Genomic DNA, 72,089 nt, shown 5'->3' with positions numbered 1-72,089 from the left:
TTTTTAATTCTTCATAGAGGCTTTGTGTTGATAGTTTCTATACATGAAAATGTTCTAAGTTGTTTTGAAGTTCAGTTACATTTTAAAATACACTGTGCTGTCAAATCCAACTGATTGCAGAACCCAGTCTTCATATATATATATCACAGACACACACACACACACACATACACACACACACACACACACGTTCCATCAGTCTCTAGGGATTAAATATAAATAATATTATCATCTACCTTTCAAGTTATACCTTTGATACCTAATCATGGTTGAGCCATGAATAGACCTCTAAGTGATTATATGCCATTATATAAGAGAATTATAATATAAAAACAAAATCATAACAAAACACAGTAATACTTTCTGATAGGAAATAGCCCATATTTTTCATTATAAGAACTTATGGATTTATTAATATGTTCATATGTTTTCAATATTTGGTTCTTAATTTTTACTAAAGATAAGATTATAACATCCTAAATATGCAACTGGATAATTAAACATTATAAATTATACCAGTATGGGGTTATATTTGTTCACTTTACTAAGCCATTGCTTATTAATAAAAGGTCATGATTCAAATTTGTCGTGCTATCTTATTGAATATGTGGGCCAACAATCAAAGAAACTCCTTAGCTGGGAAGTATGTGAGGAAAATAGGTCTTTATGACAACATCTTTTTTTAAAAAGAAAAAAGCAAATTCCCCAAACTGACATAATTAATAATTAATTTATTTATTACCTATGTGCACAGTAATTTTTTTCAAAATTTAGTAAATGCATTTCTTATTGACGATATCATAAAGTATCCCTCTGTTTTATCAGATTCAGAACAAACACTGCTTTATGTCAAGATGTTGACCTCAGAAATAAAGTAATACCTAGTGATTTGAAGGAAAACGTTCATCAGTCTGTAAGAATAATGATTCCATTAACTAAAATGATTCCTTTTTTCATGTAAAAAAACTTAATATGCAAATTAAGTGTAAATATAAATGCTGAGCATCCATATACTAAGTGTTTACAAGAAGGATATGAATTCTATATTATGATTAATATTTCATTCTGATGTATTTCACATATACAGACAACTTAGAAGCCACTAAATACATTTTTCTTTAATTTTACTTTGAACTGAAGCACATATTGAAACAGATACACATTTAAGTTTTAAAAGGTATTATTTTACATGTAAATAGTGCCATCTTCTGGCAGTTGAAACAGTTTGTGTAATAACATAAAATGCATTATGGATTGTAACTGTTGTTTTCTTGATAAGTTATGTGTACAGGTTATTGAATAAAAATCCTTAATCTCGGGGCACCCAGGTAGGTTAGTCAGTTAAGGGTCCAGCAGTTGGTTTTTTTTTTTTTTTTTAAGATTTTATTTATTTATTTATTGAACAGAGAGACAGAAATCACAAGTAGGCAGAGAGAAGGGGGAAGAAGTCTCCCCACTGAGCAGAGAGCCCGATGCAGGGCTCGATCCCAGGACCCTGGGATCATGACCTGAGCCAAAGGCAGAGGCTTAACCCACTGAGCCACCCAGGCGCCCCCAGCACTTGGTTTTGGCTCAGATCATGATCTCAGGATCCTGGGATCGATCCCCATGGGGTGCTCCTTGCTCAGGGCAGTCTGCTTGAGATTCTCTCTCCCTCTCTGCCTTTCCCACTCATGCTCGCTCTCTAAAAGAAATAAATAAATATTTAAAAATTTTAATTTAAAATCAGCTTATTTTTTTAAAATAGCCTTTAAAAACAAGAGCATTAATTAGCATGTCCTCAAATTGATAAAATTTAACAAGAGTCTAAGTCAGGAACTCTAGATTCTACTACTGAATCTTCTAACTAGATATTGAATCTTAGACTAACCATGTATCACTCAGGATCTCAGTTTCCTCAGTTATAAGATTATTCTACTAAGTCATTAATTAAGTTACTTTCAGTCTAAAATTCTATTTGATTCTAGCTTCAGCAATTTCATTTCTGGTTTTAGCATCCTAATACTGAATATAGGCCTGCTCATGATACACTTTTTCATAGTTATCTCTTTTATTGATATGAGTTTGTTTGGTTATGCTCTCTGCTTGAATTTTCTTCAGAAATAAGTCTTAATTTATATTGATACTTCTCACTATCCAAATATTCCTCCTTCCTCCCCAAACTTAGAAAGACTTCATTGAATTATAAATAAAATTAAACTCAAGTAGCTGAAAACAAGTTTTTAAAAAAAAATTCTGTAAAGATAAGATGATTTAGATAAGTCAATGTCAAACCAAGGAATTAAAATTAATAGGATAGACATCTCTCTAAAGCTTCTGGAATCTTAAGTGTTAAAGTGCTAAATAAGAAATAAAATAGGCTGAGTTTGGGCAGTTCTTCCTAACATCCCCACAGATTTTACCAACACTAGCCTGTATTGCAAGCTTGCCACCTTGGATTTATCTGTACTACCAGTACATTCTTCTCCCTCAAGTCATCAACTCAATTCTTGCCTCAAAATAATATATATATATATACCCCTTCTTATTCAAACTCTTTGGCATCCATCTAGTCCAGGCTCTCAACCTCCTAGGCCAGCATTACTAAAATATCCATTATGGTCTAATGCTTTTCTAAAAGTAGTGTAAGGATCATTTGGGATGCTGGTTAAAATATGTAATCTCTTAGACCCCATTAAGTAGAGCATCACTTTCCAACAGAAATCTCACACAAGTCACACATGTAATTTTAGTGTTCTTGTAGTCAGATTAAAAAAAACTAAAACAAAACAAGTGAAATTAATCTAATACATGTGAAAATATTTCAATATGTAATCAATTGAAAAACATATCATTGTGATACTTTACATTTTTTTTATACTAAGTTTTTGAAATCTGGTATTTTTTTGTTTGTTTGTTTTTAAAGATTTTATTTATTTATTTGACAGACAGAGATCACAAGGAGGCAGAGAGGCAGGCAGAGAGAGAGGGAGAAGCAGGCTCCCGCTGAGCAGAGAGCCCGATGCGGGGCTCGATCCCAGGACCCTGGGATCATGACCTGAGCCGAAGGCAGAGGCTTTAACTCACTGAGCCACCCAGGTGCCCCGAAATCTGGTATTTTTATACTTGTAGCATAACTCAATTCAGACAAGTACATTTCAAGTGCCTAAGAGTCACCTGTGGCTAGCAGCTATGGTACTAGACTGAATTAGATTTGGAGAAGGGAGAATAAAAGTCAGGAATCTACATTTAGCAAAACACCCAAGTGATTCTTTCACATTCTCAAGTTTGAGGACCACCACTCTCCACTGACCTATACACAATCCATTCTACAACCACTACTGAATTTATACTTGAAAAAAATACCCCTTTAATTATATTAATTCTAAGAGTCTAGAAATCCCTGGAATGTCCAACCTAATTCCGATGGATAATCAAAGCTTCCAAAATGTGACCTCACCCATCCATCCAACCTGCTCTCCAATTTAAAAATGTCTTGGGTTCTTCCATGAAATTTTCCCAGGCAAATATTCAAATGATCATTTATTCAACAAATATTGTTGGACTAGCCACTGTCATCATGGATCCTCTACAGTAACAGGAATGCTATAACACAAATCATTGCATAATTACTATAATGTCATTGTTTTCATTATAAGAATGAAAACAATGCTCTGAAATAGTGCTCTGAGATGCTATGAGAATACATAAGGGCAGGATTTTATAGTGTAAGAGGTCAATACAGTTACATTTAAAAAAAAGTATAAACATAATTAGAAATTTGAACATAGAAATAGAAATTTCTAGGCATTAAAAAGCACATTATGAAAAGCCCTGAGGTGGAAAAGTGACTAAAGGAATTGATAGATTAGGAAAGTAACCTGAGAGGGGGCTGAAGAGTTAGGCAGACTTTAATTTTTCTTTCTTTTTTTTTTTCCAGTATACATATTAAAACAAAACTAGTAAACAAAACTCAAAAAGTACAGACCTGGTCTTCTAAACTTAATTGTTTCTTACTTTTCCTCACAAAGCACAAAAAAAGTAATAAATACTTCTTCTATACATGGAAAACATATATTCTGCAAGCCTTTTAAGCTCTAGAATCTCCAAAATTATACTAATAATTATTTGTATCTTCAGGTAATTTAAAAACTATATTACCATGAAACTGAAGGAAGTCTTTACTGAAGTGCTGAGTATTATAAAGATTCTCAGAAAGAGAACAATTTTTATCTGTAGTAAGGTGGGCATCATGCTCTAACAGTGTGATGCCAGAAGTCTGGCTTTAAGTTCCTGGTGGAAGGAGTGAAAAGATGGTGATTCAAACACACATACACACAGGTACAAGAGACTAAAGGAGGTAAGGAGAATATTTTAGGGTTACTTGGCCTATTACCTATGGTTTACTCTTCAAACTGATCAAAGTCGGATACGTAACACTGTCATAAGCAGCATTCTAAGATGGCCACAAAATCCATGGCCTCTAAGGAGCACATTTTATACAATCTCCTCTGCTTGAGTGTGGTCAGAACCTGTGAATATGATGCGGTATCACTTCCCAGATTAAATTCATCACAGGGGAAATTCTCTGACAAGGTCTAACCTAATTGGACGAAGCCTTAAAAGGGATCTCCACGGAGTCGTGGGACCGGAAGTATGAGAAGGCCTGTGGAAGAACTACCTGGCAAAGGCACAAGATTTGCTTCCGGCCAACAACTAGCAAACTGAGAACCTCAGTCCAAGAAACAAGGACATTAATCCTGCCAGCAACCAACGGGCTTGGAACACAACCCCAGATTTTAGATGAGATTGCACTTGCAGACACCTTTACTTCACCCTTGTGAGACTCAACGCAGAGCACTCAGCGGGATCATAACAGCTCCTGATCTACACGGCTGAGATAATAAAAGGGTGCTGAACCATTAATTTGTGGGAATGTTATGCAGTAATAGAAAAATAAGACACGAAGGCGTTTCTCATATAACTAAATGTGTGTGGTACACAGTGTTTGAGACGTCATTTTACAAATAATTTTTCTAACTGCTTTAAGAATAAAATGGTTTCTCAACTGACGTGAACATTAATGGTGCGCTTTAGTACTTCCCATCCTAACATGAAGTCATTGAGTTTGAGAGTCAAAATTCCCTGATAAGCCCTTCAGTATACGTGGGTCTTTTGTATGAGGTGAACTTATTCCTGATCGGCCTCTGTGGGTGCAGCGTGCGCGGGGTACACCCCGCACAAGTCTGACTGCCCTTTGCAGTCCCCTGCCGCTCCAGACTGCCTCACTGCGGGACTGAGGGGGAAAAGGCTGAGACCAGGACCGACACAGGACAAAAAAGCGCCGCGGCTCGTCCCTTTAAGCATAACTCAATTTCTCAAGAAAAGCCGCGCTCCCATACAGTAATCAGGCCCTCTAAAGCGGTGGCCTGGCTACCGCGCACGCGGCTTCTTGACTGACTCCCAAAGCATCTAGCAAGTTTCAATCGCCGGCTAGGGATCACTGAGGCCACTTAAGATGCAGCTGACGGACAGTTCGTATCACTTTGAAAACAGCTTTGAAACAAACAAATCGGGCTCCCTGGTCGCTCACTCCGCACGCTTACGGAGCGGCCACTAAAGTCAGGTTTCCGCGTCTCCTTCCCACAGCGTCGTCTACCAGACCACAACTCTTAAGTGCTCAAGCAGGACTCTCCGGAGCCGGACGACCAGGAACGCCGTGAACACGCCCACCCACTGCGCCTGCGTGAGGGGCCTGCTCTGTCAGGCGCACAGAGGACCTGCAGGACCCGCCGCGTGGGGCGGCGCCTAGAGGCTCGTCGCGCCTGCGCGGAGGGCCCGACGGCGCGCTGCGTCGTTACTTTTGAAACGAGTGGCGGGGAATTGGTGTGTACATCTCTGCTGCCGCTCTCTGACGGGTGGAAGCTCACTCCTTCGCCTGTAGGACCGGCCATGGCGCTGCAGCTTTCCCGGGAGCAAGGCATCACCCTGCGCGGGAGCGCCGAAATCGTAGCTGAGTTCTTCTGTAAGTTCTCCTCGCGCAGGCCGGAGGGCGGGGAGAACTGAGACCAGGCCGCCGGGTAGGCCCGTGGCTCAGCCACGGAGTGGGGGAGGCGGTGGGGGGCCACCGAGATGCCTCCCGTTAAGCTCTGTCGGCCTCCGCCTCCTGCCTGGCGGGAGAATCTAGGAAGAAGCCAATGCAGGCGCCGCCCCCGGACGCGTTGCTAATGGTGGAGCAGGAGGCCTAGGTGCTGCTGAGGCCTGCCTCGCGGCATAGCCCCTCCACCTGCAGCGTTGCTTTAAACTGCAGAGCCTCCGCACTTCCCACCACAGCCCCCAACCCCGGCCTCCGCGACTTAAGGCGGAGTACAGCCGGGTGGGGCCCATTTATATTTTTGACAACCCCTCAGCCGCGTTTTGATTCCGGTATTGGAGGTGATGGATTAGATTTAGGAAACGCTGTTTTGGACTAGGCCACTTGTACCTTCAGATAGACTCTGGCAGGACTTGTGAGGAGAAAGGCGGGGTAAAGTGGAAAGCTTGCTGAGAGCATTGGAGGGAGCAGTTAATTAGTTGCTAACTCAGATGCAGAAGCCTATTGTGACCCCCTCGAATCCCATAATCTGAATTGGGACTTGGATTAGAGTGAGCTGTAGTACTACTTCGACAGTAGATAAATGCATTTTGAGGTTACTTTCTTTTATTGCCACAGAAATGTAGGTATCATATTCTCTTACTTAGAAGCAAGATTTTAAGGATGTTTAATGCCACCTTTTACCTACTGTGCTTTCAACAAGATGCCCCCAAACACATGTTTAGGCATTTACAGTTTTATACCATTAATGAAACGGCAGCCACATCTGAAAGTATTTTATTTTCCAGAGTTACAATGTGATAATGACTTTTCTTTAACATTCCTGTTGTTTTCAGCATTTGGCATCAACAGCATTTTGTATCAGCGTGGCATATATCCATCTGAAACCTTTACTAGAGTGCAGAAATATGGACTCACCTTGCTTGTAACAACTGATCCTGAGCTCATAAAATACCTAAATAATGTGGTGGAACAACTGAAAGGTATTTAATTGTTGAAAACCATTTTGAGTTTTGCAGGCCTTTTAGGACTGTGTTTTTTCTAGCATCTTGGTGGTCATTTTTCAGCTCTGTACAAAGGTGTAAAACGCTACAATCCCAAATATAGTGATTCTTAATGGGAAGGAAACAGATAATACATAAATTGAAAGAAAGTCCACCCTTCCCATACTGCATTGTGAGTGGGTTGAATATTTTGATGTTAGGAATCTGATATGGCTTCACAGAACTGTCTCCATCCACTCCCTTAGAAATGATTTTTGCAGTTCATGTAGCCAGATAGAACCAAGTTCGAATTTTACGTACTATGGTGGTGGTCATTATTGGAGAAAAATCCACCATATATTTTTAACATGATATATTTTCTGTAGCTGCCTAGAGTTTAAAGCCATCGTTACTTTAAGATAAAGAAAAATAAAAGTAGATCCAACCTAGGAGCCAAACTTAAAAAAAAAAAAAAAAGAACTACTAAGTAATAGAGCACCTAATAGAGTTTTCTTATTTTTTGCATATTTCCATTTGTCTTTTTAAAAATCCTTCCTAGAAGTCAGTCAGCCTTTTCTATGTGAACACTCATTGTTTTTCTTAGCTCAAGAAGTTACTGAATTGAATCAGTACTTGTTCTCGATCTATTCCTACCCCCCCCCCAATATTTTTCTCTACTTAGTATTCTCACTTATAATTTTTCTGTGTTGTACAATATTTCTCTCTAGGTCCCCTTTTGCTCTTCCAAAACTAGTTCTAAAAAACACTTAGAGTAGTCATCTCTCTTTTTTTTTAAATTTGTGAGTCATACAGTTCTGTTATCAAGAACTTTATTTTTAAAATTAGATTAATTGTATTTTTATTATTTTCAGGGCTAAATCACCCATACTCATTCATAGGGCTGTACTCAGATTATTTAGCCTGAAACCTGTAAGCAACTAAGAATCTTATGTCATCGTAATTTAATGGAGAGGCAAGCCCCACCTAAGCTACTGGTTTTTGGGTTGTCTCCTTTAAGACTGCACTGAGGGGCACCTGGGTGGCTCAGTGGGTTAAGCCTCTGCCTTTGGCTCAAGTCATGATCTCAGGGTCCTGGGATTGAGCAGGGAGTCTGCTTCCTCCTCTCTCTCTGCCTGCCTCTCTGCCTACTTTTGATATTTCTCTCTCTATCTCTCTCTCTCTGTGTCAAATAAATAAAATCTTAAAAAAAAAAAAAAAAAAAAAGACTGCACTGAGGATATTTCACCTCAGGTGTATGCAGACCTTCCTTTACAATTTCGCCCTTTTATTTTAGTTAAAATGAAGGAATTACTCTTCTTAGGCAAATTGTTCAGTATATTTGAATCTCCATCCCTCTTGCCTTTTTAAGGACTTCAGTTCTCTGGTATTTTTGACTTCTTTGTTTTGAGTTATTTTCATTGGTTTCATCTGTCTTCAGTTTTGGGGTTTTTTTGTTTTTTTTTTAAAGATTTTATTTATTTATTTGACAGACAGAGATCACAAGTAGGCAGAGAGGCAGGCAGAGAGAGAGAGAAGGAAGCAGGCTCCCCGCTGAGCAGAGAGCCCGATGCGGGACTCGATCCCAGGACCCTGAGATCATGACCTGAGCCGAAGGCAGCGGCCTAACCCACTGAGCCACCCAGGCGCCCCTGTCTTCAGTTTTAAAAGAAAAAAATGTCCACGCATCCCAATCCTTAAGTTGCTACCCAATCTCCTTTTCAGAGCTAAATTGAGAAAAAGTTGATATGTCAAAGGGTAAGCAAAGCTGACAGCCCATATCCAGCAAGTGGCCTATTTTTGTACTGCCTGCAAACTAAAAATGTTCTCAGATTATTAAAGGGCTCTTTTTTTCTTAAGACTCTGCAACAGAGACCTAGGTGGCCCACAAGCCCTAAATATTATAAAATTGTTTTTATGTCTTAAAAAAAAAAAAACCTGCAGACTCCTGAGCATACTATCCCAATTTCCAAGATTAATTCAGGCCTCGTCCTGAGGCCCTTTTCTTACTATAATCTCTCTCTAGATGATCTATGTCATGTATATAGCTTCAGTAACAGCCTTTGTGTAGTTGACTCACAAGCATACATCCAGCCCAGTTCTATTGTGCTCATAGATTTAGTGGCTCCCTTGATAGCTTCACGTGGCTATCCCAGTGATACTTGAAAACTAACCTTAAGGGGCTTCTGGCTGGCTCAGTCAGTGGAGCATGCAACTCTTGATATCGGGGTTATAAGTTCCAGACCCATGTCGGGTGTGGAGATTACTTAAAATCTTAAAATCTTAAAAACTTAAGCATCCTCTCCAGTTTGCAGTCTATTTCTCAGTGAATGGATCAACCATCCAACTAATGTTATAAACCAGAAAGCTGGGAGCTATCCCTGAGTCTTTCCCCTTCCTTTCTCATAAGTAATCAGTAAATCTTAACAGTTTTAACCATGAAATCTCTTGAATCTATCTACTGATCCATCTCTACTAGTTTATCCTGTAAGCCTTGTTTCCTCTTGCTTGAATTGCTAATTAATAAATGTCTCTGGATCCTCTCTTTACCTCCACTCTACTTTCCACATCACAGCAAGAAGGATAGTTCTGAAATACAAGTTTAATTTCATCACAGCATACTTCAAATACAGTAATGACTTCCCTGGTTCAAGTATTACTTCTTTAATTTCGCCCACATGGGCTTACATGGCCTGACCCATATGTATCCTGCACAAACTGAACTTGTTCATTCTCCCCTTTCTTTCCTGTAGTTGGATTACCGTTCTTTCAATCATCGGGGCAGATGCTCTTCCCTTTTCAGTATTTAAGACCTGTGCCCTTTTCTGTATCCTTGTGCATATTTTAATGGTATTTATTTGTAGAGCTGAAGTCAAGTGAAAACTCCGAGTCAGATTTTCCTGTATTCTCTCATTGCATCACATTTATCACAATTAATAATTTTTACATTTATTAGTGCAATGGTTAGATTAATAGCCGTACCCTGCATCTTCCCTTGGATTAGGGTGTACTGCATGTTCACTACTCTGTCTTCAGCACTCAGTACTATACATCTGGTATAAGTATTGAGAATTCGAAAACCAGAGCTAGGTTATTGTGGGACAGGTTTTCGGTACAGGTTGGCAGAGTTCCAAAATACCTAGTGGTAGGAATTTGCTGAGGATAGAAAGTGAGACCTGGGAAGAGAGTTGTTTTGTAATGCAGTGAACCAAAAAAGATGCCTTGTTATGTATTGCAGATTGGTTATACAAGTGTTCAGTTCAGAAACTGGTGGTAGTCATCTCAAATATTGAAAGTGGTGAGGTCCTTGAAAGGTGGCAATTTGATATTGAGTGTGACAAGACTGCGAAAGATGACAGGTAAGTATGAAGTAAATTGCTTCCACTTTAATAGATTCTTTCCAAAACTGTTTTCTTTTATAAATGAGTTCTAATTATATTGAACTAGTTTCATGTAAGGTCGTTTGTTTCTAAGTATATTAGATTTGATCTTTAATCTCCTGTGGAGAAGGATTGAGCTCACAAAAGAATTATGGCTATCATGGAGTTTTAACATAATTGCCCATAGGCTAAATCCATAAATTTCAAACTTCAGTTATTTATGGTGCTATACATACAGCTACACATGGTATCTATCCTAGGTGGGCCACTTCATGAATTTTGAAAGGTACTTTTAACCATGAATTATTATCCTAAACTTTTCCCCAGCTTACTGTATTTCATTTAATGCTACAAACTTCCTTAGACATTTCTTAAACTGAAATTTTTAGATCCTCTGGATGGGACATGCCCATCATTATATGCTAATTTCTAGCCTTGTCCTAGGCATGCTTACCTGTAAACTGTCTCTCATAATGTAATGAATTTTGCTCCTGAAGTCATCTTTAGTCTATTTTAGAAAATGTTTAATTATAAAAATAACTCCATACATAATTAACATATTTGAGGCAATAGCATATTAGACATTTAGGCATTACTAAAAATGCCAAATGATTATACTGATTAAGTATTTTAAATACTACTTGTTATCTTTAAGACATGCTGAAGTTTGCTTGACTTGAAGCACTTGGCAGCTTTTCTAGTCCTCTGTTATTTAATGACCTGATACTAAGATCAACCCTAAAAAATCATTGGAAGGGTAAATGAAACAATAGAGATACATATTGTGCCTACTATGTTTCTTAAGGACATATATTTATATTCATGTTAAAACACTCATTTGAATGCATTACTTATTTGATTTTGAAAGCACTTAATCAGATAAATAATTTTACCAGTGTTTTAAATTACTTATTAAAAGTTAAAATGAATTAATTAATTTGGTTTCTTTGATAGTGCACCCAGAGAAAAGTCTCAGAAAGCTATACAAGATGAAATCCGTTCAGTGATCAGACAGATCACAGCTACGGTGACATTTCTGCCACTGCTGGAAGTTTCTTGTAAGTATTCTACAACTTCACATTGGCTTAAATTTGTTGTTGGAAAGACTAAGCTACTACTTTAAGAATTAACGCTTTTATTAAATTTTTTCTTAATTATCAATGTCATGTTACGTGAATTAGAAAAATGTTGTAAAGCTAAAGTAATGCTATTTGCATTTTATTTAGAAGTGCTAAAAAGGAAAGGAATGAAAGTATTCTACTGTAGTCACTCTTGAATATTTTGATGTAATTTCTTTTATTTTTATTTTCTACATATTTCTGTGTTTATAATTAAGACTTATAGCTGTAATTGTGTCTTTTCTGAGTTACTCCTTCATTTATCAGATATATCCTGAATACCTTCAATATGCCATATGCCATTCTGGGTACTGGGATATGGCAATCACAGTACCAAGTTGTTATCTTTTCTGTGCCTTAGATTCATGCTGTCTCATGATTAATGATACACTTCCTGCAAATATTTTTAGTGGTTTTTCTCTTTAAAGAAAAGAAAATCGAGTTTTTCATAAAATAAACTAAAAGGAGTACAGTATGTTTTGTACTAAAATTTCCACTGAGGAAAAGCAGTTAGGTAAAGAGATCGAACTAACCTAGCTTTTCTGACACTATAGGTGGTTCAAATGTGAAAGAGACAGGAAGGGCAGTTGTGGTTTTGAAAAAATAATTGTACTTTAATGATCTTATCCCCAATTTAGGTTCATTTGATCTACTGATTTATACAGACAAAGATTTGGTTGTTCCTGAAAAATGGGAAGAGTCGGGACCACAGTTTATTACCAATTCTGAGGAAGTCCGTCTTCGTTCATTCACTACTACAATCCACAAAGTAAATAGTATGGTGGCCTACAAAATTCCTGTCAATGACTGAGGATGAGATAAAGACAGTGATGGTACTTGTAATTCTCAGATGTGGTTTTCCTGAAACCAAGTCAACTATAGTTGATACATTTTGTTTCGTTGGTTAATTTTTAGGTGGGGAAAACTTCTATTGAACTGTGCATAATTGTTCCATTTTTTGGTACCTGTATGACTTTATACAGGGTTGACATAAATTATTGCACATTGTTCAAAAGGGAACTTGCAGATTATATCAGCACTGTTATGTCAATTCCTTTGAAGATGGTAACTGTAGATGGAAAACTATTGCTATAAAGCTAAATGCCTTTGGTCAAGTACCTTGACTCAGAATATAGGTTACAGAGATACTGCAATATAAAATACAACAAAAGAAGTCTCAATATTCACAGTCTTTATTTAGATCCTGAAATTATCTAATGATAATCTGTAAGTAATGAAATATTGTTCCTATTGGATACTTTTGCCATTTATTTCATTTGTATATTTTCCATATTGAAAACATTTCCAATTATTTGATTTTAATTTATATAACTTGAACCTACAAAGCTGTGTATATTGCCACTGTTTAAATTCCCGTGATACAGAACTCTTAAGAATTTTTTTATGTTTTACAAAATCAAGCTTTAAATAATGATGTAATAAAGTTAAAATATGTATGTTTTAAATTTGTCTTAACATATTTTTCTATTGGTGTAGTATTATCACAGTTAAATAGGATGGATTCAGTATAGCAAATAATATATTGGGCCTACCAGGGCCTACTAAAGTCTGAAGGTACTTTCAATTTATTGAACAAGCTTTGATTATACCCCTTTAATCTTATAACTGTGGACTTAAAATAAGCATCATTCTTTGTATAAAATAATACATGTCATTTGGAATTAATTTGTTTTAGCATACCTTGGCCTGTAGAACTTTTCTATACTCCTAGCCTCATTGCCAGCCTACTTTTCCTTATTTTTCCAAGGTCAGTTGAAGGCAAACTTCTAAAAAGACTCTTCTAGTCTCTGTTCTAAATCTTACCTCATTTTAAAATAATTATGTGCTTAGTATCAGACACTATACTAAGCTCTTTATATGTATTAACTCATTAATCTTCACTGTCAAGTAAAAACACTAGCCTGTATCCATTCAATCAAGAATTGCAAAGTGAGCAACTGTTAATGTGCTAAGTAATGGGATGAACGAAACAGAGTCCGGGCTTTTCTGAAGTTTGAGATAAGAAGGAGAGGAAAATACATGGCAAGCTACCAGAAAGTAACTGCACAGGTTTATCTCATATGTATTTGTCTTTGTTATTTCACCTGAATAATCTGATCTCTTTGATCCTGTTGCCTGCTTGTTAAGAATAAAGGGCAATTCTTCTCTCAGTGCAAGACAAGTAGGTACCAATATTTGGTGATAGGTGTAATGAATGCTGTTGTTGTTGTCTCAAGCTCCTTGAGAATTGAAGCTATAATTGAGGTCCACTCACAAGTCTTTCTCAGAAATGGAAGTGATGTTGAATTAGGTAGTCAAGAGTCTGGTTTTCCAGCATAAGATGTAGTACAAAGTGGACACTAATACTGAATACTGGGCTTTTCATAACCTCTCAACATGAAACATTAGGTTGAGAAGGAAAGCAGAAATAGAAAGTTAGTAAAAATATGAAGAGAGTTGAAAATCCTGAAACTACTTTTAGGATAAAAGTTTGAAATTCTTTTTAGAAAGAAATTCCAAGGTGCTTTTGGAAACACTGCCTCTGCTAAATGACCAGAAATAACGTGGTTCTTCCCCCAAAAAGTGTACTGGTAGAAACTTTCTTTTTTTTTTTTTTTTTTTGGTAGAAACTTTCTTAATATATCATTGATAATACTCAAATTTCTGTCATTTATGTTTTTATTCACCAAATTAAATGATTCTAATATTAATCACTTTTAATTTGTGATTTCTAACATTACTGACTTCTACTGACTTTTCCCCTGTATACATTTTATATCAATCAGGAAATATATTGAAGTTTAATAAGAGCCAAGCTATGAGCTTTATTGGTAAAACTCAGTTGGAAAAGCTTTGGCCTATGGCTCCAACTAGTCTCACCCTCTTTCCTATATATTGAAGCTCACCTTAGGGAGATATTTAAACCAACGGGTTCAAGAATTGTGAATGACTGATGAGCACTGGGTGTTATGTGTAAGTGATGAATCACTAAATTCTCCTGACACCAATATTACAGTATATGTTAATTAACTAGAATTTAAATAAAAATTTGGGAGGGAAAAAAAGCATGCATGACTTACTTCCACAACATGTTAAACCAGAGAAGCCAAGATTCCAAGAGCGTCTGATAGGCCTGGCCTGGACTCTGACTCAGTTTTGCTTACCATAGGTAGAGGAATGAAAACATGTTCCGATTGGGCCTGTCAAGGTCTGAAATAGAAATAGAAGGGACTGAACCACACTTGGTCTTCAGGATTCTTCTTGCAGTGTCATCAATTGGACAGAGAAGTCAAGCCTTCATGGGAATTTTACACAGAGGTATAAATGATCTCATGTATTAGTTGGGTTTTGCTTCATAGGAAACAACCATAGAATAACCATAAGTATTTTTTTTTTTCCTGTTAAGTGTGGGTTATGTGGGGTTCTTGTCTTACCCTTAGCAAATCTGCAGGTCACATGTCTCATTCTACCATTGTAGGGGAAAAGGCTAGCCAGGACTCTTAAAACTTAGCTTCCATACTTTCACACTGACATTTTTGCCCACATTCCACTGATGGGGGCAAGTCTTGTGGCTAAACCAAACTTCAGTGTGGAAGGGAAGTGTACTCCTCCCACAGTTTGGAGGAAGATTATGTGAAAATGTGATGAAAATGATATTATAAGGAAGGAACAGAATAGCTATAATAATGCTACATTGTAACTCGTATTTTCCACCAGATGTCACTAATGCTGCATTATTCAAATTAAGTTGAACTTTTGAGTTGATAATATTCAGCTTTTCTTATTGGAAATTAACATTGGGGTTTCTGGCTACAAAAATATAAAGAGATCAGAGGAGGAAAACAGGTTCTGCTATTGGCTAGGCACTTAACATGAATTATTTCATTTAAAGCTCATGCTTTAGTGCACAAGTAGAATTGCGGGATCAACAGGCATGCAAATTGCACCACAGTTTTTAGAGTTTAGATGGTCTCTTGTCCATGACCAAGGAAGATCCACGGGCTTCTCAGCAGGCTCATCAAAAGGAGTGTTTCTTCACGTGTTTCTTAATGGCTCTTACTTTTACATCCTTTTAGCAATTGAGTGTCCAGAACCAATGGTTTTCATTTATCGTGCTTTACAAAACTCCCATGTTTCTTTGGGTGCATTTGTATTTACACTTAACACTCAGATGACTTTCACCAATGAAGGATAGGAATCAAAAGACAGGACTTAATCTTATAACTTACCTGTGTTCAAAGAATAAAGTGCATTTGTGAGCAGTTGTGAAACACTTTTCCCACCAGTCAAACGAATTGTTCATTAAGTAACTTCAGTCACTCTTTAGGGAATTAATTTTTGGCTAAGATAAATAATTTATTTTTTTATTAAATATATGAAATTAGATTTTAAGTTACTTTGTTCAGTGTAACCATGATAAAAATTTGTATTGGAATAACTGTCGAATAGAAATGCTGCTAAATTTCAAATTTTATTAGCTACATTTTCTAAGAACAGATCTTTAAAGATCTTTCCATTCTTCATGAACATGGCTTTGAAAGCCAGCAGTATTAACTGATGCTTATTAAAAAAAAATCTAGTTGAGAAAGCTACTTAATCTTCATTAGAGTTGACAGTCCTGTTCCAATCTGGCAAAAACACTGTAGCCTTAGCAACAAAACTATTAGAAAAGGCCTAGAGAGAAAAATGTCAAGAGTTGACCCTCTGATTACACAAGTCAGTTTATGTTACCATTTCACCTATTTTTGTGCTCTTACCATTTGATCTATTTTTATACTAGAGAAACATAATTTCATTTATTTGTATAAATTCCATTTTCATCTGCGTTTATCTGCACCATTTTGCTATGCAGCTTGTTTGCACAAAGGAACACATCAGATCAAAATCTTTATTGTTTTGGCATTTTATCTGTGCTAAAAAAGGCCTCTGAATATAAGCATGACCGCTCATGCTCCACTTCCATGCAAGGGAAAGATCCCAAACTCTTAAAAGCTATCTAGATATGGACATGCCCAGTGGATACCTAGACTTGGATCTGAATTTCTTTCTGAATGGCAGTCTTACTGACACACATTTTCTTTGATCCTCATAACAACCCTAAAATGAGAGTTTTACCCATGTAAGACCTGAGGTTCAGGGAGGCTAGGTAATTTGCCCAACTTTAAACATCCAGAATCTGTCCCCAGGCCTGACCACAAGGCCAATATTCTTCCTATTATATCTCATCGCTTCTCAGAGATTAGGGAACAAAGGAGGGTGCCCCTGCTCCAGTGCACAGACTCAGCCAAAAAGACTGGACTGCTCCTTGATTGTAACCCCAAGCTGGGGAAGGAGAACTCAACAATATTAAGTACCAAGTTGTGTTAATCCTTTAAAAAATACTTTTTCCATAACAAGCGATCATTAATTGTTTATATACACAGTATTTTGCTTGTTTTTCTAACTATGTGCTGTGTTGGAATTCAACCAGTTCGAGAAATAGAGGAGACAGAAGGCAGTTGAGATGTATGTTCTCATCCAAATCATGGATTTCCCTAGCCAAGCTGGGTGGAGTGAGGCTTAGGCCTCAAGCAGAAACAGGGTTTGCTACTACACCTCTGGAAATGAGCCGGGGAATGGCCAGGCAACTATAGGCATTCTCACTCAAGCCCACTCCAACATGGGAGTAAGACACCCTGCGTGCTGAATGCCAACGACACAATAAGAAAGCACTTTACCAAGCTCCTGTAAATCTTAGATCTTTTCTGTGTTGCTTGGGATGGTGGGAGAGCCCAAAATATCTCTCCCAATACCACCTCTATCATCAGGATCAGAGAGGAAACCTGGAGAATAAGGTACATCCCTCCCAACATTTGCCAGCTTTTTGAACTTTTTAGTATATTACACTGTTTGTTCCACTGGCGTCACGTGAGTTGCTGTAGGTAGCATGTTCACAGGCATTTTTTTTTTTAATAATTTTAGTCATGTATTTTAATCTGTATTTGGAAAAATGTATAACACATTTTAACACATTACCATGCACAAGATTATGAAGTCCACACTGAATACTTAAAGAAAAACATTTCAATGTTTGTATGGATGGTGCAAACGTAGACAAGGCGTGACGGCCGCGCACACATGATGGAAGGCTGCGGAACAGTGCTGTAACCCATCGTGTTCCAGCATGGTGGGGGGCAGGACCAGGGCAGCCGCCCCCCTCAAAGGAGCTGAGCATGCTCACGGTGCTGCTGCGCTCACTTCTAAACTCTGCTTCTCCCTATGGAGTCCTGGAACTGCTGGAGGGCATCTTGCTTTCTGCCACAAAAGACTCTGTCAAGCACTATGAGTCAGACAGAACTCCATGCAGCAGCCTAAGCTGAAAGTTCACTCTTCTATTTCTTGGGACAAAATATGTCCAGTCACATTATCCAAAGTGGCTCACCAGACTTTATGAAATGAACACAGAGACTGTATCCACATTAAAATGTCCCAAATTTGAACAATATGAAACTCTTTTATGACTCAACTTCCCCTCAGACTAAATCCCTTCACAAATAAAAACCCATAGAAAGTCCAAATGACTTCATTCTCAGTTGTATACAGTTGGTTCAGTGTCAGCCAGAGGCTTTTACTCAGAGCCTGGGTTCCTAAGGCTGCAGCCATGTCCTGGGATTTCACAGAAATGGGTGTAGCTTCTTCAGCCTCTTCAAAGTTAGTTCAACTCTAATTAGTTCTAGTCTCCTAGGGGTCAACAGTCACAAAAGAAACCGCATCTTCACTATAGAAGTTGTCACAAACAAAACTGGTCCTCCAGTTCAGTGAATAGGTAATGTCATTTGACACTGCTGTTCTCAGCCAAAGAGCAAGGCAGGTAACGTAGCTCTCCCTACGTTGGAGACAACGGAGGACCTGAAACTGTTGGGTTTCATCCCATGACAAGCCAGCCAGCGGCACCAGTGTTGAGTACACAGCTTCTCTAAGTCCATATTCTCTGAACAGACGGTGCCCAGCAACAGTTGGGTTTCTATCTTTAATACATGTGTGTATTTCTTTGTTTTTGTTGTTACCGTTTTGTTTGGATGACATGTATGGGACCCTCCCATATGTATTGCCTACTTTCTCTCAGAGAGTGACCCTTGAGACATCAATGCCTTCTTCGAAATTTAGATATTCTGGTTTCTTCATGTTTTTGTGTCTCGTGTCTCGTGTCTCATGCTTTTGGCACTTGGGTGCAAGATGGTGGTCTAGAGAAAGCATTTACTCCCAAACTCCTCCAAGTGTGTTCTCTCCAGAACAGTGGAGTAAAGTACACTCTCCCCTGTGAATGCATGAGGGATGGGGTAATGAATGTCACCCTACTCCCTTAGCACAATGTTTAACTTCGTCATATACCACATTTTATTTATTCTGAGAATAGTAATTGTCATCACTCTTCCATAGACTTTTCATTCCTACCTGGGCAGGTTGAGTTGGACCTGGCTCGTAAGTGGTTGTCCAGAACCAAGTTTCTAAGAAAATAAAATACCACGATCACAGTAAGAGCCAATGAGTCAGGATTGTTCTTTGTCAAGAAGTAACAGAAGGTTAACAAAGTTTAGCAAGACTTTTAGAAGATTCTAGGGATCACAGATTAAAGTAGTCAAAAGTTAGTATTCCAAAGAGTTGCGCCATTGAAAAGATAGAAGACAAGCACAAACAAAAAAGATTCCAAACTTAAATTCAGTGCAGAAATTTTCTGTTCTTTCACTCCTTCCTGTCTCCGTAGGATCTGACGACTCGTGTAAGGAGAGGGACTGCAGCTGGATAGGAAGTGAAGCCAAGAGCTGCAGCTGCAAAAAGTTTTTTTTTTTCTTTTAACTTTTATGGTGTAAAATTAATACATACACACATTTTTAAAAATCAAGCAGTACAGAGTGGTACCAAATGAAAAGTAAATTCTCTGCCTGAACTTGTTCCCTGACTTATCATTTCCAGCTCCCTATTTTTAAATATTTTCTGTTTTGCTGGTGGTTATCACAATACCTCTGAAACCTATGTTAATACTTCCATTTCTTGCTTTATCAGTTTTAAATAGCATCTACTGAAAGATGAGAAATTTATTTCTTTTATCCATCCACTTCTACACTTTCCAGTTACATTGCTTTGGTTTTTCTCATGATTATCATTTTAAAGTGTAGCTTAAGTCTGTATTTTTTAACATCAATTTTGGACAGTATATTTTGATTTTTTGCTGTAAAACTAAATAGGTGAAAAAAATCTGTGACATTATCTTTCACATCTCTCTGCTGCCTTAATATTCAGACTTCCTTTTTTTATATATTATTAATGTTAATATTAGATTCTCTTATAGTTATTGTCTTCCAAGTTTTGTTTATATGTTGATTCTGTTAATATTAGATTCTCTTTTATAGTTTTTGTCTTCCAAGTTTTGTTTATATGTTGATTCTACCGATTAAAATAGCATTTCCATTATTCCAATTATTAAATTACTCCTTACCGAAGGACAGAATAGCTCAACTTAATGGAGAAAGAAAGGGTAATCTTTTGTCATTAAAACTGCAAGATGGGATTGGGAGGGAGACAAACCATAAGTGACTCTTAATCTCACAACAAACTGAGGGTTGCCGGGGGGAGGGGGTTTGGGAGAAGGGGGTGGGATTATGGACATTGGGGAGGGTATGTGATTTGGTGAGTGCTGTGAAGTGTGTAAACCTGGTGATTCACAGACCTGTACCCCTGGGGATAAAAATATATGTTTATAAAAAATAAAAAATTAAAAAAAAAAAAAAAAAAAAAAAAAAAACTGAAAGATGAATGTTCCAAGTGTCAAGTTCAAATGGGATTATTTAAATTCAATCTTCAAGACTTTCTATTAAATTTAATTTGGTCGATGTTACCTTTAATTTCTCAGAAATCTTTCTTTATCTTTATTCTTATTTCATAGCCACCCGTTCTTTGCCTTCTTGACTGATGTTAGTTGGTTTTGTTTTCTTAATCAGTTTTTTTTTTCTCTCCTGTTCTCTTACTTGTTTTTTTTCAGGATTCAACTGTTATAATATCTGTTCTAATTGGATCTTCTCATCTTTGTTTTTCACTTACTCTTAATTTTACAGGCCCCCCCCCATATACATGAATGATGAGAAAGGTTGACCAGTATTGGTAGTAAGATTTGCCACTGTGGTATTAGACCTCTTTCTTGAATGAAAAGATGGATGGCAGGGTTTATGTGCATATAAGCTAGTAGTACTATTTTGGGGTACATTTAGGTATTTTGTTCACCATTTACTTTTTGAAAATTGACTTTTAAAAATATTACATTAGGGGCGCCTGGGTGGCTCAGTGGGTTAAGCCTCTGCCTTCGGCTCAGGTCATGATCTCAGGATCCTGGGATCTATCCCTGCATTGGGCTCTCTGCTCAGCAGGGAGCCTGCTTCCTCCTCTCTCTCTACCTGCCTCTCTATCTACTTGTGATCTCTCTATATATATCAAATAAATAAAATCTTTAAAAAGTTACATTAAAATATCATATCTTATTTACTTAGTTTTTTGGTGCATCTCCAATTTTTTGTGCCTGGTTTCACTCACGGTAGTGTCTGCTTTGGGCCAAGGGCCTGAAAGGTTAAATGTATTTCCAGTATGGTCAGTAGAGGGCAGCAAAGGGTAGTAGAGTGAGCACTCACTGCCAAGGCCTGGGCATATATTTTTCCCTCTCTTTAAAGAGATAAAAAAAATAAAAAATAAAAAAAATAAAGAGATAAAAATCAATTCATGGTAGGAGAAAGTCCAGAGTGCCAGACTCAGGAGAGAAATTACTCATATGGATACCGATCCAGGATGGGGATCAAGCTGAGGAAGTACAATTTACAGCCTGGTATCTATCATAGGGATGTGAACCACTAGACATCAGGACGGGAATCATTAGACATTCACAGTCCTGACTCCTATTCCCCGCCTATCTAAAGCCTAAGATCTGGATCCGTAAAATAACAGGAGTCTCCTGTCCACTCTGGGAGCTGATGCAAACTTCCTATCTGAGAGTTAGGACATGGAACCAGCAGCAGCTTAGGATTCCACAACCAGCCATTTCAGGGAGGAGAAAAAGAGTGGGATATGGGCACCATATACAAACACTGACAGTTGGTAAAAACACTCACATTTGTCAATTAAATAACATGGGAGCCGACCTAAATGGGATGTGGCTTAAAATATATTTTCTTTCCTTCCCCAGAAGGGAAACATTGTTTAGGTGAGGAAAAACTATATGACTTTGAAATTTGACATATTTGACTCTACAGATATCAGGTATGTTGTTCTCAGTTACTTAACTTTACTAAGCTTCAGTTTCTCCATCTATAAAATGGAAATAATGATCCTTACCTCACAAATCTGCTGCAAGGAAATGAGATGATACCCATAAACTGCCTGGCAAAGAACTTGGCAATTTGTTGTTATTCAATTGGCATTACTACCTGTTCTCTTTCTCTGCCTTTGGTCTTGGGGAAAATGCCCATGATATTGTTGCTATTTTTGAATAAAAAGTCTCATTGTCTCCTATAAGCATAACTAAATTATTTGAAGGATTACTCTGTGTGGTATCATTCTAACATTTCTGCAGTATAATCTCATTTAATTCGCATAACAAACCCAGGTGCTTTTATCATTGTCATCTTGAGTTTATAGATGAGCACATCCAGGCTTTAGAAGTGTAACTGGTTTACCCAGTGACATGTACATAATAAATCATGAGCAAGGATTATAACTAGGTAATTGGATTCTAGAGCTCATGCTCCTGACACTAAAGAATGTTTTCCAGTATGCACACTTAATCAAAGATTTAACATTTTAAGGGAAGAAATCAAAGAAGAAATTAAAAAATACATGGAGACAAATGAAAATGAAAACACAACAGTCCCAAAACTTTGGAATCCAGCAAAAGACTTTGGAATCCAGCAAAAGCTGTTCTACAAGAGAAGTTTATAGCAATCCAGGTCTACCTCAGGAAGCAAGAAATATATCAAATAAACAACCTAAACTCACATCTACAGAAGCTAAAAAAAAAAATAATAATAACAAACAAAACCCAAAACCAGCAGAAGAAAAATAATAAAGATTAGAGAAGAAATAAATGAAGTAGAAACTTAGGGGGAAAATAAAGCACATCACTGAAACCAGGAGCTGGTTTTTTTAAAAATATCAACCATATTGATGAAACTTTAGCCAGACTCATTAGAGAAAGAGAGAGAGCATGATGGGAGCGTTGGGGGTGGGGGGACTCAAATAAAAGAGATCAGAAGTGAAAAGGAGAAATGACAACCAAAACCACAGAAATATGAAGGATTGTAAGAGTATTATGAAAAATTGTATGCAAACAAATTGGACAAGTAGAAGAAATAGATAAATTCCTAGAAACATATAACCTCCCAGAACTGAATCAGGAAGAAATAGAAAACTTGAACAGACCTATTACCAGCAATGAAATTAAATCAATAATCAAAACACTCCCAACAAACAGAAGGCCAGGACCAGATGGCTTCACAGGTGAATTTTAGCAAGCATTAAAGAAGAGTTAATGCCTATTCTCAAACCAATTCAAAAAACAGAAGAAGAAAAGCTTCCAAATTCATCCTATGAGGCCACCATTACCCTGATACCAAAACCAGATAGAAACATTACAAAAAAAAAAAAAAAAAAAGAGAGAGAGAGAGAAAGAACTACAGGCCAGTATCTCTGATGAACATAGATGCAAAAATCCTCAACAAAATATTAGCCAACCAAATCCAACAATACATTAAAAAATCATTCACCATTACCAAGTGGCATTTATTCCTAGGATGCAAACATGATTCATTTTCACAAATCAATTAACATCATACATCACATCAACAAAAGAAAAACACATGATCATTTTAATAAATGCATAAAAGCATTTGACAAAGTACAACATCCATTCATGATAAAAATGCTAACAAAGTAGTTTTAGAAGGAACATAACTCAACATAATAAAGATCATATAAAAACCTATGACAAATATACTCAATGGTAAGATACTAAGAGCTTTTCCCCAAGATCGGGAACAAGACAAGGATGTCCACTCTCACTTCTTTTATTCAGCATAGTACTGGAAGTCCTAGCCCCAGCAATCAGAAAAGAAGAAGAGATAAGCAAAATCCAAATGGGTAAGGAAGAAGTAAAACTTTCATTATTTGCAGGTGACACGATACTATATATAGAAAACCCTCAAGACTCCACCAAAAATAAACTAAAACTGATAAATGAGTTCAGGAAAGTCACAGAATACAAAATCAATATACAGAAATCCACTGCATTTCTGTACACGAATAATAAAGGAACAGAAAGAAAAATTAAGAAACAGTCCCATTCACAATTACATGAAAAATAGTAAAATACCTAGGAATAAATTTGAAAAAGGAAGTGAAAGACCTATACTCTCTCTGAACACTTTAAAACACTGATGAAAAAAATTGAAGACAACATGAATGGAAAAATATCCCATGCTTATTGATGGAAGAACAAATACTTTAAAATGCCTCATACACCAGCAATCTGCAAACTCAATGCAATCTATATCAAAATATGAATAGCATTTTTCACAGAACTAGAGTTAATAATTTTAAAATATTCATGGTACCACAAAAGGCCCCAAATAGCTAAAACGATCTTGAAAAAGAACAAAATTGGAGGTATCACAATCCCAGATTTCAAGATATATCACAAAGCTGTAATAAAACAAAATAGTATGGTATTGACAGAAGAGTAGGCAATAGATGGGTGGAACAGAATAGAGAATACAGAAATAAACCCACGATTTTATGGTCAGTTAATGTACAACAAGGGAGGCAAGAATATACAATGCAAAAAAGATAATCTCTTTAAAAACTGCTGTTGGGAAAACTGGACAGCTACATCCAAAAGAATGAAACTGGACCCTTTTCTTACACTATACACAAAAATAAAATTCAGAATGGATTAAAGACCTAAATATGAGAACTGAATTCAAAAAAGTCCTAGAAGAAAGCACAGGCAATAATTTCTCTGACACTGACTGTAACAATATCTTTCTAGATATGTCCCCTGAGGCAAGGGAAACAAGAGCAAAAATAAATTATTGGGACTCCATCAGAATAAAAATCTTCTGCACAGCAAAGAGAACCACCAACAAAACTAGTTGACAACTTATTGAATGGGAGAAGATGTTTGCAAGTGACATAAAAGGCTAGTATCCAAAATATAAAGAAGTTATACAACTCAGCACCAAAACCCACAAATAAAACAATTTTAAAAATGGGCAGAAGACATGAACAGACATTTCTCCAAAGAAGACATACAGATGGTCAACAGACACACTAAAAAATGTTCAACATTACTCATCATCTGGGAAATGCAAATGAAAACCACAGTCAGCTATCACCTCACACCTGCCAAATGGCCAAAACCAACAACAAAAGAAACAAGAGGTTTTGGCAAGAATGTGGAGGAGAAAGGAGCTCTTATGCACTGTTGGAATGCAAACTGGTGCAGCCACTGTGGAAAACAATATGGACGTTCCTCAAAAAATTAAAAATAGAATTGCTATATGATCCACTACTGAGTATTTACCCCCCAAATAGAAAAACACTAATTTATGGGCTACCTGAGTGGCTCCGTTGGTTAAGAGTCTGGCTCATGATTTTGGCTCAGGTCATAATCTCTGGTTGTGGGATCGACCCCTACATTGGGCTCTGCACTAAGCACAGAGTCTGCTCGTGATTCCTTCTCCCTCTTCCTCTGTCCCTATTTACAGTAGCCAAATTATGGAGTCAGCCCAAGTGTCCACTGATAGATGAATGGATAAAGAAAATGTGATATATATATAGATATATATATATAATGGAATATTATTCAGTCATTAAAAAAAAACGAAATCTTGCCATTTGCAACAACATGGATGGATCTAGAGGGTATAATTCTAACTGAAATAAGTCAGAGAAAGACAAATACCATTTGACTTCACTTATATGTGGAATTTAAGAAACAAAACATATGAATAAAGAAAAAGAGACAAACCAAAAAACAGACTCTTAGCTATAGAAAACAAACTGATGGTTATCAGAAGGGAGGTGGGTGGGGGGAATGGGTGAAATAGGTGATGGGGATTAAGAGTACACTTATCATGATGAGTGGTGAGTAATGTACAGAATCGTACCTGGATGGCTCAGTTGTCAAGCGTCTGTCTTCGGCTCAGGTCATGTTCCTAGGGTCCTGAGATCGAGCCTGGGGCTCCCTGCTCAGCGGGAGACCTGCTTCTTCCTCTCCCTCTGCCCTTGCTTGTGTTCCCTCTCTCGCTGTGTCTCTCTCTGCCAAATAAATAAATAATATATTTTTTTAAAAAAAGAATTGTTGTATACACTATATTGTAGACCTGAAACTAATATAATGCTGTATGTTAATTATACTGGAATTAAAATAAAATAAAGACAGGAAATTTAAAAGAAAAAAACTGAATTAAGAAAATAGTCTTGTCTTTGCAACATGCTTAAAAATGTTGGTATTATGGGCATAGGACCACCTTATACTCTCTTTTCTATTTGATATTTAGGGTGAAAAGTTAAGTGTTCAATGAAATTGATGAAAACAGACCCTATCACTATTACTCTATTTAGAGCTCATTCAACAAATTAACACACATAGCAATGGTATTTTGGAAGAAATGAAGCTTAAGCTATTACTGTAAAGGTAACTATTACATGACTAAGGAAAGCTCCCTTTATCTTTCTAAGAGAAACTTTCCTGTGCTTTACTACAAGGGAAGGATAGTATCAGAACACTACATCTTTCTCAATTAATTCCTGGAAACCAGTTCCTCACAATCCTGGTTACATATAAGAATCATTCAGAAAGCTTTTTAAAAATACAGGTTTTTCCGGGTCTGATGAATCAGAACCTCTGGGGGAGGAGGTTTTAGGAGGAGCGCCTGAAACTTTCCCCCAAATAAGTCTGATGCACGTCAGAATTGATACGCAGGAACTAGATTCTAGAAGGAGAGAAATTTTCCTGGCATCTAAATCTGTAACCTCTCTGAAGGAAGAGGCAGAGAATGGGACAAAATCTGGGAACTGGGGAAGGTGCAGAGATAAGCCTGCCTACATTTTTACCTTAAATAAATGTTGACAGATGCTTGATGGGAGGCCTGAAAGTGTTGGCAATGAGCCTCCATGGTTGTAATACAGTGAAGCATGTCCAGAGTAGCACTTACCCCTTTTAAAGTGGTGAGAAGGGGTGCCTGGGTGGCTTAGTCAGTTAAGCTTCTGACTCTGTTTTTGGCTCAGGTCATGATCTTAAGGTCGTGAGACTGAGCCCTAGGTCAGGCTCCATGCTTAGCACCATTTGTGCTTGTCTCTCTCTCTCTCTGGTGCCCCCCACCCCAAATAAATAAATAAAATCTAAAAAAAAAAAAAAAGTGGTAAGAAGTCTGAAGACCACTATCTACATGTCTCTTCTGTGCTAGTTTGGTTTTAAGATGAGAGGCCTCAATAAAGTCTAAAAGGACTATCAAACTTGTGCTCTCATCTCTACCTACTTTTTCAGGTATATTTCATGTTCCTGTACCTTCTGCCCGTGTCTCCAATCTAGCAAACTCTTCCATGTCTCTGAAATGTCACATATTTACATTCTGTCCCATCACCTGAAAAATTTATCTTCCCTCCCAACCCACTTCTCTTCTTGTCACCTCCATCTTCCTTCCTCTTTTCTCTCCTCTCTCTAATTAATCCCAAATTACTCTTTAAAGCTTATTTCAAATGAGCTCTTCAATGGAGCCTTCCTCTCCACAGTTGAAATCAGATGTCAGGTCCCTCTTTTAATTTCTCATCTCACTCTTTATTTTTTCTCTGCAGTACTTCCCAGAGTGTGGTGTTACAGTTATTTATGGCACTCTGTTTAATGTCTGCCCCCTGCCCCCATATTTAAATCCTGGTTTTCTAAGAGTTGGGCCTGGCTCCCTGTTGCTCAGACCTATTAAGAGCCTTTCTCCTAGAATGGGTTCAAACACTATGTGTTGAATGGATGAAGTAAATGAGAGAGACTATTTTAAATCATGCCTTTTCCCCTCCTTCCATGCCAGAAAACTCTTTCATTCACCCATTCATTAGAATTTTTGAATTCCTCCAATGTGCCAGTGTTTGTGAGAATTAAATGATAAATCAGACATAGACTCTTTCCTTGAGGTCCATAGAGTTGAGTTGAGAGTAAAAGGGAATTTACATACCTGGTATATGTGTCTTCAAGGAAAACCATAGACTTTGTTAGTAGGCTCCAATTTTAGTCCTCCACAGTTGTCAAAGGAAAGATGCTGTCCATGTGAGAAGAGTGGGGGGCCCTCATGGGAAGCTGGGTGACCTCCTGAGTAGGCTGGATTTGAATCTTTCATTTTACATCACAGCACTTGGATTGAAAGTATCTAACGTGTCTGTTCAGCAGCTGCCTCAACTGTAAAACCGTCAGTTTCCCAGTGGTCAAGGAACACCGTCTTCACGGAAAATGTTTTTAACAGACTACTGTAGGTTCTCTAACACTAAGATGATGTCCAGATGGGAAATAGATGTTCAGCATCACTAGCCATTAGGGAAATGCATGTTAAATCCACAGGGAGATATCACTACACAGCTACCAGAATAGCTAAAATAAAAAATGACAACACCCAGTGCTAGGGTGGATGTGGGGAAACTGAATCACTCCTACAGTACCAGTGCGAATGTGAATTGGCAGAACCATTCTGGAAAACAGTTGGACAGTTTCTTAAAAACAAAACAAAACAGAGCAGCTAACCCTAGGACCTAGCAGTTGGAGTCCTGGGCGTTTAGCCCAGAGAGGTGAAGACCAATGGTGGCACAAAAACCTGTACACAGCTGTTTCCAGCAGCTTTATTAGTGACAGCCCAAGCCTGCGGATAATCCAGAACCCTTTCAGCAGGTGGTGAAGCAAACTGTGATACGCTATTACCCTGGCATACTACTAAGAGACACAAAGAAATGAACCACAAGCACCTGCAGCAAGCCAGGTGCCTCCTGTTATGCTGAACGGACAAAAGCAAATCACAAAAATTTTACATACTCTATGATCCCATCTGTATACCATTCTTGAAATGGCAAAATTGTACACACGGAGAAGAGATTTGTGACTGCCAGGGATTAAAGAGGTCATGGAAGTGGGAGGAAGTTTGTGTGGTGTTAAAAGGAAGGATCCTTGTGGTGATAGAAGTGTCTGGAAGTCTCTATCTGTAATAAATTGGTGTAATTTCTCTGTCTTCTTTCTTATAGCCTCACATAAATGTATAGTTATTTCAAACTAAAGAGGTTTACTTTTAAAAAATCAAAACATGCTGGCCAAACTGGGAAACAAGTATGTCAGTTTGGCAGTTATGACATGAGCCTTAGATCCGTGATGTCATAATGGCAGTGATCTCAGGCTACTGTGGAATCCTGAGGCTTCAGGCATTTTACAGTACTCTGCCAAGAGCTGTAGACTCACTCGATTTTCAGTCCCGAGAACTGAAGACAAAACGATGTTCACGTCAATCAGAAAGCCATCCGAACTCATAGGTGGTCTTTCAAGGCTTCACCGCACAAGGTAGTCTTTTGATATTACTCTTTTTGAGCCTCAAACAGACTGATGGTAACAGGAAGTGTTGTTCTCTTTAGTTTCTTCTAATACTTATAAACTAATGACTAACTTCAGCACCAGCTTCATGAAAAGCTACTCAGGTTCCTAAGATTTAGTGCTGCTGAGCAGAAGAGAGCAGGCGTTACAGTCTTGGGGGGAGACACTTTCTTGGCTCCACGAGACAGAATTTTCCCAGGTCTATGAAAATATCTGTCCTATTTATGAAAGGATGTTTGTGTTCTGTTCAATTGAGTTGTTTTACCTGTTATGACCAGAAAGTCCTATCAGAGCTTAGAGCTCAGCCAAGTAATAGCTAAACAAACTCTTGTGTTCAGAAACTTTTTGGTGTTTCCAGTATTCTTGTCGAACTTTGAGAATTATTTCCCCAAATGTGAATATTGATTTGGATAATACCGGGTTCAATTTCCAGAATCTTCAGTTGTCTTCATTTTTATCTTAACATGAAAGCAAGTTGTAATTAATCCTTCACAAACACCATATCATTTTGTTTTATATTAGGCCACAAATTGTCCTTTTCGTCGTTGTTGTGGTTTATTTGCCTTCTTGTAATACACTTTACCTCTTGGTTCTCCCCTTCCTAACAGCTTATGGTTAGCTTTGCTGCTTTCTCTACCCCACCTCTAAGTGTTGGCCTGCCCAAGGTCTTTGTCCATGAAACTGTTCCCCATCTGCATCAATTCCCCAAGTGACCTCATCTCTCTCTCTCTCTCTTTTAAGATTTGTTTATTTATTTTAGAAAGAGTGAATGTATGTGAGAGAGAGAGAGCAGGAGCAGAGGAGTGGGGTAGGGGGGAGGCAGAAGATGAGCAGTGACCCTGTTGCAGGACTCAATCCCCGGACCTGGGATCCTGACCTGAGCCGAAGGCACACACTTAACCAACTAAGCCACCCAGGCGCCCCCACCTCACCTCCTTCAACAGCTTTCTATAACTCAGTAATCCCTGAATGTGAGCTCTGGTGCCCTGTTTTGGGGGTGGAGACTAAATTTTAGTGCTGTGTGAACCTTGACATTTAGCATACAACTCTATTGTATATTTAACTAGTGCTGCTCTGTGGTCTTTGATGGGTTGCAGGAAGGTCTCTTCTGTTGAGGTGGACACCCACAGCGAAAGCGTTACATCATCTGAGGCTGCCGCCGGTTCCCTGCTTATTATCCACAGCCCCGTGGAGCTCAAGAGAGGCTGGAGGAGGCAGAAGCGGTACCTCTTCTTGTTCAGCGATGTGTTGCTGATCTCTAACACCAAGTATGTATGCTATGCTACGTGTTCTTGCAAGGATCACGAAGTTACATTTCCATGAACCCTTATCATAGGAAGACATTTTTTTCTTTTTTTTTTTTGCCAGTGTTTGGATCCTTCATTCATTAAACAAGTGCCTATGGAGGTCTTATTTTATGCCATGCCCACCCTGCAGAGAATACAATTGAGAATGTGACAGGTGTCTCTTGCCAGGGACTTATCGACAAGTGATAAAAATAAAAAGAGGGAATTGTAGATAGTGATTAGTGCTTCTGATAGAACGTAGACTGGGGGGAGAAGATGGGAATGTAGCAGGGGTAGTATAGGAGGACCTCTCTGAGGTGGTAGAACTGAGATGAGAAGCAGCCACATTGGTAGACAAGGTGCCTGAACCTTCAAGGCTGAGGAACCGGCAGGTGCAGTCTGACCCCTTGGAGGGAGGGGGGCTCAGGGAAGGGTGATCTGACTAGGGCTGAAAGCGTGGGGCATGCAATCAGATGTGATATGTACTCAGGGGTCCAGTCTCATAGAGTCTTCACAGGAAATATTTTGCAGAAGAATTTTTAACTAGGGGACTGACCAAATTTGATTTATAGCTCAAGCAAATTTTTCTGACAGTTGGTAGATGATGGATGGATGCGTAAACAAGAGTGCAAGCAGGGAAACTGGTTAGGGGGGCGGTAGTCTGATGGCTGCTCTCAAGGGCTCCATTGTGGGAGTGCAGTAAAAGCAAGGAGGCAGCAGACAGATTTGGAACATATGCTAGAGATAGAACCGACTGTGCGCGCTTTCCTTTTAGTCCTGAACACAAATGGAGCTAATACTCAGCCTGGAACCTGATGATTGCTCAGTAAATATCTGAAGGCAGGTAGATGGGAGTTCATCTGTTTCCTTGCTCCATCTCTGTTTCCATTCTGTCTCTGATGTCACAAAACATCATGTCCATTATGTCTCTGATGTCACAAAACATCATGAAAGCCGAAGAATATTCCAACAAACCAAATACCAAGAAGCTTGTTGGTCACTAGAAAAAAACTAACCCCCCGCTTTTTTTTTTTTTTTTTTTTTTTTTGCCGCTTTTACCCAGCTCCCAGTTATGCCCTACCAGAGGCAAGACATGCAAGCACTAATGTGGCAAAATGCTATACTCAATCTGAGTGATGTAAATGATAATTTACCAGGGGCTTACTACACGTCAGGTTTTGTACCAAGAACTTCATGTACCCAATCTTGTCCAACCTTATAACTACCCTGTCAGATGGGATTATTTTTGTTTTAGAGAAGACCTTGATACTCAAAGGTCTAAAGGTTTTTCCCAGGGCACCATATTAGTAATTAGTAGAGTCTACATTTGAAATTAGGTCCATTTATTTCAAAGCACAGGCTTTTATTCAACATGTGGTGCTTTTTCTAGTCTTTCTATTTTTCTGAAATTCTTTGAACATTCCACGAACACCTAGATTTTCTTTCATCATTGAACTCTTTGAAATCAAGATTTATGTTGAGAAAACAAATAACTCCAATCTGTTTGGTACCTGGTAAGAGGTCAGAATGCTTAATGAACTGAAAAATGAAGTGTAGCTGTCCAAAAAAAAAAAAAAAAAAACCCAAAAAACAAACAAACAAAAAAATCAGAGGCAAAGATAGGAATAGTAAAATATATTTGAGATGAGTGAAATTGCCTACAGATGTAGCCTTGGAGGTGGCGATGCCATGAGGAGGACAGAGAGAAGACTGTCCAGGTCCTGGCATGCAGCCCATATGAAGCACTCTCTTCCTCCTTAGAGGGCCAAGTCATTATTTTTAAAAATGCAGGCTAGTTATCATTCTCTTTGTTTAACCAAGGTGAGTATGGGAGGCTAAAATGTGCAGGATGCACATTGGGGCCACATGAGGAGCATTACAGATACCTCGTGTAACTTCCTCTCCACCCACTGGCTGCAGAAATGAAAATGGGGGTGGAGGAAGTCTCAGGAACAGGCCTGTCATCCAGGCAAGAACACGCTCTTCCTGCCACTCCGTGATGTACTCTTCCATGTTCAGTCCAAGAGATATGCTAACAAATAGCAAACTCCTTTCCTGCTCCTTGGGACCTTGCAGACCCCTCACATTCGATTTGTAAGGGGAACATGTTCTCTTTTACTTTGTTTTTTATCTTTGTAATGATTACAGTATGTATGGAAAGGAGAAGACTTCTCTTTTCTTACTGGAGACATTTATTGTCCTGAATACTGCTTATCTCTCATTGGGTTTTACAGAGCCTATGGTGTTCTGCTAAAAACTTTATATAAAGACAAATTTATATATAAAAAAATTTTATATAAACATTTTTTATATAAAAAAATTTATATAAAGTATTCTTTCTCCACAAGAGATCTGCATCCTTTTAAAAGCTGAAATTTTATTTTGGTTGGTTCACTATTACAAAAGAAGTGGAACATTTTTCTTCTTCCACATACTGCTTTTGATATAGATTTTTGTGTCTACTCATGGGTTTTTATGATGTGACAAAATCTACATCAGTGTATTTAATAATGTTCTTTTTAAAGAGCTTCAGCTCCTGAAAGGTATCTTATATACTTTTTACATCCATTAGGAATATTAGAAAATGTAAGTGATCTGAGACACTTGAATTTGATTTATAAAACCAAGACCCTTGGTACAGAGAGAACACAGATTTTTGAAAGTCCAAGTTCAGGACACCATTGGGGTCAGGTTCTGGTGAAAGCTGTGTTTCTGCTTACACACGGCTGCCCTCACGCCTGTGCCTGGGCCATTTCCTCAGTGCCTGCATGTAAATGCGCAGAGAGATATCTCTCCCTCTTCTGACAAGGGCACCAATCCTACTGGATTAGGGGACCTTACCTCGATGACTCCTCTTACACTTAGTTACCTCTTAAAAACTCTCTCTCCAAACATGATCATATTGGCAAAGACGGCTTTAGGATAATGCGGGCGAGCAGTGGGGAAGGGGACACAATTCTGTCCATCGCAGTAACGAGCGGTGTACAAGTTTTTTCACAATTTTTAGAAAAGGACTATGAGATCATTCCAATAGTAAATATGTGGGCATATTTATGATCACTGTTAATATGAAAAAATATATATTTTTCCTAGAGGGAAACAACTAAAAAGTAACACCTGCAATAATAAACTGATTTCATTGCTATCATGCCTTGCTCTTAGTTGGAGGATTTTGTTATGACCTGAATTGATCTGTTCAAATTAGTAATCTGATTTGGTGCCTAGTTTTTCCAGTTAGCCATAAGAAGGGGGTGGGTGACCCGGGTTCCATTTTACCTCAGCTCACTTCAGGCTTCAGCGGGAAACTCTCTCATCTTTAGGTTGATTCTATAGAAATTAATACAAATTGGCTAAGTATTTGAGTAATTGCTACCTGTTTATTCAGTCAAAATTAGTGAATTTAGTTTGTGTGTAGTAATAAAGAGAATTAAGTGTTTGTTTCTTCACAAAGAAATTTTATTTCTCTACTTGTACAAGATGTCAATAGTAGTGAAAATTAGGACTTTTTCATTTTTTTCACATGACTTTAGAAATTTCTCAAGATTTGAAGTTAGATGGAATCTTCCTTATAACTTCTGATATTCATTAAAATACTAAATAAGTTATTTTTCAAATAAAATTATTACTTTTTTAAAGAATAGCATTGCTTGATAAATATTAAAATATTATTACTAGTAGAGGCCCATGAAGAATTTACATAAAGGAAGGGACTGAACTTAGTTCTTTAGACATCACATTCCTCATATTTAGTTATTGAAGAATGTAAAATGAAACAAAAAATGAAATTTTTTAGGTCAAAAGTTGAAAATGACTATTAACTCAATATCAATGAAATTACAAAGAGTTACTTACAGAATATACCGTGCTCTCTACTCCCAACATCTGTAAGACAACACTCCTATCTTAGAACAGAAAGAATCTCCTTGGACTCCTGTAAATTTCCATAGCATGCTGGGGCTTCCCTTCCAGCATAAAGGTTGAGGTAGCAGAAAGCAAGAGTGATATCCATCATGTAAATAAAAATATAATAAAGGACTATTTTTAAAAGTAAAAACTGCAGTTCTCCTCCTCTTCCTTCTGCTTGAGTCAGTTTACACTAGATTTGTACTTTCTAATTTTTACTGAGTTAATCTAGTTGGGTCAGTGATTGAGAGTGAAGAAACACAGTAAGACCCTAGAAGAATCCATTGAAGTGTAAAACTTCAATTGTATAAAGCAATTCAATTGTTGTAATACATTTTAAATATTTCCAAGAAAGCAACTAGCTTTGTTAATACAATGTCTTGAGATTTATCCTCTTATTCCCCAGATAAATCCCAGGAGCAAGCTTGATGGCTCTGGGGACTGAAGTGAGGCTGAGAGTAGGAAAGATGAGAAGGGTACTTCGTGGAACCATATAGGCCAGCACCACAGAGGCCAAGTGGTTACAAACATGGGCTAATGAGTTAAGCTGTCAGGGTTCAAACCCTGTATCTTGCTTTTGGCAATCTATTTAACCTTTCTGTAAGTTTCCTTATTTGTAAAATGGAGCTAATAGAGTCCACCTAGTGTTGTTGCTTGGGGATTAAATTTTTAATATTCGTATTTATAAAATACTTAGAACAGTGCTTGGTATATGGTAAGTGGTCCAAATGTTATAGGAAAGTAGAAACCATGTTCTGGGCTTTGGGATAACTCCTTGGTTTGGAGTAGATAATCTTAGGGCTTTCTTGAACTCAGGACAGAATTGCTGAAATGGCTTTTTCCAGGTGAATGTATTTGGAAGTTTCCACATAGTACCTTAGGTGTCTATATCTACATTAGAAAAAAAAAAAAAAACCTGTAAAAACCAACAGATACATGTCTATCTTTCCCATTGGCCATATATTTTTAGCTTGACAGTGCCTTTGGAGTTATTATCTAGAATAAGGATTTTATCTGATAGTCAGATACCTGATAATTTAGATCTATTGTGTCATAAGCTTTGACTCTAAATTATCCTTCAAGTGGGCTTCTGGCAAAATTATTTTTATTTCATACATCCCATTGGAGAGTTTTAGCTTTAATTGTTCCATGAATCAGTGAAGTCATGGGGATTTTTGCACATGAGGTGTCTTTGATCTCATTTTAGTTTAGTGTTTCCATGTGTGTTTCTGAACAGTAAGGAATTCCAGAGTGGTGTGTCCCAAGTTCCCTAGGCATTCCTCACAGGGTTTATAACTATTTAATTCTCAAGCCCACCTGAGAGTTAAAGTTGTGAATTAACCAACTTAATCAATATGGTGGTTTTCATGTTAGAGGTCAAAGAAGATTAGGCAGAAATTATAAAAAAGCAATTTCACCACTGACAAAGTTGATTACCTTCTGACTCCTCAGAGAAATGGGAAGTATCCATCACTCACATATAAGACCTCCTGACCACTGATCTGGGATTGACTGATTAATGGACTGATGATTTTTAAATTGGCCTCAATCTAAGCTAACAGATTTTAGCCGAAATCTGTAGGAAAATGATATGGACAAAATTTTAAGAAAGGGAAATAGAAAATAACCTATGCTTTAAAGGCTAGAAAAAAAATTTTTTTTTTAAGTTAAGATTGAAAGTAACTTTTAAATCCTTCTAATCCAAGTTTATTTTTTGTTTTCAGTTTGTCTCTCTCTCTCTTTAAAGATTTATTTATTTAGAGAGAGTGAGCATTAGCAGGGGGAGGGGCAGAAGGAGAGAGGAAACAGACTCCCTACTGAGAGGGGAGACTTACAGGGGAGCTCAGTCTCAAGACCCTGAGATCACCACGTGAACTGAAACCAAGAGCTGGACACTTAACCGAATGAGCCACCCAGGCACTCACCTGGTTTGTCTCTCTTAAGAAAAAAATTGTATTAGTCTTTTTAGAAATCATGTATCAGGTACCTTTGTTAGCCCCTCAAATACTTTTTGAAGTAAGCAAATCATAAATGAATAATTCACTATAATAATAACCATAAAAATATATATAATAAGGAACAAACCTACAGTAATAAGTGAATTAATGGTTTTCTTAAAAAGCTCTAAAAGATACAGTCTTTACTCAGCACTCAACATTCAGAAAAATGTCTACATGCTGCCATTCGAGGAAGTATTTTCAGGACCTTCCTAGGCCAGACCTTGCTCAACATGCACTTTGTAAACTCCATGTCACCATTTGCTGTGCTGTGGACAGAGGGTGATAGCGACGAGGGAGGCATGCTTTGCTCTGGAGCAGTGAGAACTGGTCTCTTATGAGCACAGCTGCTCCCATAACATTTATGAAATAAACTAACAGAGGTCTTGCTTGGGTATCTTTCTAGGTACGAAAAAAACTTCAAGATAGAAAATAAAATACCACTGAATACCATGTGGACTGCCAACTGTATGGACAAAGAGGGACATGCCAACATCCACACTGAAAGGTCCTTTGTCATGGGTTGGTCCACAGAAAACTTTGTGGCCACCTTTGGGTAAGACCTACCAATTTGTCTTGTATTTACATGGGTTAAAAAGAAAAACATTTTAATCTGATTGTATATCAAAGCCAGTGACACACTTTTTGACCTCCCGTAATGACACTTGTTTGCTTGTACTTTCCCCAAAAATGTATGTACAAATGTGAGCAAGTAGATAACATAGAGTGGAAACTATTGGAGTAATTTCCTTTGGTTTTGGTCAGTGGTTTCCAAAATGGGTTCTAGGAGCCACTTGAGGAGTTGGGTGTTCCAGATATGTGGAAGGAGAATCAAGAGAGTGACAGTGACGTTTTAGATCCCCTCTCCAATATCCTGCCTCCTAATTCCCAGGAGGTATCTGTGTTTCTAAATCACTGGCATATTTTTCTTGAGCAAGTACTATTAAAGAGTCCAATTAAATTTGAAAAATTGCTTTTATACTCCCAAGTTCATTCCTTTAAAAGTAGTACATAAGTAGGCAAATAAATTAATCATGTCAATGAATAGGAGGTGGCCTGAATTGCTGTGTACCGATTATCTTTTTTTTTTTTTTGTACCAGTTATCTTAGCTGGTGTCTCTAGAGAGATGACCATCTAAATCAAAAGTATAATTCCACTGGGTAGAGGTTAGTTGTGCTAGACACATTCTTAAATGGACATGAAGAGACATGAGGATCAGGGAATGTGGTGCTCTACCCTGGACATGCTGAGCAGACACTCCTGGGTTTACAGGGGTCATGCAACACTTATATCTGCTGTTTGAAACAACCACACCCAAATGGAAAGAAACCGTTTCAATTGGAAATGTAAAGAGCCTTTGACAGGGGAGTTTCCAAGAAACTTCTTTTCCCTAATGAGGAGGAAAATGTGGAAGCCAGGTTTATATATGTTATAAAGCTAAAAAGCTGTGTTAACATAGAGAAAACATTTCTAACAACACCTGGCGCCTAGATTTGCTATTTGTTTATTACTGTTCTGATGGGTATGGCTAACTAGAAGCTGTGTCCGTACACAAAGGCAGGCTGGGACCCTAAAATGGTGATGGCGGGGGCGGGGGGTGAGGGGAGCAGTGCTACTGGGAGAAGTATGAAATGTGTCAGCCACTGTGGACGGTTTGGTGGTTCCTCAGTAAGTTAAAAAGTTACCAAATGATCCAGCAACGCCACCTCCAGATATATACCCAAGAGAAACAAAAGTCCAAACAACACAGATGTTTATAGCAGCACTGTTGACAATACCCACCCACCCACCCCGCCCCAAAAAAGGTGGAAACAACCCAAGTGTTTCTCAACAAACACACAAAATGTGTTGTACAGGAGCTAGGAACAGGAAGGAAGGGAGAGTGATGGCTTCATGGACACGGGTTCACTTTTGGGTGATAAAAATGTTCAGACATGGAACGACACAGTCACAATGGTTGAACAAAACTGTGAATGTACTAAAGGGCATTAGTGGTCAATTTTATTTTCTGTAATTTACCACAATACAAAATGCTAGTAAGTGATAAAGCCATGTATGGAGGAGACTTCAAACAGTCACAATTTTGGCTATTAAATGCTGTGAAAACTTCAGCAGAGAAAATACTAATCTGCAGTAGTTTAGTCCTGGCTGCATTGTTCTTGCTCAGAGGATCACATATGTTTTCTAGGAACTAATTTAACATATTACAATCAGTTATGTGTATAAAGAAATAAAAATATTACAGGTGTTTGTTCCTAAAAGATATTCTTGTTTCTGGGCCAGGGTAGTTTCATCCAAATGCCAAATTTCTTATGTATGATTTAATTTGAATAATAACATGAATAACACTAGCAGCTGCAGGAACACTCTGGGGTATAATTAACCCTTTTCCTCTTCTGGAAACTGAAGATCAGAGCGGTTAAGCAATGTGCCTGCCCATGGTCACATAGCTTGCATCACCTAGTCACAATTAAGTGTTCATATTTGAACCCAAATTTTCTTCCACTTTAGGATCCACTTCCAATGGCTTTAATACCTCTCATAAAAGACTGGATTCCCTCAAAAGCCCAACCATGAGGAGAGGATGATTTAACACATGCATCCTCATCCTTCTCAACAGGCTGCTGATATAAAAATATATACATATATATATTTTTTATTTTTTCTGGAAAGGTGACCTTATTTTGTTAGTATAAATATTGTATATATCTTAATTTTTTCCCCATTTTTTTTAAATTGCAGCTCTTCGGAAATAAAGGAAAAATGGCATTCTTTCCTTCAAAGGTATTTTGTCACTATACATAGTATAAATCTTTAACCCATGACAAAAGAATAAATCTCTTCAAAGCAGTGCCCCCACACTATGCTCCCTCTCCTGAGTAGGAATTGTTAGACTACCCTCAAATAATTTCTTCTTTAGATGCACCCTGGCTGCTACTGCAAATAATCCACCCTTATTTACATGCATATATTGCTTATTTTTTATGAAATTCTGGTTATCACTCTCATCTTGCCCTTCTCTCTGACCCAGTGATTGGAGCTAACATCATTCTCAAAACATATATTGGATTTTGTTAAGTACAGCTTACTCTCCTGAGTGATGCTCAAAGCAACTGCTCATTCCTACCCTTGAGGGTGCTGGCCCTCCGGTCTTGGCAGGAAAGCTCTGAGGACTGGATGGGCTACTCAGATCTCACAGGACAAGAGCAACCTGTTGTTTTCTGAGTCTTATTTTCCTGAAATAGTATTGCATGCTTTCTTCCAACCCATAATTTGATTTTGCTGAGTTTATTTATATGAATTTAAAAATAACAGAGTATGTTGAAAATTTTAGCCACGTAGATCGATTTGAAAGTAAGCTAATAGCTAATTCATCCTCCTCTATTTTGGGTTATCATTGAATTTGATTAGGTACATCAATCTAGCCAAAGAGAAGGACGAACCAGAATGCATTCCTCTAAAAATCTTCACTGAGAACATCAAGAACTGTGCCTCTGTAAGTGTTTTTAAGACCAAAAATTAAATTCCATGTTCCTGATTCAGATAAAATGAAAGAGATAGAGAGAGCGGTGGACATAGATGGGGGGAGGGGGAGATGGGTACGTAAGAAAAAGAGAGCAAAAGATAAGAAGAGAGAATTTAGAAAAGTATCATTTTTCCCATCCACAGGTATACTTAAAAAGTGAATCCTAGGTCATATGACACGAGAGGAACCCATGCTGCAGTACTTAAGCATGGAAGGAGTATTGCATGTTAAATGTCCATAATATTTCTCTGGATCCTTCTAATAGCAATTATACTGGCTTGTAATAAAGTGATTTACACATGCAGGTATTTCCTATTAGAATTAAAACTTTTCCCCAGTGGTCACTACTTAAAAACAGAATGGTCTGGATTGTTTCCACACCACAGTTCTTCCCCACTCCCCTCCCTCATGATGTTTTCTTTGGTATAACTGTAAACTCACAGAAAAGTTGTAAATATAAAAATTTATGCCTCATGCACCCTTTACCTAGATTCACCTATAGATTCACCTAGATTACCTAGATTCACCAATTAGTACCAATTTTTACTCCATTTTACTTTATCATTAGTTTTCTTTCTCTGTCTCTAGTAAGTGTATGTGTATATTTATTTTTGAGGGTCATACAAATGCCGTGGCCCTTTATACTTAAACCTAAGTATTTCCTAAGAATAAAGATGTTCTCTTATATCACCAACATACAGTTATCATTCAGTAAACCTAACACCAGTATAATACTTGACTCTGCCATCTGTTGTCAGTAGACCTCAGTAATGCCTCCTTTCTAGTACGGGATCTACTCAAGGATCACGTATTTCACTTACTAGTTAGGTCAACTGCAGAGGAGGTTTTTTTGTTTGTTTGTCTGTTTGTTTTAAGATTTATTTATTTGACAGAGAGACACAGCAAGAGAGGAAACACAAGCAGGGGGAGTGGGAGAAGGAGAAGTAGGGATCCCATGGAGAAGGGAGTCCAATCTGGGGCTTGATCCCAGGACCCTGGGATCATGGCCTGAGCTGAAGGCAGATACTTAACGACTGAGCCACCCAAGAGCCCCATGCAGAGGAATTTTGAACAATCTTTTGTTCCAAGGAAAATCAGAGTTTAATTGAGCTCAGAGGGATGACACTTTTAAGGGAACACCCTATTGCTATCTCATTTCTTTATGCTATTAGGGGAAAAAAATCAAGCCAGTTGCCCTAGTTATTTGTGTGAAATTTGATTTCTGAAATTGTAGTGCAGTAGGTAAGACATTTACAAGATACTTTGGGTATCTTTAAATGGCATTTTTTTCCTGTTAGATAAGACTTCAGTTTGTCATCTCCATTATGCAATGTAGCCTAGTCAGTAAATTTATCCTTTAAGATATTTTTCAGATATTTTCAAAAAAATTCTACTTTTAAATATATTTAATTTCTATGCTAAGATGCCTCTATTTTGTTTATTATGAGCATATTTTCACTGGATCATAAAGCATTATTATAATAGCTGTTTTTGGCTAACAGTCTGAACATCTAGATCATCTCAGGGTTGGTTTCAGCTCTTGAGAATTGATCACATTTTCCTGCTTCATATATTAAGTAAAACTTTGACTCAAAGGAAAAAAAGAATAACATTTCTTTTAAATTATTTCAGAAAACAGTTTATTTTTCTGAAGTTATTTGTTTAGAAAGAGCTCTATCTACTGGAATTTATCTGTTTTGGAGAACCTACAACATCCTTGAAATTATTATTTTAATCACAGTGTGTTCCTTATGCCATGAAAACTATTATCTTGCAGACCAGATAAATTTAAGGAGTGATTATTAGTATTTCAAAAGAGATTTTTTCTTTTCCTTTTTTTTTTTTAAAGATTTTATTTATTTATTTGACAGAGGTCACAAGTAGGCAGAGAGACAGGCAGAGAGAGAGGGAGAAGCAGGCTCTTCACTGAGCAGGGAGCCTGATATGCGGCTCAATCCCCGGACCCTGAGATCATGACCTGAGCTGAAGGCAGAGGCTTTAAACAAATGAGCCACTCAGGCACCCACCCCTTCTTTTCCATTTTTACTTCAAAAAGATTTCATGGGAGGGACGCCTGGGTGGCTCAGTAAGTTAAGCTTCTGCATTTGGCTCAGTCATGATCCCAAGGTCCTGGATGGAGTCCCACATCAGGTTCCCTGCTCACCACGGAGCCTGCTTCTCCCTCTACCTGCTCTGCCTGCCGCTACCCTTGCTTGTGCGCTCTCTCTCTCTCTCTGATAAATAAATAAATAAATATTTCATGGGAGAGTTTTTAAGTGGTATTGAAAGGCTTTCAGACACCATTAAAAAATAAATAGCAGAGCCATTACTTCTAACTAAATTTCAAGCTAAGACCCTGTCTTGAATCCTCTAGACAATTTAACATAGGATATCCTTGAATTTGGGTGCTCTGAGTCCTAATGCTGAGTTCTGAACACTTTCTTTTTTTAATAATCCCTGAAGCTCAAGTAGTTTGAAATTAATGAGCAATTTTGTTTATAAAAGTCCGATTTTCACAAAACCACAATGAGATACCACCTCACACCAGTAAATGTCTTACCTACTGCACTACAATTTCAGAAATCAAATTTCACACAAATAACTAGGGCAACTGGCTTGATTTTTTTCCCCTAATAGCACAAAACCACAATGAGATACCACCTCACACCAGCTAAAGTTAACAAGTCAGGAAATGACAGATACTGGTGAGGATGTGGAGAAAGGGGAACCCTCCTACACTTTTGGTGGGAATGCAAGCTGGTGCAACCTCTCTGGAAAACAGCATGGGGGTTCCTCAAAAAGTTGAAAATAGAGCTACCCTATGACCCAGCAATTGCACTAAAGATACAAACGTAGTGATCTGAAGGGGCACATGCACCCAAATGTTTATAGCAGCAATGTCCACAATAGCCAAACTGTGGAAAGAACCTAGATGTCCATCAACAGATAAATGGATAAAGAAGAGGTGGTATATATATACAATGGAATACTATGCAGCCATCAAAAGAAATGAAATCTTGCCATTTGCGACAACATGGATAGAACTAGAGGGTATTATGCGAAATAAATCAATCAGAGAACTAGAGGGTATTAGCGAAATAAATCAATCAGAGAAAGACAACTATCATATGATCTCCTTGATATGAGGAAGTGGAGATGCAATGTGGGGTGTTTGGGGGGTAGGAAAATGAAACAAGATGGGATCGGGAGGGAGACAAACCATAAGAGACTTTTTTTTTTTTTAAAGATTTTATTTATTTATTTTACAGAGAGAGATCACAAGTAGGCAGAGAGGCAGGCAGAGAGAGAGGAGAAAGCAGGCTCCCCACAGAGCAAAGAGCCCGATGTGGGACTCGATCCCAGGACCCCGAGATCATGACCTGAGCCGAAGGCAGCGGTTCAACCCACTGAGCCACCCAGGCGCCCCCCATAAGAGACTCTTAATCTCACAAAACAAACTGAGGGTGGCCAGGAGAAGCGGGGTAGGGAGAGGGTGGCAGGGTTATAGACATTGAGGAGGATGTGTGCTATGGTGAGTGCTGTGAAATGTGTAAACTTGGCGATTCACAGACCTGTACCCCTGGGGCTAATAATACATTATATGTTATAAAAATAAAAAATTTTTTTAAAAAGTCCAATTTTCAAACAACTTTCGAGGCATCTGTCATATCAAACAATTGCATTCAATTCAAAAGAAGAAAAATACAATGAAAGGACAAGTTTCTTTTAACTTTGTTTTTAATATTTTTTAAGGCCTGTGGGTGTCCACTTGTACTGTTTGTCTTCTTTATGCACTGTTTCTCAAAGGACAGAGGCCTCCTTGCCTAATATTGTTATAAAACCTGTATGCATAGTTGGTTACAAATTGTCTTATTTTAAAATGTCTTTTGGAATTCAGATAGTTTTACAGGTATCACCTCAGATTCCTATCAATCCCTTTCAGGTGATTTTCTGTAAACTATTTTCCTAGTTGTATGAGGCAGTTTCTCAGTGTAAGGTAGAGCTATTATAAGTAACTACTCACTGTAAGAGTTGGGAATAGAATATAAACTTCTAAAATTTTCAGTCTCATTTCCTAGACTTGTTGGTTTTATTTGTCTCAACAGATTTCAACAATGGAAAGCTTAGTAACCATGATGGCTGGTACAGAGAAAGTAGTGACTAAATAGTAGTTTTTAAAAAAACGTCTTTCATAGCCAGTTCTTATTCTGATTTTGCTGATACTGATTATATAATTACAAAGAAAGAAAGCCATACAAAAAAAAAAAAAACATAACTCAGGAAGAGCTCCTCCTTTTTAAACTATCTTCCCCCTCCATTTTGGAAATAGCCATAGGAGCCGAGGGTCAGGCCATGTCCCCTTTTGGAATTCTCAGTTTTTCTCTTTCTTGTTTAAGCTCCTATATTTTGTGTGCCACAAATCCTTGAAGGGAAATATATGTTTTACTGAAATGTTTCCTACTAGTTTCATGTTATATAAAGAAACGAAAATATTATTATGGGTGTGTGCTCTACTTATGTTTTACTTTGTCATTACCTGAACAAGCATTGCCTTTAGAGTATGGATAATAATTTGGCAATAATAATTTGGTCACCTGCTTTAAATTTTTAAAAATTTATAGCAATCTTTCTTATTTCTTTTTTCCAGTCTGTAACTGTAACAGCAACAAATTCAGACACAGTGAATGACATTATCAACATGTCACTACGAATGCTAGGAATAACTGTAAGTTGCCTGCAAACTATTTTTAGTTTAAAAACCAACTTTGACTTTAGAGATTCATGCGTGTGCATGTGTTGTGTACCTCCCATTATAAAACAGCTGATTATTATAGATATCATAGTCCTATTTCGTCCTCCAAATTTAGAAATTGAAGGCAGCAAAGCTATATTATTAACCTATACGTGGTGCTATTCTTGCATTGCCATTTTTAATTTTCTGCAAATTCAAAGTCATAGAATAAAATTGGGCTATAATTTTAGAGTACTAATAACAACATGCAGTTTATTTTATTTATTTTATACATAGACAATAAAATATTTCTAAGTTTCTAAATATTTCCTCCTCTATTGGACTCTTCTTTCTGTGTCTTCATTTCGGATTCCTTCCCATCCCTATTTACCCTGGTTCTCACCCAAGGAGTCAATCCCAGTTTGATGAACCCTGAATTACATGTTTGGTTGTACATTTTGACATAAACACCACATGGCTAGAAGCTACCTCCTCTTGATGCGGTTCCTTGGGATGAGGTGGGTCACGCCCATTTTGAACTGGTAAGGAAGAAGACAAGTTCTGAATAAGACCATGAGAACATATCGCTTTCATCTTGTTTTGGTTTTAACTACCTTTTCCTTTATGTTTTGATGGTACTGGTGTGAGTTGCTGGATTTTTTTTTTTTTATGAAAGATATGGACATATTTGATGATGAGGTTTTCTGAGGAAAAAGAGAGGGAGAGTGATAATGGTTGGACAGAACTGAAGGGAGCATTTGTAAAGCACAACTTCTTATATAAAATCCTCTGTAGGGGTGCCTGGGTGGCTTAGTCATTAAGTATCTGCCTTTGGCTCAGGTCATAATCTCAGGGTCCTGGAATTAAGCCTCTCATTGGGCTCCCTCCTCAGTAGACAGCCTGCTTCTCCCCTTCCCTCTGCTACTACTCCTGCTTGTGCTTTCTCTCTCTCTCTTTTTTTCTCTCTCTGTCAAATAAATAAATAAAACCTTTAGAAAAATAAAATTTAAAAATCCTCTATAAATTTGAAAATGTCTTGCTATCATGACATGACATAATTACAAGATTCCTACTTAAATTCTATCTGACCCAATGGTGTAATTAAGCCCCTTAAAAACTCAGAGCAACCAGAATTTGGCATAAGAAATCAATGATTTCTGAACAAACAAAATTTAATAATACATCCAAAATAAAATTGTATTTATATGTACTGGGTAAAGCACATCTCTACATTGATTTCTAACCTGTATGATATATATACTCTAAATAAGAACTAAATCTTGGAAAGAGAGTGAGTGGTTTTAGGGATAAATTTGGGGAGATCAATTAATGATATATCTCATTTTATGGCATGTTTGTGATTTTCCTTTGCACAAAGTGATCAATCTCACTAGACAAAGAATTGCTGTTTTAATGAAGAACTGGGGTTGTTTGGCTTTATGTATACCTGATTTAAAAGGATTACAGAATAACATTTCCAAACCCTACCTACCTTATTAGCTCTCATTTCTTATTTGCAATACAATTTTGAGAAGATTTAGCTCTGTATCTGTGTCCGTACCTATGACCTTCCTTCATAAGGGCAAGGCCATGATTTTTAATCAGGAGTCAAGGACAAGCATAGTACCTATCACCAACAACTATTTCAAACATTTTTTGCTTTAGTCTCCTGGATGGCTCTTTAAAATAGTTCAGCAATCTTTATAATTTAGACTTGTTTGTTTCAAGTGGGATTTCCAGTATTACTAGGCAGTAATTCTGCTGGGGAGTAATTGTTTTCTGCATCTGACATGTTGTCTAAGATAGACTCCTTTTCCTTTCTCTCCCTGAAGTGGGGCTTACCGCCACCAGTGGCTAACTTCAGTCTACTATCTCCTGAAGGCCCCTTGGGCATTCATCTCCTTTTGCTCAGGGCTGCTGACCTATTGATGCCTTTCAAGTTACTTTGCTCAGAAATAGTCATAGCAGGGTATAGGTCTCTCTGGACAATATGCATGTCTGGGCAAGACATATGAAGGCAAAAGCTAACATACCCAAGGAGTCTAGAGACAACAGAAGGCAGCACTCTGAGATAAGCCCTTTCCTCCTTAGTGAGGGGGCACAACTGTGATTTCTTATGCTATAGGCCACCTATACAGTGAGGAGCTGATTGTACTGTGGTCTCCTGGCCTTTGTAAAAAATGGCAAGAATGTGGGATGGTCTACTGGTGGCTGTGAGGGAATCAAGTGAACAAGTACTATAGCTACCTCCATGGACCAAACAGCATTTATACTGGTGCCAATTCTTTCTTTCTGGAAACACAGAAATGCTAAGGAAATGTGTTCTTCAAGTACTGTTAAAGATTTGTTATGATGCATAGTTCTTTTTGTCTCCAAGGGCTCTGAGAAAGACTACCAGCTGTGGGTGAGTTCTGGCAAGAAAGCGGCCCCACACCCACTCAGTGGTAAGTGTCAGGAAAACCTAAGATGGGATTGATTAGGTTCAAAATTGTAACCCTACATCTCAAAGTAATGCTTGTTCTGTCTTAAGCTTAAATACCCTTAAAAGTAAAAATCACATGCAGTATTCACTCACACATTTATTAAATAATTGCCAGGTACTTACTTTATCCCAGGCACTGATGACATCTCCTCATTCAGCAGCTTATGGCCTAGTTAGGGCTAGTAAATTTTTCTTTTCTACTACTTTTTACCCAACAAACAGAGCTGTCTTGAAAAATTTTTGTTTATTTATTATTTGCTTACTTATTTACCCACTTAGGAATGAAAACAAAAGGGATTGGAATTTCTTTTCCCATACATTCATTTTTCATATTCCAGTCTTGAATTCCAGTTCCTAACTACTAAATAGCCTCTATTTTGTGAAAATCCTCTAAAATCCAGTCATGGCTGTGAATCTAGGTATAGGTATCTATTTAACACCTGCCATGTGCCCAGAAGTCTTCTCAGCATCATAAAGAAAATGAGATAATCACGCTTAAACTTCTCAAGTCTTCACTGACTAAACTACCTGCACTTTGCTGTTTCTCAGGCTTTTTCCATCAGTCTTAAGTTTATTGATAAACCTTTTATACCTCTCCTAAGATAGTTATTAGCACAAGTTTTCTTAAAAAAAATAGATCTTTGGATTAGCAAAATTGTTCAGTGCTTACTAGAAATAAAAGGAATAAAAAACAAGAGAAAGAGGACAGGATATGTAACAGACCTTGAAGTAGTAACGTATGGTAAAGGCAACAATGATTTTTGCTAGAAATCTTATAGCATTCCTTCTTATATGCAATTTTTTTTAATCTTTCTAATAATCCTGTGAGGTGGGATGTCTGGGTGGCTCAGTCAGTCAAGTGTCTGCCTTCGGCTTAGGCCATGATCCCAGAGTCCTGGGATCGAGTCCTGAGTCAGGACTCTCTGCTCAGCGGGCTTCCCCCTCTACCTGCCACTCCCTCTGCTTGTGCGTACTCTCTCTCTCTGACAAATAAATAGAGTCTTAAAAAGAAAATAATCCTTTGAGGGTATTACTCTTTTTAAAGTTATCTAAAGGATATTTTCCAATGATCTGGAAATCTAAACAACCAGTTTCTTTCTATGGAATGTATATTCCCACACTTAGAATACAGAGAGTCACCAAGCGCATAGCTGAGGACAAAGCCTACCCCCCATTTCATGTTCTGTATTAATGTTGACATCTTTGTAAAAGTCGGTCAACAATAAAAAGGAAAAAAATACTGAAATATATTTATTTTAATAAATTGCATTAATTTAGGTAAAACAATGTAGATGATAACTTTTCAGACTTTGAGCAGTTTCACACACAAAGGCATCTCTGAGGAATCTGGAGAGCCTGTCATTCATGCTGATCCATTAGCAGCATTCCACATGCATTCCATTTTAAAAAATGCTCTCAATTCTCAGTTGCAGATTATCTCCTGGTTATCTTGGTGACTTGGTTGTGTTGCTGTCATAGAAACTTCTTTTTCCTTAAAAAAGGGAAATCACTGTGATTCTTGTGAACAGAGCACTGACATTGCATCTCTGACAGATGAAAAAAAAACAGCAAAAGCTCCCCAAGTTACATTCAATAATAAACAGAAATGACAGAAAGAGAACTTTCATTCTATTCTTAAAAAATGAAATCCATATCATATAGCACAGGGTCTTTGATAATTCTATGGAGAGGAAACAATGTAAAGCATCCAAGAACAAAACAAATCACTTGCCAGGCAATTCTCACTGACTGTGGTTGGGTGCAGTTTTCCATTCTGTAAACATCGCTTTGCCCTTTGCTTCTGGGTTCCCAATACTGTGCAGCCTTCCCTCTCATCATCGCCTGGCAGGACTCCTTTTGGAGGAAGGGCAGCTGGTGGGAGGGAAGCATAAAGCATAAAGTCTACCGATCCCACCACCCATGCATAGCTCTGGCTCTAGAACTGACAAAAGGAAATGGAAAAAAAAAAATCTGTTCAACTGACATTGTGTGAGAGAGAATAGCACTTCTTAATATAAATGGTCCAATTATTTAAAAAATATTAAACTACCAATGCTTATTAATATATTTACTCTGATCCTTATAAGTTTGTGTGAGGGCAAGCATTTCAAAGGATGAATGTAAGGATTAGAGGGGTCAAGTAATTTCCCTAAGATGTACAGATCTTATTAGTTTCAAGGCAGAAACGAGAAGGCCTTAAATATTCTCAGATGGAAACACAGCAAAAGTCAGCACTGTGCAATGCCCTGAACAATCTATGTATTCCAAGCAAAGTAACATGCTTAAAAATTTTTTTTTTCTCTTCTTAAAATCTTTCCCTTGGGCACCTGCTTTTTGCAGCGTGTCCCCAACAGGAGCAAATATGATGCTCACTCAGGAGGCACAGCCTTTTTTTATCCAGAAGCCCCAGAAGAATAACAGCATATACCAGTGTGATGCGCACACTCATGGTGAAGGTGGGTTTGATGACAGCCATCACCATCAACCTGAATCTCTATATATATTTTTTCCATTTAGGACATGAACATCCATCTACTACACTGCTGCCACAAACATCCGAGGACTCCACCTCTTCTTCCACCCTCCAGGAGTCCCTCCTGGAGCAGAAATTCACAAAGGTGCAAGACCAGTTCATCCTGAAGCCCAGACACCCAACCCAGAACCAGCAAGAGAGAGGTGAGTCCCCTCCCTTTCTTCAAGTGCCTTCTCTTGATTTGTGTCTCCACTCTTGACCACAAATTCATGACACAGAGCTGACTCTCTCTGTGGGGACTGGGGAGGAACAGTATAGGCAAAAACTCCAAACTATGCAGAGTCAAGCTTAGAGAAACCCAAAGGTCTGAAATCAAGACCCAACTCTCTTCTAGGAAGGTTGTTTTAATTCTTCTAGGTAGACCGTAACTCCTTTCTGTGTATCCCCAGAGCACTTTCTACGTGTAATTATGTGTGACTTAATAGAGCACAAGCTGTTTGTGGCCTGGAAACAGGTGTTCCCCATTCCAGGGTTTTGTCTAGTATCTCAGGCAATCACAGGGTGGGATCAAATGACTGCATGGCTTAGACACACCTGGAATGGAAGAACTCCAGTGGAGTAGAGAGTTATGGAACTGAATTTGTTTTATTCTGAGCTTAGGGTGAAGAGGTCTTGGGGTTCCAGTTAGAATTCAACTCTCAATTCTGCCCCCCACTTTCCATGTCTGCTTCAGACCCAGGTTAAGGCTGGAGCTAGACTGAATGTTTATGATCAGAGTGTTTTAATCATCCTTCTTGCTATCTTTTGTCCTACCATTCCAGTATTCCCATGGATAGTTCTTTCTCTAATGAAAATATGTTGTTAATCTAAGAAGAAATGGGGCCAAAAAAGAAAGTATTTTATTGCTATGATTGTTATTCTATAAGCACAAAGTTTAACAATTTTACTTTTTAATATTCATACCCTAATTTGAGCATTAGGAAACATTAACCTAAATCTTGCCAGTGCTGTTTAAGAAAGGATAGGTTTCTATAAAGTTAGAAACTTAGAATGATTATTTAATCATTCTTGTATTTGCGTGGCTATAGTGTATATTTTTATTAGTCACAGAGGCAACATGAACTCTGACAGCAAATAGCATACATACATTATTTAATCATTCTTGTATTTGCATGGCTATAGTGTATATTTTTATTAGTCACAGAGGCAACATGAACTCTGACAGCAAATAGCATACATTACAAAACATCTGGCTAAGTCTAAATATACCTTTGAGAAAGTATAGGGCTCTATGTCTACCTGCTTTCTGTATGTACTCCTAGAGTAGTTAGCTATACAGCTTTGTATCAAGGGATACAACATTCTTCTTAAGAGCATTCTTCTTATTAAAGTTGGATAATAAAATGTATTTGGGTAGTTTTAGAAATAATAAAACTAGGGTAAAAGTAGGGAACCCAGGTTGCATACAGCAACTCAATTTATGTATTAACTTGTATCTTAAGCAAATATGTACATTTTGATGTACAGAAATTTCCTCCTGGATTTAAGAATGTATTTGCTTTCTTTCTTCTCTCCTTTTGAAATGGTAAGGGTATCAATTCCAGGGCAGGAAGAAAGAGCCTTAGTTAAGCAAAATGGTGGCAGTCTTTCATGATTGCCTACCTTCTAGAGGTTGCAAAATCAAATAGAAAATGGGAGTGATGTCTGCTTTGGGGGAGAAGCGATTAAGAGATTAAGTCTAGACTGCCTGAGGCCCTCTGAGCAAGGAAATTACTTTTATCAAGGCTGCCATGAACCATGTCTTGTGCTGAGTAGTACATTATATTTAATTCAATGAGTTGTAGGCAGCAGCATTTACGTTGAAGTTGAACAAACCAACGCTTAAAAATTTTTGAGTAATCTAACCAAGTAGCAGAATCAGGATGCTTCTGGTCTTGGGACTTGGTCTCTCCAGTCAAGCACCGTGAGTGTTGCCACCCATGTAAGTGGACACGATGATGCACTCATTACATCCTAGAAAAGCCTAGCAGTCAGGTGTTTAAGGATTTTTTGGTGAAATGTTGCTCATTTGTTTTATCCTTCTGCAGCTTGGCTCCTCTGTGGACCTTTAAAGAATTTAGTGACTTAAGCAGATTATGTAAGCAAATGTTAAGGTATCTTACAAGGAAAATATTCATAGTTGACCAATAGAAACTTTGAACTCAGCTTTTCGCTGCTGAGCCACCCAGGTGCCCCTGTTTTTTAGCTTTTAAAATCAGATCTGACACCTGATGAATCCACTGACCATACTTACTAATAGGAAGCAAACAACTACAAGTTGAATGCCTCATGATACAGCTCAATAGGCAGTAGATGGCACTGAAAGTATTGACCCTGAATCTGATCAAGTCTCTAGGCTTAACCATTACTTTGCAGGATCTGGGGAAGAACATGCTAACACCATAAGGATTCTATCAGCCATTATCAGATAATGGAGAATTCTACACAATGAGTGACTCAGTTTGCACTCTTCTAGCCATTGCAATGAACATGCTGTAAAATGGCAATTGTGAAAATAAGGTTAAGCTAATTAAACTACTACTACTACTACTAATAATAATCATCATCTCACTTCTTCCTTAGACTCAGACCAGAAGAAAGATAAAAGGTATTCTTTCAGAAACTGGGCCTTTTGGCGGCGCCCCAGTACTTGCCACAACAACCAGTGCACAGCCCCACCTTCTGCAAAGCCTGGACAACTCTTTGGAGTTACTCTCACGGATGTGTGTGATAATGACAACTTGCCCTCTCCAATTCTGGTAGGTCTTCTACAGCCCTCTGGAGGAGGGGAAGCTCAGAGAGGTCAAGTGTTCTCATCCAAATCTATCCCCAAATGGAGAGGTCATTAGATAGCTCCTGGCTTTGGCTGAGAAGCTCTCTGTTATCTCAAAGAATAGAATCTGAGTTAGGTAATACAGAGTCATGAGGCAAATACAACAGGAAAAGACATTCTTGTCCATTCCACTTGTTTCTTGTTTCCACTAAGACCCACGTAGTCCTGTTCAGATCAGTCAAAATGGACACTATGTATGAGTCTCTGAGAGGCCACATCATCTTCACACTCTCCCCTTCATTGCCTTCCTGAACTCACATTAGTCTTAAGTTTCCTTCAGCTGAGTCTACTCAATCTAACAACTACAAACACCTCACACAAGCATAAAGACTCATCCTCTGGCAAATATGAATCCATTTAACCCTAACAGAATATGTCAAACAAAAGCCACAGTTTGGCCCGTGTTATCTCAAATTGGTGTATTAAATTGTCAGGGTTGACATTAATTGAGTGTCCAGTATCCCTGCGAGCACTGTACTCAATGTAGGGAATGTTCTGCTAGATAATGAAGAAATTTATCATGTTAGTTACATGCTTAGCTATCACCCCAGTCCTTGCATCACAGCAAATTTAGGGGGTAGCGAGGATTATCATCCCCTGCTTTTCACAAATGAATTAGAAAGGCCTCAGTACAGTATGTGTGTGCCCCAGGTCACACAATAGATAAGTAACAGATTTCAGATCCCTTGGATTACCTGACTCCGGTCCTTATCTTTCTGCACTGCAGGGAGAGGACATGAAGATAGAACAAAAGACAATGAAAGACTCATGAGAAGGGAATATAATCAGAGAAGAAGAAGAGAGCTTTTGAGCCTGATTTTTCAAAAAGGAAAGAAATAGAAGTAGTAGGAATGAAATACACAGTCACTTAAAGAGAAATAAACAAATGGGAAATGAGTATGGCAAAAGATTTCCATATTTAGGAAAGAGCATCTATATAAGGGAATAATGAGAAAAGAATGGTAAAAAGGGAACATGGTAGTTCCACAAAGGCCTTGAAGCAGAGAAGTTTGATTTAAAAGTGTAAATTCAATGAAAAGGAAAATCTGATTAAAATAAGTGTTTAAAATGTTTCAGTGTATGACTGTAAAATTGATTTTTGGGTAGAAAATATATAGACACACTGAAAAAAAAAAATCTAAACTGACTTTAGTTCTTCCAGCTCTTAAACAGTGTACCTTCACATTCTCTTGCTCCTTCAAAAAGGAGGCAAGCTTGTGCTCTGTGGTTGTGGATATGAATTGTCATACACTTTTCTTTCCTTCCTACAGGATATGCTTTGCTTTATCAATCAACAAGGGCCACTCACTGAAGGCATCTTCAGAAAATCAGCCAATATGAAATCATGCAGAATCCTAAAGGAGAAACTAAATTCTGGGGACAAAGTGAACTTGGATGATGAATCAGTTCTTGTGGTAGCATCCGTCCTAAAGGTAGGGAAAGTTCTAGCATTATCCATACACAAGTAACTGAAACTATGATTGGTTTCCTTCATCATGACTGCCCAAGAACAATAATGGGCATAACAGATTAAGAACCTAACAAACTGAAAAACACTTGACAAAATCAAAATTTAAGGAAGCTACTTTAGGAGTTAAAAGCCCCATATGTTAGAAATACTTTCCATTTTCACCACATACCGCCCTCCCTACCTTCACTCCTAAGACTCCATGCAAAATACTAATACTAAAATGACTACTAGTAATGATAACAAATTTCTAAATATGCACTTACATGTACACAATGCTTATCAAAGCAAACATCCTTACCACCTTCCTAATGAAGGCAAAGTTTCCAAAAGAAATGGAAGAGAGAAAGAATTTAATTCATTCATCTTAGCACATATTAACAGCTCTGAACAAACCTAGGTTAATGTAGTAATACTACAATCTTAGAATCTCAGTCACATTCGGTCTTTCCTTATCCCCCATCAGTGCTGGAAGATATGATAAATAGCAATAGTCCAGAAATGACTTAGTTAACCACTATTACACTGGGGTCATAATAACATACACTAGTAATATACATATAGGCATCAAGAATGATGATGCACTAAGTATGTGAATAGCAAGATGAATGTTACCCTCTTACAGAGTGCACACGTGGAATTGATTTTCTAGCAAGAGTTAGTGGATTCTTTCCTATTTCCATGTTATAAGCACAGACTAGGAAGAGGGCAACCACTTGTGGGTATAGTTCTTACACATTTCTAAAATTTTCTCTTCTGAAAGTTAACTGTTCTTGATGGAGAATCAGACTGCAAACTTGGACTTGATAATATCATGTCAAACTAACTGGAGAATTGGCCTAAGCTAGAAATGAATATGTCATCAGGACCACATGAGTTTGCCATAGAATCTTGACTTTTAAACAGTTAAGAAAAGGAAGAATGAAGCAATTATGACAGTAGCTTTCTTCCAAGGAGCACATACACCCCACGTCAGAAGACCTAGTTCTTTCCTAATATGTGTGCAAGAGCACACCTATTTATGTTCTGTTTCAGAACTTTTCTTGCTAGAATTAAGAGCTAGTACTGTGTCTAAAACAAGCAAAATGAGTATGTGTATTTCTGTCCAAGAAACTAATAGGATTTAGGATTGTCTATAGCCAGACTCAGAGTTTGTGGTAGTTTGCAAAACACACACACACACACACACACACACACACACACACACACAAGCTCCAGATGATAGAAGGGATCTTTATCTTCATTTACACCACAGCCTGAGCTCTGCTTTTATGTTTCTAAGTTTTAGTTGGAGAAAATCCAAGCACCTGCTTCTGCATGTGCAAATCAATGGAGAGAGAGAGCCAAGCTCTGTGTGGGTCATCGTTTGGGTATCTGTGAAGGAAGTGAGGGGGCGACTGAACTTTTTAACTAAATATTTTCTCTGTAATATTACCAATCTATATTTTCTATTATATATATATATATATTTTTTTTTTATCTCCATAAGGATTTTCTTAGAAATATCCCAGGAAGTATATTTTTATCTGATCTCTATGACAAATGGCTTGGTGTTATTGATCAAGGGAATGAAGAGGAGAAAATAACTGCAGCCCAGAGGTAATGATACAACAGTTACTCTACTCTGGTCACATCTCAAAAATACAGCTAATAAACTATTGGGAAAATACTGGCTTAAATTTCACAGCTTTGTCCACTAAAATAATGATCCATGCCAAAGAGTTTCAATTCTTGACACCCATGGAGACCAGCTTCAAAATAGAGGCATTCCTTAGGGCTATTATTGTTCTTCTCCTGATTTTATTAATATGGAATCCTTGGCCATTTTATACCTTCTGGATGTATGAAACTGGTAGATGAAATCCATTGGTCTAAGGGAGATGCTAGAGCATCAACTGACAGGGTTATGACCTTAAGTTTGTCAAACATTTAATTAACCAGAGAAGTTTTTATCTGGTTTAGGAACTGAATTCAGTGAAATATTTTTGTATATACTCATGCCTGCAACTCTGCTACAGCAGACTGTGTACCAGATATACAAAGATATATCCTGTCCCCTGTCTTATGTATTTCCAACCTCCTAAGTGGAATGACTTGTCTTATTTAAAAGTGCATTTTTTTTAACCTTAGACTTTTAGCCCAGCTGCCAAAAGCGAATGTTGTTCTTTTGCGATACCTTTTTGGAGTGTTATACAACATTCAGCAACAATCCTCATCCAATCAGATGACGGCTTATAATTTATCAGTGTGTATAGCTCCAAGCATCCTTTGTCCACCTAATTCCTGCAGCTTGGAATTGGAAGAAAATGTCATGAAAAAGGTAATGAGGGCTCTCATTTTTGTTCCCCGGTGGGGGGTGTAGAATCCCTGCTCTGAACCAGAAATGTGCAGTAGTAACTCTGATAGATCTGTTTTGTAAAATGCACATTTTCATTAGGCTCCACTAGAGTGTCAGAATTCTTTATCCTACTCTGGTGGGGTCTGCGAAGGGGTGTCTTTAGGCAGGAAACTCAGAGCAGTTGAGTCACTTCTTCCCCATCCGGGAAACTAAACACTTGACTAAACAGAGAGAAAAATCATGTGATACAATAGAAAAGAACCTGGGCTTTGGAGCTTGACAAGTCAAGGTTCAACTCTCAGCCTAATCCTTGAAGGACTTGTAATCTTGGGCAAAGTCCTGGTTTCCTCATTACACAATGGCAACAACATCCAGCTCCTCCGATCTACTGGCACATCCTAGGTGGCTTGGGCAGTATGAGCACCCATGGCTCATTGGCTCAACACATTGGCCTTCCTCTGTAAGTTGTGGCTCATTTAGAAAAATATCTGGCTACTATTTCACCTCTGCTACATCTAGTAAACTAGTAAAAGATTTGAGAACATCCTAATGGAACTGCAACATGCCTAATAAGATGACAGCTCTTCCCCAAGCCAGCATGTGGCAAAGCAATGCATGAGAAAGGACTGAAGTTAGACAGACAGACATGTTTTTTTCTCCAACTGTGTGGGTTTTCCCTCACAAAAAAACCCACAAAAATCTCTGCTTTCCAATTTTAAGATACTTCTTCATTTAAGAAATGGATTTCATAAGTTTTTGTTTATACTTTATAAATTTTAATAAGATGTTATATGTCAGTTACAGCTCAATAAAACTGGAGACAAAATTTACAAATAAAAATAAGTAAAATTTAATAAAGTAGGTTACTTTGAAAATTATCCTAGTTTTATTTTATTTTATTTTATTTTAATATTTATTTATTTGAGAGAGAGAGAGAGAGAGAGAGAGATAGTGTGAGCAGGGCAGAGTGAGAGGGAGAATTCCAAGCAGATTCCCCACTGAGCATGGAGCCCAGTGCTGGCTCCATGTGAGGCTCAATCTCACCACCATGAAATCATGACCTGAGACGAAATCAAGAGTCAGATGCTCAACTGACTGAGCCACCCAGGTGCCCCCAAAATTATTCCAGTTTTAATGACATAACCATTAATAACAAAATGTTTGCTATTTAAATAGGCTATAACTTATCTATAAATTATATATCATATTTTATATATTATATAACTTTGCCCCACTGATGAACAATATTTTAAAATCTGTACCCAAAGTATACTGGAAAGTATCATTCTTTCTAGATTATTTTTTAGAGAACTTTGATTTTTATATATTTTTATCATATTTTTATATATGAATTTTTCTTGGAAGTCTTTCACTTTTTTTGTTAGGTCCAAGTTCTATATACAAAATATGATTTGAAATTATGCCCTATGAAAAAAGCACCCCATTTTTTGTCTTTTTGTGTTACAGGTTTCTCTTGTAGAATTTCTCATTGAAAATTGCCTCAAGATATTTGGAGAAGATATCACTTCCCTCTTGGGAGAGAACTCAGTGAGCTGTGATAACAGCGAGAAGGCTGAAGGTACCGTGAATAATTTAATTGACTTTAGAGAAGCAGACAGCAAGGCTGACAGGGGTCATGGGAGATGCTTAGACTGCGCTGTTCTGGAGCCCAGAGCATCCACAGGGCAACGATTTCCATCGGCTCCTTCTTCCAAAGACTGGCTTACAGGTCAAGGGAGGTTTCCCACCATTGTGAGACCAAAGAAAGGATGAGATGAGGTCTCTGACTTCAAGAAGTTTCTAGTGTAGATCATAACAGCATTAGGAGTCATGATGGTCTGATGCAGTGTTGGGGAATTTTTTTCTAACAAAATTTTAAATGGGTCCCATATACATATATGTGTTTGTGTGTCTGTGTGTGTACACACACACACACACATATATACATGATATACATGAACGGATATATATGCACACATGCATATATATATATGTGTGTGTGTGTGTGTATATATATATATATATATATATGAATGATGTGCTCTGGTTGAAACCACGGTGAAGGGCTTTTATTCCCCCTCCCTCCTCTTTTTGCTCAGTGACTCTTGAGGCACCACAAGATTCCGGTGCTCTTTGAAATGGTTGAAAAGAACTGGTATCATTGAGAAAAAAGGATTTGACTTGAAGTCAAAGAACTTCTCCAGAGTGTAAACTCCTGTACCCCTATTGACCAGCTATATTGTCTTTGGCCAATTATTTTAGCTCAGTATCAGTTTATTCATCTCTAAAATGTGGATAAAAATAATGTCTAAATCTTAGAATTGTTGTAAAGATTAAATAAGATGATGAATGTAAAATAAATTTCTAAGAAAGCTATTAGTAGGACTAGGAGAAGTTTCCGTGAGACTAAAGCTAATAATATTTAAACCTAACTAATCACAGCTAACTGGCAGCAATCCATTTTATAAGCTAGAGTTTAGATTCAGAACCTGGAGATGTGTGTTATCAATCCCTCCATATTTTTAGTATTTCTTGGTTTTATGATATTTACCTCATTGCTTTGAGGAAATCTTTAGGAAAATACTTGTCATCAGGAATTAAGATGAGTATAGTGTCATGTCTGAGACTATGCTTATATAAGAGAACTGTTTGTTTTTCATTTCATCAGTGACAGAAGAACAACCTCTTGAATCCAAGCCAGTGAGAGTGATAGTGATTTACAAAAAGGCACAACTGCAGAATGATACCAAGACCCCATCTTGCATGGATCCACCCAACTACCTGTCTACAGTTACCTAAGTCACTGAAGACTCTAATCTCCATAATGACACTTGACACTTCCTTTTTATTTCCTATAAGAACTCTTTTTCCAATGAATGAAAAAACGAGCCCCTTCCAAGGTACCAGCTCATCCCATTTGAATTTTTCTTTTCCCTCATCCCATATATCCATATTGCGAAAATCTATCCATAAAATATCTCCTCTGTCTTCAATGCCTAGCATATCATATTACATATTTTAGTATTGTATTGTACCACATATTTTGATATTGATGTAATAAAAATCATTCCATAACTCAGTGGGTTAGACAACCATTTTATTTGCTTATGATTCATATCAAACCTTCAGTGGAGCTTCATCTGAGCAGTTCTGGTCTCAGCTGAGGTCACTTGTACCCTTGCAGTCAGCATGAAGCTCACCTAGAGCTAACTTATGTGTCTGTTGGTGCTCTCAACTGGTCTTCATGTCTTCAACAAGCTAGACTGACCTCATTCATATGGTGGAAGAAGAGTTCTTAGAAACAGGAAAGGTTTTGCAAGAGTTAGTGTGGGAGAGGTTGCAAAGGACTATGCCAAAGATAGTGATTTACAAGACAAGGCATTCATTATTTATTGAGACCACACATGGTAATCCAAACTTAAGGCACCACCAATACTATACATATTCTTTTATTCATCAGCTTTTAATCTTCAGTTCTGCACACCAGCAATTCCTAAAAGGCATTCCAAGTGTGGTAGGAAACATCTTTGAAATAATAACTGATTTTTTACAGCAGGTATTCCTTGCCCCTCTCCTTCTCCCTGTCTTAAGCTTTCTTAAGAGACAACTAAATCACTTCCTCAGGGAATAGAAGCTATAGGAGAATAAGAGGGAAAGGGAGCTCTTTGTTGTTTATGAGTTTTAAAAATTTAGTTTTCTAGGAAACAAAAATGACTCATGGCATAGAGTAGAAGATTTAGGTGGAAATCTCATGGGAAAAGCCCCAAACCATTAGGTACAAGGGACATCTGCACCATTTGCTGGATAGAAATCAAAAGAAAGCAATAAAGTCCTCACAGAATAGCTAACTGACACATCTAAGAAAGATGGGGTCCCTGTGGATCCACACACTGTTTCTTATACCTCAGCATGGAACAGATCAGTAAGTAAAAGTATGCTCATCAATCCCAGAATAGTATGGAAAAAAATAAAGAGAGCCCCTGGGTTTGAAAGACATGTTTCAGCAACAGTAGTACTGACCAGTTCCCCAGGACCAGAGAGCAGTAGGACGTCTCAGCAGATGCTAGTATACATCAATGACACAGAGCACCAGATAAGTGCCACCTCACCATTTCACAGCTTCCTAACTCCCTGGTACTAGAAGACTCCAGAACATAGACACACTCATGGGGGAAATTAAGAGATCCTGAATTTCTACCAATCTGAGAACAGAGAAACTAAACATCAAGTGAATTATTGAAAAATACTGAACTGGACATTTCTTAAATATATCAATGTATAGACTGAGATTGGTATCAATACATATAGAATATATGACCCATGCATGGTTTTCCTAGAAAACATTCCCTGGACAAATAGGTTTGGGAAATTCTGCATTTTCCTTCTGGAAGTCAAATGTCTCAGTTTTTTTCCACATTACTTAACCCTTTTGGAGTAACCCCATTAATTAATGGATCCTGGGAACATACACTAATAAACATTGCTCTAGATTAATTTATTCTTAAATTAAGAATTAAGTCACAGATTTTACCATTTCACTCACCTGCTAAGAAGCCATCAATGGATTTCAATAGATCTTTGGATTTTTTTCTTTTTTTCAGGAAAAAAATGTCCTTTTTAAGAACCTCCACAATGCAACCTGCACTAGTAATCAATTTTGTCCACCTCTTTCCCAGTGTAGGTCCTTTGCTTTAGCTAGGTCAGACACCTCACTCATCCCTGAACATACTTTTCTAACTATAATTCTCACCTCTCCTTGGTCTCTACATTTCCACACACTAATGAGGTAACCATTTGGGTTTTCCACTCCCAGAAATTTCACAAAGCCTTTCTGATTTCAAATTAACTGCTCTTTACATGAGCACTTGACCCTACGAGACATTGGCTCATATTTTGCTTTGCACTATCAGGAATTAAGCCAGTGTGTTCACATCCAAATTCCTGTAGTAAACGACTATATCTTATATTCGTTTTATATTACTTTTTAATGCCTGGCTAAATGTCTACTCAAAAAAATGTGTGAATGAATATGTTCAATTTTCAAAGTGTATAGATTTTATATAGATTGGTAGCAACTGCAAGTTTTAAAACTGAAGAGGTAGAACACAACACATATAAAATTCAGTGGGCGCAATACATCAGTTTGACTAATTTTTTTAGGTATGACTTCACAGCCTTATTCACAAGTTCTGGGATATACTATTTTTATTCATTATGCAAAAAATGTGATATCAGTGTGATGTATTTGGGAATAACTGCATTTTGTATGAAATTTCTTTTAAATAACAATCCAGAATAAAAGGGGAAACAAACAAAAAAACATGGCTGGGCATGTGAGTTTTTAAGCCAAGGAAGATATACTAAAAAAAAAAATTTTTTTTTTTTTAAAGAAGAGGAGATAGAAATACCTGGAGGTAAGGATAAGCTGAAATTGAACTAATTTGTCAATGGCAACTCACAGAAGAGATTCCTGACATAGGAAAATAGTTAATCAATGTTAGTACTTCCGTCAGGAGACTCAAGCATAATATCTCTTTGAGAAGAGCAATTTATTTCTTAATTTTGAGGAAAAGATCCTGGGAATTCTGATAAACTGTAGAGGACTTAATTGCCTAATCTAGAATGAATAAAAGGCAATTAGACATTTTGATATTGGCCTTTACTATACCTGGGAGTAAGATGTGTGTAATCATCAGTCAGTCTGCATTTAGTGATGCAGTTAAGGTTAAACATCTCCAAAAGTAAAATAAAGCTACTTAGAATGACTCTCTTATTTTTTTCCAGGAAGAAAGCTACTCTCAGGATTAATTACTATGATGAATTAAGTGGAATATATATATATATATAATTATATATGTATATATAATTATATATATTATATATGTATATATAATTATATATATATAATTCTACAAAATTTTTATTCTACAAAAGCAACATGTAAGAATTTGGTGAATGGAATATTAAGGAAGCCACCTTTTTTCAGAGACCACTGAACAATACCTTTTATATTTTTCTGTAATTCTTTCCACACTAGTCAAATGGGCCAGTAAATACTCTGAAGATTTTATAGTGGATGGTGACTTTATTTTCCAGTTTTGTTTTGTTTTACTTACCCATAGCATAATTGGCGCCGAGAAAAAATTGGTTTCCTTATGGTCCTGGGCCTAAATGTCAGTATTAATTTAGTTGGCTTAATCTTTTAAAGAATGGTATCATTCCTTTGTCAAATAAAGAAGCAACTAGAAAACCAAATTGTCAAAGTTATAGTTTCCTAAAATGGAAAAAGAGAAACTGCTTTGTAGAAATGGGAGTTTTTCCAAAATGTAAAATTATAAAACTAGTTGGGAAAGAAAAAACAAAACAAAACAACACCATCTTCAGGGTAATGATTACTTCAGTGGAAGGAAAAGAATGAGTGGAATTGAGGAGGGGCAACCTGGCTGGCTCAGTCAGTTAAGCAGCTGCCTTTGGCTCAGGTCAGGATCCCAAGGTCCTGGGATCCAGCCCCATTTCATGTTCCCTGCTCAGCAGAAAGCTTATACTTCTCCCCCTCCCTCTGCCTGCTACTCTGCATACTACTGCTCTGTCAAATAAATAATTTTTTTTATATGGGATTGAGGAAAGGGGAAAAAAAGAAACTCCAAGCACACATATATTAATTTCTTGAATGATTAAAAAATACAAAAGGTTGATATCCAGGATCTATAATGAACTCCTCAAACTCAACACACATGAAACAGGCAAACATATCAAAAAAATGGGCAGAAGATATGAACAGACACTTCTCCAATCAAGACATACAAATGGCTATCAGACACATGAAAAAATGTTCATGATCATTAGCCCTCAGGGAGATTCAAATTAAAACCACATTGAGATATCACCTTATACCAGTTAGAATGGACAAAATTAACAAAACAGGAAACAACATGTGTTGGAGGGGATGTGGAGAAAGGGGAACCCTCTTACACTGTTGGCGGGAATGCAAGTTGGTACAGCCTCTTTGGAGAACAGTGTGGAGATTCCTCAAGAAATTAAAAATAGAACTTCCCTATGACCCTGCAATTGCACTCCTGGGTATTTACCCCAAAGATACAGATGTCGTGAAAAGAAGGGCCATCTGTACCCCAATTTTTATAGCAGCAATGGCCACGGTTGCCAAACTATGGAAAGAACCAAGATGCCCTTCAATGGACGAATGGATAAGGAAGATGTGGTCCATATACACTATGGAGTATTATGCCTCCATCAGAAAGGATGAATATCCAACTTTTGTAGCAACATGGAGGGGACTCGAAGAGATTATGCTGAGTGAAATAAGTCAAGCAGAGAGAGTCAATTATGATATGGTTTCACTTATTTGTGGAGCATAACAAATATCATGGAGAACAAGGGGTGTTAGGAGAAGGGAGTTGGGGTAAATTGGAAGGGGAGGTGAATCATGAGAGACTATGGACTCTGAAAAACAATCTGAGGGGTTTGAAGTGGCAGGGGGGTGGGAGGTTGGGGTACCAGGTGGTGGGTACTATAGAGGGCACAGAGTGCATGGAGCACTGGGTGTGGTGAAAAAATAATGAATACTGTTTTTCTGAAAATAATTTAATAAAAAAAATGCTAACATTTCACCACAGGCTTCACACTTTTTTTTTTTTTAATTTTTTATTTTTTATAAACATATATTTTTATCCCCAGGGGTACAGGTCTGTGAATCACCAGGTTTACACACTTCACAGCACTCACCAAATCACATACCCTCCCCAATGTCCATAATCCCACCCCCTTCTCCCAAACCCCCTCCCCCCGGCAACCCTCAGTTTGTTGTGGAAAGAACCTAGATGTCCATCAACAGATGAATGGATCAAGAAGATGTGGTATATATACACAATGGAATACTATGCAGCCATCAAAAGAAATGAAATCTTGCCATTTGCAACAACATGGATGGAACTAGAGCGTATCATGCTTAGCGAAATAAGTCAAGCAGAGAAAGACAACTATCATATGATCTCCCTGATATGAGGAAGTGGTGATGCAACATGGAGGCTTAAGTGGGTAGAAGAATAAATGAAACAAGATGGGATTGGGAGGGAGACAAACCATAAGTGCTTCACACTTTTTAAGAAAATGTTACGGGTAACTTTATTACAGAAATATCCACAACATACCCATATGCGCGCGCGCACACACACACACACACACACATACACATGATTTGTACATATAAACATACAAAACATTGTTAAAGGAATAAGCAAATAAACTACAAAAATTTTTATCGTTCAGCAATTTTTTCTTTTTACAGGATGTTTTGTGATTCCTCTGTATTGATAACCCGGTTTGCTCTGTCTAGTATTCCATCCTGTGATAATACATTTATGTGTGTACACATCTATCTTGATCAAGCTTTCTAGAGGCTTGCCTGATTTATTAGCTTTCAAAGAAATAGATTTTAAAAATCATCTCCATTCATGTTTTTTCCTAGGTTTTTAATTTGTGTTTTGTTTTTATACTTCTTTTGCTTCAACTTTCTATTAGACTTCTTCATCTAGCTTCTGGATTAAATACCAGCTCATTTACTTGTAGTAAATATATTTAAGACTATTCATAACTCCTAAGTACTGCTTTAGCTATAGCTCACAAATTTTTCATGTTTTAGTTTGCTGATAAAACCATTTACAGTTTATGATTTTCCTTGTAAATTATTTTTAACCTATTTATTGTTTAAGCTTTTGTTTTTTTCAGATTTTCTAACCTGTAGGATTTTAATTACTAGTTGTAGTACTTAATTCCTAATTAAATTGCATAGCAATCAGATAATAGGGTTTGAATAACTATGACTCCTTGTGACTGAGAGTGTACAGTTAATTTTATAAATATCTAACATGTTGCATGCATGCTTTAGGAGAATGTGTATCCTCTGTTGTGTTGACCTTTGAGTGCAGGGATATGTAAAGTCACAATTCTGTCACATGTGTTACTCGAATTCTCTCTATATTCTCCAAATATGTAGTTTCTGAGAGAGGTGTTAAATTTTGCCATTATGCTTTACATGAGCTTTTCAATTTTATTTTGTAATTCTGCATTTTTGTAGATGAGGGCTTTTGGTGTTTTACAGTTTATGTCTATATTATTAGGTATATACAAATTTATAGTCTCTATAGCTTTGTCATGAAGTCTAGCTTATTTGCTTTACATTAATGCTTTGACTTCATATTCCATTCTGACAAATACTGTTCACCAACTCTTTTTTGGTTCATATATGCTTAGTATATTTCTTTTTTTTCCTTTTTATATTTTCTGTTTTGGGGTGTGTATGTGCATATGTGTATAATAGTGTCCCTTATAAGCAGTGTATAAATGATTTTTTTATATCAACACTGATAGTTTCTGATTTTTAATGGAGTGATTTAATCTATCCACACTTACTGTTATTACAATGCACTTCAAGTTATGCTGACCACCTTATTTTATACTTTTAATTCATCAAAGATTTCTCCTGGTTTCTTTTTTCTCCCTTTACTAATTATTGTTGGATCAATAAATTATAGTTTATTATTTTCCCTATAATTTTTATTAATATGTTTTAAAATTTCTCAGCTATCATGTCTTTGACTACTTTGTTCCAATATTCTTCTATTATCTTTTACTAGAATCCACTAAAATTTTACAAACAATTATTTTCAAAGAACACCCCATATAAACAACTCTTTCAAGTTTTTCTCTTTATACTGCATTTTTGGGTAATTTAATCCAATTCTGAGTAATTCGCAGTTGTTTCTTCCAGTTTATTTAAATTCTTTAACTTTGGTCATTCTAGAGTTTATTCTCTTAGTTTCATGTCGTTTTTGGTTTTTGTTTTTTTGTTTGTTTGTTTGTTTTTTTAATGCCTATATGTTTTCTGGGATTACTAATCAGATCTTTTTCCTATTCATATAATTTTATATTTTTTCAACAAAGATCATTTCAGGGGTGCCTGGGTAACTTAGTAGGCTGAGCATATGATTCCTAATTTCAGCTCAGGTCATGATCTCAGGATCCTGACATGCAGCCGGAGTGGGGCTCCCCACTGAGTGGGGTGTTTGCTTGAGATTCTCTCCTCTCCCTCTGCCCCTCCCCACACTCTCTCTCACTCATGGGCTCTCTCTCTCTCTCAAATAAATAATTTTTTTTAAGATCATTTCATTCATTTCCCTCTCTGATTTTGGTACCAAGAAGTAGGATGCTGTTGTGACAAGTAACTAAAATTGTCAAGGCAGCTTTAGAACTGGGTAAGGAGTAGAGGCTGGAGGAATTTTGAGGGGCATGCTAGGAAAATCCCACTTTGCTGTGAAGGGACTATTGGTAGAAATAATAGATGTTGAAGGTGATTCTGTAAGTGTTCAGAAATAAAAGCAAGAGCTTCAGTGATAGATTCTATCTTCTTAGAGAATAAATAATCAGAAACAGAATGTTAGAAATATGGATTTTGAAGATCTTTCTGGTGAGATCTCAGATGGAAATGACGAACATGTTACTGGAAACCGTAAGAAAGGAGATCTTTGTTATATAATGGCAAAGAACTTCACTTAACTAGTATTCTAGTGTTTTGCTGAAGGTCAAACTCTCAAGCAATACGATTGGGTATTTACCTGAGGAGATTTCTCAGGAAAGTTTTAAAGGAGCTTGTTTCCTCTTGATTGCAATGCAATGCAAGAAGAAGAGAAGTAAAATGCAAGAAGAGAGAAATGAGTTGAAGAAGATATTAAGCAAAAAGAAATCAGGTCTTCAAGATATGGAAAAGTCTCAGATTTTCCAAAATCAGCTTGTCATTTCTGCTCTAGCACTTGTGCTCATGCTGTTGCCACCACTAGATGGTTCCCTCCTTGTCCTCTTCTTCCAAATCCAACCTATAGAGTGTCATCTTTCCCACCAAGTCTGTCTTGATTTGCTCCATCATGTTGGCATTTTCTCTTGGGAATTTCTATAGCTTTGCAATCATTTTCTTGTAATGTTTGTGACATGTAGTCTTTAAGGCCCATCTTTTTTTTTTTTTTTTAACTTTACATTTTCTGAAACTGAAGCACCTGCCAGGAATGGTCAGAAATCCCTGTACCCATGGATGAAAGATGACTTCAGACTTTGCTGCAAAAGTGAGGAGAAGGCAACAGGGTCAACTCTCAAAGGCAAAGACCCTTTGCTCTTCTTTGCTTCCGCTTTTATTGGTTCTTCAGGATAATCACAAATCTTTATCACTGTTTCTCAAGTGTGTCCTAGGGGTTCTGCTAAACATAGCTTAAGCGACAAGGCATCTCTCAGATCACAGGGTGGCTGTTTGGGCTAGGAAAGCTTCAGGAAGGCAACTCCTCGAGGCATTCCAACAGCAGAGTGGTCACACAGGCTTCAGCATTCCAGAGGCCCTCGCCCTTCTCTGAAACCTTCCTTCGCCCTCTATGGCCTCTGTGTTACATTTTATTTTATTTTATTATTTTTTCGTGTTACATTTTAGTAAGTCAGGTATTATGGTTGAGTTTATGCTCTACATTAACCCCAACACGTACCCTATATGTATATATGTATTTTTTTTCCAGCAATTCTCTGTCCACCCTCAAATGCTTTTTAATGGATAACACTTATATAATCCATTGGTTCTTGGAAAATGAGGAACTAGCAAACTTGACTTCGCAATGGTTCTCAGGTAGTCCTCCACAGCGCCTCCCAGAGGTACCAACAACGGGGCTGATGCAGTGGGAAATTTTAAGTAAACCAGTGAAGCCCTGCTCTGGTCATTCCTATAGCCTTGAACAAGCAGTTCAATTCTCTCTCTCTCTCTCTCTCTTTGGTGCTTTTTGTTTTATTACTTTATTTATGGATCTGAGCAAAAGGTTTTGTGGACCTGAAAATATTGGTATAAATGTGTAGTATGTTTCAGATTTGTCTGTCTCATTAGAACACAGGCTTCTGCACCCAAAGGGATTGGCATAGCTATGGCTAGATAATTGGGTCAGTTTGTTCTTGATTGGTTTGTGTGCAAAATGCAGACTACATCCACAGTGATCATTCCTCTTAATCTTTTCAAACAACTGTGTGCCAATCTCCTAAATGATAGTTCTTTTTTATGTCATTTTCTTAAAAAAAAAAAAAAGTGGTGCCTTAGGCCTCCCAGAATGAACATGAATTATCACTCTAGTATTTCTTCATAGATAGCAAATTTTAGATTTCTTTCCAAAGCACATGCATGGATATTAAGGAAATCTGTAAAGGGCTATAATTTCAGAAAGTGTTATCCTTAAGATAAGATTAGAATTTGGAAGGAAAAAAAAAACAACTTTTATTTAGAAACTTGTTATCTTGAACATAGAATTCTGTTCCTGCAGAATTTCAAGTTATATACTTAGTTTGGATGGAAGAAGTAAATGTTGGAAAACTAGAAGTAGGTGAGGATTGAAAAGACTACACAATGAATGAATTTACACTGTTATCTACTATCCCCCTTTCATTTGGGGGAGGGTAAGAGAGAAAGAAAACAAGCATACACTTTATTGTAAGAAATTGGCTCACGGTGCCTGGCTCAGTCAGTTAAGAGTCCAACTCTTGATTTCAGCACAGGTCATGTTCTCAGGGTCATGAGATTGAGCCCCATATTGGGCTCCATGCTCAGTGGTGAGTCTGCTTGAGATTCTCTCTCTTCCTCTCCCTCTGTCCCTCCCCCTGCTTGTGCACACCATAAATAAATAAATAAATAAAATCTGGGGGAGAAAAGGAAATGGGCTCACACAGTTATGGAGGCTGGCAAGTCTGAAGTCTGTAGGGCAACCTGGCAGGCTAGAAATTCAGGTAAGAGTTGATGTTACAGTCTTGAGCCCAAATTCCACAGGCTTTCAGGCAAATGAGAAATTCAGGCAAGCTTCCTGTGTTGCAGTCTTGAGGCTGAATTCCTTCTTCTATGGGAAACGGTCTTTGCTCTGAAAGCCTTCAACTGATTAGATGAGACCCACCCACACGAAAGAATGTAATCTGCTTTACTCAAAGTCTACTAATTAAAATGTTAATAACATCTAAAAAAATACATTCCCAGCAACATCTAGACTCGTGTTTCATCAAACTATTGGGCACCGTAGCATAGCCAAGTTAACATATAAAATTAACCATCACAGTATTTTCTTAACTATTAGGCTCTGTCTTCTGAAATCTTTTCTTCACTGAGCTCTACTTAGTTTCACCTTACTTCACCAAATAAAATTCAACACAATTCCAGCCTTGTAAGGCTCTCTAATTTGCTATGCACCTGAAATCCCCAAACTAATCAAGATTGTGGAGAGCTCTCTAGATGACATAGCCACAAAAAACAAATCCCCAGAGGCTTTGTGTGTCAGAGGTTTTCCTGCATGGTAGGTTTGAAGGAAGAGACAATGAATGAAAGGAGTCGGTAATGTGAGCAGGTTGATTTCAAAATGTTAATACAGTTTTGGCCCTGAACTGATCTTACAGATAGTGTATTATTTGTGTCCTTATTGCTAGAAGTAAATTTTCATGAAATCTTTAAAGCAGTACCTTGATACATATGTCAAGACTAATAGAAAAGTGGATCCGAACTGCTCCTTCCTGCTACATTTGGAATCTCAGCACTCATCTCCTGGATTTGTTTAGAGAAGAACTGATACAGCGCATTTCAAGCTCTCGAGATAACATTTGAATGCATTCAAATGAATGCAAGTAGCTCCATAAAGTAAGCACTAAAAAATGAGATTAACCACTGTTGTGCTTTATGAGCCATAGCATGTTTTTCTTCTAGCACTGTGGTAAAATAAAACTTACTTGTAGAGGTCTTGGCAGTTTAAAAGCAGCACATTTGTATTTCCACATTTGATTCTCCCTCCAAATAGCACAAAGAGGGGGGCTACTGGGTGTCTCAGTCAGTTAAGCGTCTGCCTCTGGCTCAGGTCATCATCCCAGGGTCCTGCTGGGCAAGGGAGTCTGCTTCTCCCTCTCCTTCTGCTTGCTGCTCCCCCCTGCTTATGTGTACTCTCTCTTTCTGTAAAATAAATAAATGAATAAAATCTTTTTTAAAAAAGCACGATGGATAAAATATTGTTCTATAGAAATGCAACTTGGGATTCAGAATTCACAGATTTCACTTGCTGAAAGACAAATAGTAAATACTGGGGTCAGAAGTAGATCATGGCTTTTTCCACTACATCATCTAGTTTGTTAAACATTCTTAATTGCTGTTCTGGGAAATAAAAATCATTACGTTTCTAAAGTAAATTATGAACAGCCCTGAACGACTTGTTTTAGAGGTAGGGGTTCTTACACAGGAAAATAAAAAGCAACTATTTGTGGTATTACTGTGAAAGCCTCTTACTGTGAAGTAGCAGAGAAAAAAGTTAAATTTACATGAAATTCATTGATTTAAAATGTAACATAAAAATACTGGAAGAAAAAAGAAATAGTGTTTCTCAGTTATGATAATAAAGGAAGTAATTTTCTTTTGTGCCTGGTAACTGCATTGGAAAACACTTAAAAAAAATAAGTGCAACTCAAATTTAACTAGATCTTTGAAGAAGTGGGGGAAGGAGGTGATTCATTCTGAGGATCTGCTTGATCTTTGCTTCTTTCGCAGAGATCAAAAGATTTATTGTTACTGGAGAGGAAAAAGTAGAATTCAATTAGGACTGAGATGAAGGGAGCAGAGCCTTCTTGGTACTTCCTAATTGGGTCTACTGCCTCCAACTAGATACTCGTAATTGATTCTTCAAAATCTTAATTCCAGCAATTAAGCCATTTAGACATCAGAAGGATGTTAACAAGTCCAGTAAGAGCAACAGGATTCAAAATCATTGCAAATGACTAGAGTGGCAAAGAGATGAAGGAATGGGAAAAGAGGTAACTTTTTTCCTGGCTCTCCAAAGTTAATCTGCAATGCCTCAAATGTGTTCATTTATCATTCACAGGACAGATAATAGATCTCAGAAATCTCAGAACTGGTTCTCTCCATAAAAATTCATCCTTTGATTTAGGTACAAACTTAATTATTCCCATTCTGTCTTCATCAGCTCATGGACTTTCGAGCCCTGCCCAACACAGAATTTGCTGGGTGAAAGTATATTTAGGGGCCTGAACTATGTGGCAGAATGTTCTTAACTTTCCTAAAATCAAACTCATCACACATAATACAGTAAGTTCTGAAGTTGTTGTGTTCTTTTAAAAGCACAACCATGACAAAAGTAGGTGATAAAGCACCAACTACATTTCATTTCCATGATATGAACAATGAAATGTTCTCTGTTTCAAAGAGAGGATCATATGTTCTATAGAATATAATTTAAGAAGGTAAATGTTAGAGCAGTACAGACGTTTGAAATTTGGACCATGTATTTAATTATGTTTTAAACTGCCATTATTATTCCCTCTTGGTCTTAGGCCCTTTGCTTGTCTCAGTTGACAAGCATATTCTCAATAGCCTTCATCTTTTTCTGCATATATGGAATTCCAACCATATAGGGTTGAGAATTAGGAAGGAAATTAGTATTCCCTGAACACCAGTCACTTTCTTTCATAGTGTTTCATTATATTTACTTCAGAGCTTTTATCAATATTACCTCAAATAACCTTGCTCTTTTGTTGAGTTGTTCATTGTTGATTTTTCCCTCAACAGAATGTTAGGTTCCATGAAAGCAGAGCCCTTCTCTGTCATGTGCTCTTCTAGATCCTGAAACCCCAGAGGTGTATGCTTGGCACACAGTTGGTATTCATGATTTGTTTTTGTTTGTTTTTTTTAGAGAGAGAAAGCATGTTGAGTGTGACAGGAAGGGGCAGAGAGAGGGAGGGAGAAAATCTTAAATA

At 37.5% G+C, this 72,089-nt stretch overlaps 2 protein-coding genes across 2 annotated transcripts; both read left to right on the top strand.

Moving 5' to 3' along the window:
• Window positions 1-5,798: 5,798 nt before the first annotated feature.
• MAD2L1 (mitotic arrest deficient 2 like 1) lies at window positions 5,799-14,265 on the top strand. Its single transcript, XM_004747990.3, has 5 exons — window positions 5,799-6,004; window positions 6,910-7,056; window positions 10,292-10,412; window positions 11,388-11,491; window positions 12,190-14,265. Exons 1-5 carry the CDS (start codon window positions 5,932-5,934, stop codon window positions 12,360-12,362), a joined length of 618 nt encoding a protein of 205 aa, XP_004748047.1. The 5' UTR covers window positions 5,799-5,931; the 3' UTR covers window positions 12,363-14,265.
• A 14,754-nt stretch (window positions 14,266-29,019) lies between these two features.
• Window positions 29,020-59,326, top strand: LOC101680027 (rho GTPase-activating protein 20-like). The gene is made up of 14 exons (XM_004747991.3): window positions 29,020-29,156; window positions 30,284-30,454; window positions 36,779-36,928; window positions 39,116-39,157; window positions 39,785-39,869; window positions 44,548-44,625; window positions 47,009-47,075; window positions 49,631-49,789; window positions 52,209-52,384; window positions 53,730-53,891; window positions 55,416-55,525; window positions 56,057-56,246; window positions 57,732-57,843; window positions 58,933-59,326. Exons 1-14 carry the CDS (start codon window positions 29,092-29,094, stop codon window positions 59,061-59,063), a joined length of 1,698 nt encoding a protein of 565 aa, XP_004748048.1. The 5' UTR covers window positions 29,020-29,091; the 3' UTR covers window positions 59,064-59,326.
• Window positions 59,327-72,089: the final 12,763 nt, after the last annotated feature.

This window comes from Mustela putorius, unplaced genomic scaffold, assembly GCF_011764305.1.
Source record: "Mustela putorius furo isolate JIRA1106 unplaced genomic scaffold, ASM1176430v1.1 tig00000721_pilon_pilon_pilon, whole genome shotgun sequence".
Lineage (NCBI taxonomy): Eukaryota > Metazoa > Chordata > Mammalia > Carnivora > Mustelidae > Mustela > Mustela putorius.
This window is presented reverse-complemented; position numbering and strand designations above follow the sequence as displayed.

Excerpts from the sequence above, each read along its gene's own strand:
- MAD2L1 (XM_004747990.3), top strand. The coding sequence starts at position 5,932 with ATGGCGCTGCAGCTTTCCCGGGAGCAAGGCATCACCCTGCGCGGGAGC. Across the intron at positions 6,005-6,909 it reads AATCGTAGCTGAGTTCTTCT|CATTTGGCATCAACAGCATT; the intron begins GTAAGTTCTCCT and ends TGTTGTTTTCAG. Across the intron at positions 11,492-12,189 it reads GCCACTGCTGGAAGTTTCTT|GTTCATTTGATCTACTGATT; the intron begins GTAAGTATTCTA and ends TCCCCAATTTAG.
- LOC101680027 (XM_004747991.3), top strand. The coding sequence starts at position 29,092 with ATGTTCACGTCAATCAGAAAGCCATCCGAACTCATAGGTGGTCTTTCA. Across the intron at positions 44,626-47,008 it reads TACGAATGCTAGGAATAACT|GGCTCTGAGAAAGACTACCA; the intron begins GTAAGTTGCCTG and ends TTTGTCTCCAAG. Across the intron at positions 57,844-58,932 it reads TAACAGCGAGAAGGCTGAAG|TGACAGAAGAACAACCTCTT; the intron begins GTACCGTGAATA and ends TCATTTCATCAG.